Source organism: Hibiscus syriacus, unplaced genomic scaffold (assembly GCF_006381635.1).
Source record: "Hibiscus syriacus cultivar Baekdansim isolate YM2019G1 unplaced genomic scaffold, ASM638163v2 tig00111388_pilon, whole genome shotgun sequence".
Taxonomy (NCBI): Eukaryota; Viridiplantae; Streptophyta; class Magnoliopsida; order Malvales; family Malvaceae; genus Hibiscus; species Hibiscus syriacus.
In genome coordinates this window covers 703138-764085 of record NW_024063076.1, presented here as the reverse complement: position 1 = coordinate 764085, position 60948 = coordinate 703138, and the positions used below count along the sequence as shown (strand labels likewise).

Below are 60948 nucleotides of genomic sequence, written 5' to 3'. Positions count from 1 at the left end.
ACCCACGACCCGACCCGTGGACCTACAAGGCCCGCGTGTTTTCAACATTAAAGGGGTTAATCCCCTTTCCAGTCCCTCTTCGTTTTAAAGCCCTCATTTTACCCCCAAATTCAATTTTTAAACCCCTAATTCGTTCTAATTTGGCTACTCGGTTTACTTTTCTTTTCAATTTATCACCCCCGTTAAATCCAATTCATATTTAAGATTTTAGTTTTTTAGTTTTTTTTATTGTTTTAATTTTTTTCATTATTACGTTTTATTATTATTATTATTATACGTATATATATATATATATTTATTTATTTTATTCAATATTTGATTAGTATATATATATATATTATTATGTTATTCCTTATTTATTATTACTGTTTTTTATTTCAACTTTATTAATTTATTTATCTTCTTTCTTTAACGTTTTTTCATTTCAATTATTTATTCACTTATTATCCTTTTTTATTCTTATTATTTTTTGGTTATTTTTATTTACTTTTATATTGCATATTTTTATGTGTATGATACTTTTAGGGTTCTTATTTTATTTATTTGTTTTACTTTATGTTATTTAGCTTATCTCCTCTTTTTATTTTTTATTTTATTTTCATTCTTATTTCTTTTACTCTATTCTTTTTACTTTATTCATTTTCTTTTTTTAACGTCTTTATTCTTTTTAAAGGGTGTTTTAAATCAATCAGTGGTAAGTCTCAGATCGTTATTTTACCTTTCAATTTAAAATTACAACTTTTTTAATTAAACACAATTGGAAATTGCGTAGTACCGAAAGGGCAGTTCAAGGGGGCTAACCCTTCCTTGACTGTAACCGACTCCCGAATCCGACACATCACTAGTAAGACGCAGATCATGTAAGAAATAGGGTATCCGATCAACCCATTTGCTTTAAAATAAATGATCGGTGGCGACTCCAATTCGTTTAATCCAAGTCGAAGCCCAATTTCGGACCCACTCGAAAGACGATTCCGATAGTACCATAAAGTAACATGGCTATGTTCCGCTTTGCAGAATTGATAGAACAATTCTTCATTCCCAGTAATGATAGATTTACCACATCTACAAGCGTTAATCTTACTCTTGAAATGTGATATATAACACGTTAAAATATAGTGATAGATCTAGAAATATTTTAAAAGATCAACACATATATTAACATTATATTTTCTTATAGGTTCATGAGATTTGAACAGGGCAAATAGGAGTTGAGAGGCACAGGGCATTTGATTTCATATGCTGCAATGATAGTAGTGAACTCCCTAGAGACGAATTTGTTGGTGTTTAAAGCCCAAAGCAAAAACCACAACTGCACAGGGTTACGCACACCACTACATCTTATTCCCCTTGGTATCATAATTGCCATTCTATTCAACTTCTCCTTGGCCATGTACTTTCTACTGCTGCTTGTTCGTCGAATAATTAAGCTTCTTGACTCGAGGGTATGCTGTGCCTAAATTCTTCTTAAGGATAGTCGTGCTTTGTACCTATGATTTTTGTGTTCCTTCAATATGGTCCAAAAATTCCAACACACCAACGTATGACTGAAGCCACCCTTATAGTTTAACGTACAAGGTAATATCTTTTCAAAGGTTATCAACCATTTGACAATAAATGTTCATACCCCTACCAGTACTCAAATCTGGAACCTCTAAGGAGAATAACAAATCCCTTAACCACCGAGGTCGTTTGGTTCGTGCTCTCCTGAAAATTTTAAAGTATTATATATTTAATTTTTTTATATATTTTCTATAAATAATTTAATTTTATCTCCTCTATAATTTTATAAATTCGTCCCTCTTAAAATTTAAATTTATCCTCTCTTATATAAAATCTTATGTAACCCTAATTCTCACTTTTTTTTAAGGACAATAACTCACTTATATTTGTAAGCTTGGGGGAGGTGCCTGCCCCAGTTCCCTGGAGTCCGCCGCCACAAATAAGGCCCAACATCATTCGGCTCACTGTTTCACTCTCTGGGTTGACCTGACCCAACATCGTTCGATCCCTGGCATCTCATCAATATCGTGCATTCAATTTGTTAGCACTATATTTGTTCAAAAAGAACTTTTTAGCACTATAAATATATGAATCGTTTAAAAATACTTAAAAGTCGTGTGATTAAGGGTTATAATTGTTTGCTACAATAGTTTTGGAGAAATTATTAAGCTTTGTCTTAGATTTACTATGAATATTAGAGCAAAAGGACAAAATAAATAAATCTATAATATTTATTATAATATATCGAGGACTCCAATCAATTTAATCATAGTTTTATTGGTTAGTGTAGGATGAATACAAGATAATATATATTTAGTATTTTTTAGTTAGTTGATAGTGAACGCATATGCACTTTATAGATGTAACTAATTGAATAAAAAAATCTCTATGGATAAGAACACTCTCTTTTACTAATGAGGTCGCTTAATATTTTTTTGTAACATACCTAATTGTATGTTTATGCATAATTAACATAGTAAATACCAACAATCAACATGTCTAGTGGAATGGTCACTAGACTTTTTTAAACAAGATCAAGAGTTTGAATTCTGATAATTGCAAATTGAGTAACTGAGTTGGGAGTGTTACTCTATAATAGGTCTTTACAAAAGTCAATCTAAATTAAGCAATCAATAAATTAGTTATTAATAATTAATAGTTAAATTAAAAAATACCTCGTAGATCCTAAACATATATACTTCAAACAGAATATCTCTTTGTTTTTCAGCTTGAATTTTAGGGTCTGTTTGTTTGGGGAAAACCCAATTACAGAATTGGTTTTCCGTGAAATCCCGTGTTTATTTAACGTAATTCGTTTTCCGGAAAATGTTTTCCAATGTTTGGTTAGAGGAAAACTGGTTGGTCAACGTAAAATATTTTTCTGGTCAATAAAATTTCCTTTGTGTTTTCTGGAAAATGAGGTCTAATTTTCCATAAGTCATTTTTCGAACTTTTCACTTCAAAGAATAAATACTCAAAATAATTTTATTTTTTGGATTTAATATTAATAAAATATTTTAATATCATTTTAATCAAAATATTAATTATTAAAATATTTAAAATATATTTATTAATATTTCTAATAATATAATATTATATTTTTAATATTATAATAAAATAATCAATTATATTATAATAATATAATATATTATATTTTTATTTTAATAATATATAATAAATTATTAATAAAATTTATATTATTTATTAATTTCATAGAAATAATATTATTATTAACTTATTAATAATGAATAATATTATTTATATATTTAATATTAATATAATAATCTAATAATTTTAATAAAGATATTTAAAATATACTAATTAATATTTTTAAAATATAATATAACACTATTACTTTAATAAATAAATAATATAATTTATAATATTTTTATTTCAATAAAATATACCAATATTAATATTTTTATTAATAAAATTATAAAAATAATATTTAATAATAAATAAATTATTTTAATATTTTAAAAATACTTATATTAAGTTTTACGATAAATAATAATATTATTTATTGTATTTAATATTTGTAATAAATAATTTTTTAAAAAACTCATCAACTAGTATAAAAAAAGTTTAAACAATATTTTACAAACATCGTAAAATTTTTTCCAGAAAATGTAATTAATTTTCCTGAAAAACATTTTCCGAAAAACGTTTTTTTAGAAAATGTAATTCATTTTCCAGAATTAAATTTTCAAAAAATAAATTACAGACAAACAAACAGACTCTTACTTCAGTTAACTGGAGTTGGTTAATAAATAGGCTGCTCATATTGTAAATTGACCTTATTAAATAGTATATAATTAACATAAAGAACAATACTAACAAATTCAAGATTTTTTTAACAACGTACATTCAATAGGAGAAAAAACACTGATTACTACAATGATACTAAAAATAAAATACCATATAATGACACTAATTACAAAGTATTGCCAAAAAATAAAAAAGTGGAGTTATAATAAAGAGTAATTGGTTTTTTAAATAAATAAATTGAATTTAGTTTGATTGGTATTATTATTAATAAAATAAAAAGATAAAAAAAAGGAAAAAAACCCATCCCATTAGCATAGCTGCTTAACAGAATCTGCCACATATGAGCCATCTGAAATCTGGGCAGTGCAATTAATATGCATATTGGAAATAGCAAGAGTGGGGGGTGTACTTGGCAAAGTGCCAGATGGGAGGGGGCAAAAAGTAGATTGAATTTATGACAGCATCTTTCTCCGGTCTCTACTATTTACTGTCATGATAATAATTTGTGTCACTGTGGGGGAATATCCCACTTGGGTTTTCTCACCTCTGGTAAAACCAATGCAGTATCTGAATATGAATGTTTGCTTCCCTAGGGAAAGTCAATCCCATTTTCTTATCACAATTTACAAAGTCAATGCTAATCCATTTGTTCTTCTCATTCAAAAACTTGTTCTTAGCTGGTTGAGAGTGCACCCAGAAAAAAAAAGAACCCAATCCTCGTGTTCATTACATTCAAGTACTTTTCTTTGATCTTTTTCTGGCAAATTCTTATATGGTTTTAGATCTGACAGTAATAAAACATAAATGAAGCTGACTGAATTCATACAGCATTCATAATGGGAGAAATAGTACTATTTATCTTAGATAATGAAAAACCAAAGAACAAAACATAAATAATCATATATGTATCTATATATCGTATCATTTGAAGTCACTTACTTATCTGACTTTCTTAATCTTGTTCCCTAGATCTGCAAGAAGAGCTGGAGGGAATAAAGACTCCATCTCTTTCGTCAAATCGAGTAGGATTCTTCGGCGAAAGGCTTTTCGTTTTGGCGATTTAATTGGGAGAGATTTCGGTTTTCTTGGTGCAGGTGGGCACTTGAGAATGGCTGGAATTCTATGATCCAAAGAAGTTGGAGTCTTGAACCCATCATCGTTTTCATCATCAGCAACGTTGAATTCTCCTGAAGATGGCGACTTGAGCTTGCTTCTTTCTCCATCTTCTTTTAGCACCAACTCTTCTTTTCGTTGATGAGACCCGTCGTCGTCAATAACAACATCTTGAAAATTGGGTGCAGTTTGACACTGATCTTCTGGGAATTCTAGAGGAGGCCTAACCAAGAAACTGAGTTCCACGGTGCTACTTCTTAGATCTTTAAACATCTCGGAATTGCAGACAAATCTTAATGTTAATTGACACAAAGTCTTAAACAAACCTAGGATGTGAAGGACAAGGGATAAAACATGAGAGACGAACAGGCACTGCAAACTGCAAAACAAACCCAGAAAAAGACAAGTAGTACCAGCATGAACGCTGAGGCATGAAAAGCCCGGAAAAACAAGAAAGAAGCCTGATATTTATATAGGGAAACGAAAATGCCAAAGGGTATTTTTTCAGTTCATCACATCACCGTCTACCTTGATTGTTCACTGATTTTTTTCACAGTTTTTCTTTAGAATTTAGTTCTCAAACATGTTTGGTTTCTGATAAGAAAAGGATGGAAAGATGAAGAAAGAGAGAGGCTTTGAGAACCCACTTCGGCGTAGGATCCAATGCATCATATATATAAACAAAATCCCACGTATCTTTCTCGCTTTCACTCACTCAATAAAAGGTCTCTTTCTGTAGCTCAACACCCCATTTTTTTATTTTGGTCAAAGTGTGGTTTTGGTCCTTCTACTATCCTTAGTTCAGCGTTTAGTCTATATATTTGGAGTAAAATGGGTGTTTTTAAAACAAATACATATATTTAAGTATTTTAACCAGAATATTTAATATTCTTGATTATTTCAACTAAATTTAGAAGATCAATCTATCTCAAATTACAGTAGAGGCATAAAATCCAAAACTTGAGAATGATGAGGGACCAAAAACCGTAATTTAACCTTTATTCTTGATGAAGTATTTTTCACTCTCTTTCACCCTTACGAAAAGCGTCATCCCCATTAAATTAACTACATAAAATCTCGTTTAAGCAACTCCTTTTCCCTCATGTATACGAACTTCGATGCATCAAATCACGTGGTTTACAACTCTCATTTCATGATTTTATCCATCTCGCGAGATTTTCCCATGATTCCTCATCATTTTTAGGTGTTGTAAACAAATTGCATGTTTAGGTGTTGTAAATTTTATGTGGTTTTGACAGAGGGATTGTCGGGTGTATGGTGTAGGCCATGTTGAGCTTCCAGTCTCTTTCACATTAGCAAGAGGCTGCAAGGATCATTGGGTTCTAAATCATTGTCCAGGAAACCTCCAAATATTTATTTTCTCCAGCAATATCATTGCCTTTGAATTTGCTTTGTTTTCTCAATGCCCTCATCTGTCTGTTTTCTAAATATCATTATTGAAGCCATAATTATAAGATTTATATATGTGGATGGGAATAAATAATTCACAATTATTATATACGGTTCATCTTTTCTAATTTATATACGGATCATCGGTTGATGTTACGATTTTCTATTTTTAGAGAAGAAAGATATGGAAATGATGGATTTAAGTGTTAACCTTTTTTCAGTATTGATCATGTGATTTTATAATGACTAAGAATATTGGTGTCATGCATTGGTCTATGATGATTATTTATAGGCAGAAAGTATATACAGATCCGATTGATATGGTCGATTATTGATTGATTCTCACATATTATTTGAGACCTATTAGAAATCATATTGGAAGATTGTATCTATCCGAAGACATTTTTTCTAAAATTTTTACTGTGAGGTAATTTTTCGGGAAGTTTTACGTGGGAAGTGGGGGAGGTCCAAAAGGTGTATTACCAGATATATGATCCATATTAAAATAGCATGGTTAAATATAGCCTGTTAAAAGTAGTTACAGAAAAAGAAAGTTAAGAATGTGCAATGATTCCCAGGAAACAGAAACCACAGATCCCATGTTATGCACTAATATATAATAATTCAAGGGAAGCCTTTTGTTCGCAGTACATATCTACCATCTATATTTATCTGCATTCACAAATATGCCTGCCTCCATGTTTCCACATGGGTCCCTTCCACCGCTGGCCATTTTTGAAGCCATGGCTAAGCTTCTTTTTGCTTAGGCTTTAGGCTTTGGATTCCTAAAATTCGGTGACTATGGAGGAGACTGCGCCGCAGTGACCAATATGCATGCATGCTTTCCTTCCCATTATTTTCATACCGTTTTGCTTTCTAAGTTTTTCAATGAAATTAGTTATAATAATCAATACTTGTCTTAAACACTAATTTCATCTAGATTTTCGTATAATCAATGTATATTATATTTTAACTTTTTTTAAGTACATGTATATATTATAACTTATATATATATAAAATTGTAGGGAAAACTACTTCTGATATCACTTAATTTCGTACGTCGATTCGTTTGTGCTATTAAACTTTTAAAATTTTCAGTTGTAACATTAAATGTTAGTTTTACATTCAATACCACTCCTCCATTGAATCAATAACGAGATGATGACATGACTAATGATTGTTGACGTGGTCTGTCACACCAAAACAACAACTTTTTGGTGCGTCTATTTTGATGCCTAAAACGTCATTGTTTTAGATAATGAACTTTAACGTTGTATTGATTTATCACTGGACTTTTAAATAGTTTTCATTTTTAACATTGTACTTTTCGACCGTCGTTGTTGACGGTCAAGGATTGCCCGTCATTATTTCGTGACAAAATCAGTATCAAGACGTTTGTATTTCACTCCTCTTTCTTCTCCTAAGATTAATTTCCCACAAACACTCAAAATTGGCGAAAGTTGTTATCCATTTTCAAAAATAACAAATTACACTCTAGTTCCTGTTTTTGTTTAAATAACTTCTATTATTTTTTTATCAATTTTAAAATAAAATAATTTGGCATATATGTATATATAAATGGATAAAAAGTTTAAAACAAAGATCATGGTAAATATATAATTACAGCATCTCATGCACAAAGTCGTGCTTAATGATTTTGCTTCCCATCTTTGATCATAATGTCCCCATCTTCATCCCCACACTCTTCCTTATTCATTTGCTTTTTTCCCGCCATTCATTCATTTCATGTTTCTCCAACATCCCTCCGATAGGCCTTGGTAGGGTTTTGTTTCATTATAATAGCACCAAGTCATAAAATAATTTATATATGTCTACCAGTATCCAATCTATTGACTTCTTTTTATTAACTTATAAATGCCTAAACTTTTTAGTGGTAAGGCATTTATAAATTAATAACAGTTGTGGCCCGGACATGGGCATCATGAAGGGATGCATTATGTCCACTCTAAGCCGAAAGAAATAAATTTGCCAAAATTCCACAATATTTTGTAGGTCCTTTGAATTATTCATTTCATATATGTATATAATATTTCTCTCTCTTTATGCTCTATATTAGTTATCAGTTTCCTAAGTAATTGACTATGTCTTTATTTCTCGGCCATAAATGGTTATGAATGCTGGATTATTATGATCATATCATGTATCTAAACTTTTAGTTAAAAACATACACACTCATTACTTAAATAAAAAAAATAAATATTTTTCAATAATATTTAGAGCAATTGGTTAAAAACCCTTATGATACTTTTTATGTCTATTAAATTATGGGTCAATACCTATTGAAAAGAAGAAATATTTAAAATTATACTAAAGTTTACAACTATAAACATAAACTAAATGTAATTAAGATTTTTTATAACTATTGACACAAAAACTAGTCATTTGAGATCATAAGAGGGTCAAATAAAAAAAATTAAAAATCTATCTAAAAAACTCGAACAAAAGATATATATGATTACGAACATATCTAACTGCGTCGGCAAAACGAAATCAGAGTTAAGCATCGTTAGAAACCATATAAGAGCGTTTTGCTTTTACGCAGGTGATTTTATGTTTCTCTTCTGTTTGGTTCACGAGGAAACTTGGGGTAAAAAAATAAATAAAAGAAACTAAGATTCTTGTTTGATCATGTAATACATATATTTCTATATCTTCATCCGATTTTCATTTGGCATTGTGTTTATTAAGTAGGAATTGTATGTTTCAGTTATTTAGTTTAATTGTTTTAATTTTACTTTTGTTCTTCATTGGATTTCAGATAATTTTTGATTCTTCAGCTTCTAATTATTGGATCTAGAATGCTTAATGATTTCTGTTTCATTGATTTCGTGGAGTATTCTTTTTATTAATCAGAAAAATCAAAGAAGGTAAGAATATATGATTCTAAGAAGGGTTTCAGCTCTTTATTTTAATCGTAATCTTCTTGTACATATCATTTGTGATGGATTTTTAACTGCGAAATTTTCATTAAAAGTGAGCTTGTGGAATTGTGACTGTTTCTCTTATTGTTATGGTGTTATCTAATTTTGATGTTTCATTTCAGCTGGTGATACAAGATGGCTGAGGGTGAAGATATCCGACCACTTGTATGCGATAATGGAACTGGGATGGTTAAGGTATAAATTTAGGATTCACCGTCTTTGGTACTTCAATGAATTGTACAGTGTTTTAAGCTATATTTCTAGTATTCTGTATTTTTCTTCAAGTAAAACAGTATTTGAAACTCATGTCCAACAAATTGGTAGAAAGATATGATCTCTAAAATCCTACAAATTGGTGGGAAAAGGTCTAAACTATATCCATGTTGGAAAGGTATTTTATATCCAACTTTGGTTCTAATCTTTTGTGTTTAGCTTTATGTAGTATCTTTCCCTAGTGATGCATTTTAATGTCTTTAGGCTGGTTTTTCTGGTGATGATGCACCAAGGGCTGTGTTCCCTAGTATTGTGGGTCGTCCACGTCACACTGGTGTGATGGTTGGGATGGGTCAGAAAGATGCATATGTTGGGGATGAAGCTCAGTCCAAGCTTGGTATTCTCACTCTCCAATATCCCAATTGAACACGGCATTGTTAACAACTGGGATGATATGGAAAAGATTTGGCCTCACACCTTTTACAGTGAACTCCGTGAGGCTCCAGAAGAACACCCTGTTCTTCTCACTGAGGCACCTCTTAACCCGAAAGCCAATCGTGAGAAAATGACCCAAATCATGTTTGAGACCTTCAATACTCCTGCTATGTATGTTGCTATTCAGGCTGTTCTCTCACTCTATGCAAGTGGTCGAACAACCGGTAAGTCATTGACTATGCTCGATGTCAAATTTGCATTTGGTTTGAGACATTCTGAACATGCTTTTATGTAGGTATTGTTCTAGACTCTGGAGATGGTGTGAGCCATACTGTCCCCATTTATGAAGGATATGCCCTCCCGCATGCCATCCTCCGACTTGACCTTGCAGGACGTGACCTTACGGATGCCCTTATGAAGATATTGACTGAGCGTGGTTATTCATTTACCACTACGGCTGAGCGTGAAATTGTGAGGGATGTGAAAGAGAAGCTTGCATATATTGCACTTGATTTCGAGCAAGAGCTGGAAACTTCCTGAACTAGTTCTTCCATTGAGAAGAGCTATGACTTGCCTGATGAACAGGTGATCACAATTTGTGCCGAGCGTTTCTGTTGCCACAAAGTCTTTTTCCATCCGTCCATGATATGGATGGAAGCTGCCGGCATTAAAGAAACGACATATAATTCTATCATGAATGTGATGTGGATATCAGGAAGGATTTGTATGGAAACATTGTTCTCAGTGGTGGAACGACCATGTTCCCTGGAATTGCTGACCGAATGAGCAAGGAAATCACTGCCTTGGGCCCAAGCAGCATGAAGAAGATTAAGGTGGTAGCTCCACCTGAAAGGAAATACAGTGTCTGGATTGGAGGCTCCATCTTAGCATCTCTCAGTACTTTCCAGCAGGTATTATCGAGTTAAATCAATTGAAACATCCAAACCTGAAACTCGGCTCAATCAACTGAACTTAAATTTGACTTAATTTAATTATAAAAAGCTAAACTCCTTCCTTGGTAGTTCATACATGAGCCATTTACTTAATGTGATCTGCAATGCAGATGTAGATTGCTAAGGCATAGTATGATGAATCTGGCCCATTTATTGTCCACAGGAAATGTTTCTAATTCTTCAGAATTCAAAGCTCCTAAAAGTAATCAATGTGTTGGTTTTTTGGCTTAACATATTCAGGCTCCCATGTTCTTTGTAAACACTTAATTTTTTCATTTTATTTTTAATAATAATATTATTATTATTATAATTATAATTATTATTATTATTAAATTATTATTACAGGCCCGTTTTACAAATCTGGTGGCCCAACAAGAATCAACACAAGGCCCAGTTACCTCAAGCCCAACCCGATCCAGGCCCAAATAATAACCCTAAACCCATTTAGGGTTTCCTATTAGGGTTTCTAAACCCTAGCTCACAGCCGCCGCCTCCAAGAGTTCCAGCCGCCACTGCCGACGCTCCCACTGCCAGGTGCTCCACTTCGACAATGCCACCACGCTGCCGCCTCGCTGAAGACTCCAGAAGCGCCACGAAGGCACCCACGTCGAAGCTATATATAGTGAGTCACCACATAGCTCGGTGACTCACCGAACTTCACCCATGGGACTGGTCCGAGATCCACACCGTCGATGGCTATAAAAGCCATCGACCACCTGCAAAGAGAAAAAACGACGACATATACCAGCAACCAACGGCAGAACACAGAAGAGACCAACAACAAGCACAACCAACGACGAACACCAACAGCAAGAAACAAAACCAAAGGAAAGAAAAAGGAGAGAAGAAGAGGAACTTACCTTGTCGGAGAACCCCAAACGTCGGTATTTTCTTAGATCTAGGAAATTCCGAGAATTTTTAGGGGAAATAGAGGCCATATTCGGCCTTAGGGTTAAAAGAGGGAAGTTCAGAGCTATTTTCTCGAGTTCCATCCACCGGTGGCCGGCGGTGGCTGCCGGCGTCAGAGCAAGGCGGCCGGCCAGTGATCTGTTTCTCTCCGACGACAGAAGCCTAGAGAGAAGACAGAGAAATTTTTTCTCTCTCTCAGTTAGAGAGAGAATGAAAACAGAAAAATGAAAAAATTGGCCTTTAAAGGCCGGTTAAATGAGTTTATATACCCTTCCCTAAACGGCGTCGTTTTAGGGAGGGGTGCATGTGCAATTTAAAAAAAGGTTAAACCATACACGCAGTCCCTCTGTGTTTTATAATTTTACATTTTAGTCATTGGAATTACATTTCTAAGCATATTAATATTATCTTCGAATTTTATTTTATTCTATTTTAGTCCTTACCAGTATATTTATATTTTTAAGGTAAAATATCATGATTATTCCTTTTAATTTTATTTGTTTTTTATTTTAATCCCGATTAATTAATTATGGATAAATTACACTGTTAGCATTAAAATTTTATAATAATTTGAATTAGGACCTTTAGGTTTTATATTTTATATTTTAGTTACTGATTTTTTTTAATTCTTTTCATTTTTGACCATGAATTTTAATATTTTAATCCTATTATTTTAATTTTATGCGTTTTAGTCACTATTTAATTGCAATGTAATTTATTATCATTTCAATTTCAATATAGTACTTTGATTATTATTTTATTTTATTCTAGTCATATTAATATATATATATATATATATATATATATATATATATATTAATAAGTATTATTTAATTAATTTCACCAATTAATTAAATAATAATATTTATTTATTTTTAATATCAAAGAAAATGGCAGTCTTAATATAACTAGATGTCCTATTCTGGTATTTTAAAAATAAATAAATATCCTACTTATAAAAATAAAAAAATACATATTGTTTTATTTAAATTATTTTCTTAGGAAAAATTATTATTTTTAATATTTATTTATTTTTTAAATATTAAGAAAGGGCAGTCTTAAAGCAACTAGATGTCCTTTTATGATGTTTTAAATAAATAAATATTTTATTTATAATTTATAAAAATTATTTAATATTTTTCTTCCTTAGAATTATCCGATTAAAATACGAAATAATAGGATTATAAATTAAATTTATATTCAAATTCTTAAATTCTATTATTAGAGACAATTTATATTCGACAAGGACTAATTGTGGGCGTTGTGGGGGTGCTAATCCTTCCCCAAACGTAACCGACCACGAATCCCTTTTTATTATTAAAAAGAATAAATTTTTGGTTAAATGCGGACCAATTTATCTTTTAACTGATGTTTTCTTAAAAACTATTTTAAAAGATGATTTTTAGGTATTCGACCTACCTGATCCTAAAGGCCGATGCCGACTCCCAAAACATTTCAATAAAAAACCATTTATCAACATTATTTTTTCCGCCAAGTAAAAATTTGTGCCCGTGCGAAAACCAGTTGCAACAGCTTGACGACTCCGTTGGGGATCCTGGTCAGCTTAAGTCTATTATATATTGTCTCTATAATTAGAAATTGAGAATCCAATTTTATTTAATTTATGATTCTTTTTATTTCACTCAATTATTTTTTATCCTTTATTATTTTTAATATCCTTATATATTAATGTTTATATTTTTTATTTTTTTAGATATTAATTTTTATGTGAAAATTTCTCCTCACACACAACACATGCATTGCATAACATAAGCTTTATAATCAAGCTTGTCCCTTTTAAGTGGGAGTGAAAGCGACGTCTTCGTGAGAATTTATTCTCCGTGTCAGACCTAGCAAGTAACTTTCGAGGTTCATATATCCTATGTCTTCGTGAGGATTTATTCTCCGTGTCAGGCATAGGGAAATATGTCCCCTCGAATTGAAATCGGCCCGCTTAAGTCTGTAATAGACTAGGATTGAGGGTTTGGCAGCCCAAAGGGGCACCGACAAGGATAGTTCGAGTACCTTTACTCCTAGAACTGAAACCCTGCATATAATAAACCTTAGAAATTCACCCGATCTAAGACAAGACTGAACCTCTGTCCGTAGGTGTACACAAAGGAGAAATAAGCTCTAGCTTTTAATTTATTTGATTTGATTTTTTCTTCTAAATAAATGCATGCGAACTAGAAATCATGTGGTTAGGTTAATTTTTCCAAACAAAGCATGAAACTAGAAAGTATGACGTTAGGATTTTTATATCATGATAGATAATATCTTCTCTTTCCATTAATTGGTACTAACTAATTTATTTTTTCATTTCTCATTTTTATTTTTCATACATTTTGTTTTGCTCTAACTTGTTTATATTAATTTATTTTGTTTGCATTGCATGATCATGGCATAACCAAAAGGTATTGATTTGAAAGACTGTTCATCAAATTGGAAAGAATTCATAAATGGACAAAAAGTTTTATGATTGAACAAAATATGACGCAACCATGGAATGACATCCTGAGGGAACTCCGAAGATAGATGAGAGATATGCACCCAAAGATTGTATGCCCATTAAAGAGCAAAAGGAGATACGAGAAATAAGAGATTCCTACACAAAAAGAGAGAGAGCTCAAAGAAATAATCCTGCAATCTCAGATATACAAGGGACTTCTGATCCTAACCAATTTAAAAAATTACATACATTCATCATTCGTATTCTCAAGTTGTCTGGAGATACCAAAGAAATGGTGACAACTGTAAAAGCTCTCAGAGATAAGAAGAAATCATGTAATCTGAAATCATCGAAGCTTAATTTTCTCCCTATGTCAGAAACTCTGATTCAATCCAAGACAAAAGACAGCTCTCATTTTCATGATATCCCTATATCATATGAGGAGTTGTACAAGAAGCTACTTGAAGCGCGAGAAGCAGCTCCACATTATATGAAGCCGTTTCAACCTCCGTATCCGAATTGGTATGACATCAATGCTTATTGTGAATATCATGTCGGATCTCAATGACATACCATTGAGAATTGCATTGCCTTCAAACATCGAGTCCAATGTCTTTTGGATCATGGAATTTTAGAGTTTAGGATAAATGATCAACCTAGTTTGGTAACTGAAAGTCCTGCTAGATTAATACCAAAAGTGGTCAAAGGTAAGAATATCAGTAGGGACACCCAGAAAGAAGAAGATTTGCTGAGGTATGAGGCTCAAATACGTCATTTGAAGATTGAAAACGATAAATTGAACACCAAAATGGAAACCATGCATGAAGATTTCTAGAAGGTCAATCAAGCATTTCAAAATGATGGCATAGGAAACACCCCAAAAGAGTGGATAACAGGGGTCACTAAACTGAAAAAGAACTATAACATACATGAAGGACGAGCCAAGAAGTTTTCTCATGATTTAAGAGTTGCAGGAGAAAGACACAATACAATTGTCATTGAATTGGGAAAATGTCAAGTCGAAAATCAAAGGTTGAATAATGCTATAACTAACATGGAAACATCATATCAGATCCATCAGCTTGAGATCGATACTCAATTAAAAGCCACTATAGCCAAGAACAAGATATTGAAGAAATGTTTAGATGATTATGGAGATCTTGTACGAGAACTTCTTGAACATAAAGATTCTCTCACAAGAAAAAATGAACAACATTGTTTACAACTCCGAGAATTGACACAAAAGATGAAGGAAAAAGACAACGTCATGAAGGAAGTTGTTGCTCAAACAAGTAATGTGGCTCATAAGCTGGTAGACTTAGCTGGCTTCACGAGAGAATTAAGACAGATTAATAACTCCACACCTGAGCATGAGTGGAAGTTAATTTGGCTTTTAAGGGAAATAGAGAAATTAGGAGTGAAAGTTATCCCCTACATGTAAAAGTTTTGTTTGATGCACCGAAACTTTTGTGTTCAATGAAATCTATTCTAAGATGATCACTCTTGAGTAACACCTTTTCATACATGCATTTGCATTTTGCATCTTTGCATTTTTTATTTTGCATTTGTATTTTTATATTTGCTTTTGTATTGCACAATTTGCATTCTTATTGTTACATTCACATATTTACATTTGTATTTGCATTTTTGCATCTTTGCATTTTTACGTTTATATTTACATTTTCATTTTTGCATTTGCATATTTGCATAATTACATTTTGTTTCAAACTATTTTACATGCATTTAATCATGAAAACATGGGAATAATTCATGGAGAGTTCCCTTACAGAATTTTCGAAATCAAATTGGAGCTAACTTGGTCTTCCTAAAGAAAGATAATAACCATGAATGAGATTTTAGCAAGGGTTGGTAGAATCGAGAAACTACAAGAGCAATTTATCGAGACACAACAAGAGATGACTGGTCAAGTAAAAAAGTTCAGAGATGACTCAAAGGAATAACTGACCAAACTGATGGACTTGATGAATATTGTGATCCATAGAGAGAAACCCTTAGAGGATTTCGTTATAACATATTTGAATGGGTTTATGAATGTTAGTGGTATAGCCAATGCAATGTAAACAAATGACCAATAACTTGTCAAGAAATGTGAAAATCCAATAAGTCTCCAAAAATCAAGTATGATCCCAGAAAAGGCGACAAAGATCAAGTTGAAGCGAAGCATAGAAGAGGTTCAAAGGCCATTGAAGAAAGCTAGGAAAAGAAAAAAGAAAATGATACCTCTCATTCCAATTCCAATCTCATATTCAAATTTATTACTATTTCTCTTTGAAAATGACCTCATAACACCAATTCCTCCAAAGTCTAATACTTATTTGCATCCAGATTGGCAGGGTGTCAAGAATTCATGCAATTATCATTCTGGAGAGTTTAGCCACTCTACGCAGAATTGTAGGGTTGTGAATTTGTAAGTACAAAATTTGTAAAGATAAACATTCAAAGCATTTTTTATATGCTACAAAATAAAGTAATTCAATTTATTAACTTTTACTAGATTTAGTTGCATGATATATTATATTTAGATTTCATTTTTCTCGACATACAAATTTTATTTTTATTTTCTAACATGTCAATTAGTTTAATTTCATAAATCAAATATAAAATTTATCAAAGTTTCACAGAGAATATATCACAATTGGCATGTATTACATAAGTACTAAAATGTCAACAACTGTCTACATCATAGGTATATATTTAAAGATTGAACATTTTTTTAAAACTTGAAAGTTCAATATTTAAAAGAACTTAAATAAAAATAACATATTTAAAATTAAATTTAAATAAAAAATAATTCATTCTCGGTTAATATAAATCGAACTTGATATGATATATAATAAGAGTGAAGTAGGGTCCTGTAACTGTAATACGCACATCTCATCGCTGGGCTACGTGGACTCACCCATCCACGTAAAAATATCTCACACCACTTTGCTTAATGGAGAGGGTTTCCCATCCTTCTTCTTCTTGCTCCTCTTCTGCTATGCATGAAAAAGAAGGGTTTAAATTAATAATAACTTCATTTAACAGGGGCAGCGTTTTGAAGTGGGTGGGTAGGCATTGGTGACTTTCACCTATATATTTCAAGAACTTCTCGCCGTCAATAAATGAGCAGCAAAAATGGAAAACCACACACACCCACTGCCTTCTGCTAGAAATAAATTGAAACTTCATTTAATTCTTTATATGTTCTGCTTGACTTCTGAAAATCAAAGTACTGATGATGATCTGCAGCACCCTTTGATTTGAAATGTTCATCATCTACAATCTTAGTTTACTTGAAGAAATGAACCCCAAAAAAATTCAGATGCTCAAAAGGATTTGTCATTTATTAGTAGAATTACATTTTTTTATGACAGTTTGTATAATCAACATGAACCGGCTTTTACACCTTTAAACAGCCAAGTTCCTCAGGGTCTTGGAGGAGCTTAATAGCTATTATGTTACAATGGTCACCGGAAAAAAAATGAAAAAAGGGGGAAATTTCGACTTCTTTTAGCGGATATCTCTATATCTTCTACCTGTTGTTTTCTCTACTTAACCACAAGATCTCCATATCCTTCCCTCTAATGAAATAACTATAATGGAAACGTCGTCGTGGTACCGCCGTCGATCCCCTTGTGGTATTTCGAGTAACTCATGAAAGTCCATGCCTGCAATGAGCAACACCAAGTATGTTGGATTTGAGTATTTTTTTTACTTTGGTATAAATGTATAAAATGAGACTGGTATTTGGATGGTACCAGCTTTCTTTGCTGCTCGGAACAGCACTTCCTCAACTAGATGCTGAGCAGGATCTCCTTCTGGTTGCATTGTGATGAAAAGTTCGACCTCGGATACGGCTTCCTCATTTGTTAAGTATTGATAGAGGCCGTCGGAAGATAATATCAAAAACCTGTCTTTGGGACCTAGTTTGTGGTGGTGGAGAGATGGAACACAAGTGATGTATGGAGAGGTTCCTTTGTAATCTATTCTGAACATCTCTAGCAATGCATCATTCCATTTAGGCTAGAAAAGTTAAATCCGAAACGAGGGTCGTTAGACATAGAATTGATTCGGAAACTTTCGAATATAGTCTAACAAAAAGGAAAACAGCAACATACAAAGCAAGCCTTTGTCTATGTTCCTATGGTCCGCTACATTGCAGAAAGGGAGTGCTTCTAAGAGCACATCCCTTGAAAATGGAAACAGTTGATTTCAACAGAATAAAGGACCCCTCTTTATAAGGCGAAACAAACAGACTCTCATCGATTTTACGAGAAAATGGAAACAAAAAATCTATTTCTGTGTATGCAATTCACCCATTTGCAGAATATCATTCGGCCCTTCTTTTTCGAAAAGCCATATTCTTTGGACAGACAGCTTTAACTTGACCAATTTTTGATAATGGTTCTTAGAACCACAAACAACTGCTCTTTTTAGTTTCTGATGTGTCCCGTTTAGAGCCATGATTGTAACAAATACTAAAGTTTCACATGTAATTGATGATCTCAACATGATGCCCCAAGGATCAACTTTAACCATGTTAAATTTGGACAATATTCCTTGAAATGAAGGCTCAAAGTTTACCAAAGATGTTCATTTTCATCTCCAAAGTAGAACAAAGAGTTACCTGCTTGAGAAAACCAGCACCGAAAGCTCGAGTGACTTTCAAAGAACCTTTAACTCGGTCATTCATCAACGCACAAGCATCATCGGGATGTTCGTTTATGATTCTTTCAACTTCCTGCAATGAAAAAAACAATCTAGCTCAATCCATCAAGGGTTAAAGAGAGTATCAACATCATCTATTTTTGTACTAAAAATATCAGTGTATGAAATCCTTTACCTCTTCAACACTGGTACTGTGATCGACGCTAAGCTGAAAAGCAGTTAAATCAGGGATTACATTTGATCGATCTCTATCAAAGCCTTCAAGCTCATGCAATGTTTCTTCATTGATCCTCTCCAAATCTTGCCTAACCTTTCCCAACCGATAATCGGGCTCGGTTTTTTGGGCCAAAACTGCCCTACTATCCCCAACATTCATCACATAAACATCCTCTCCTTTCATCAACATACCGAGTACACAAGAACCCATCAAAGCCAGCTCTGGGTTCTCCATCAACATCTTATCAGCAATATCCAAATAAGACTCCTCTGTTTTCTTCAAAGCATGAGACAAAGCATTCAAAACATCCTCATGGTTTATGGTCATCGATCTCGAACCACCCGACTTATTTCGACTCAGCTGTTCCTTTAATTTCCTATCAAGTTCTAATCTTTCGCTATCCCATTCACACTTCCATCTCCTCTTATTCTCTTCCCACCTTGTCGCCGCACCTTTATACTTCACCTTCGAATTCCTTCCTTCTTTCGGTTTCGAACCCAAATTCCGATATACATCTTCTATCTTGCCCGGAAAATTTTCTTGCTCTAAACACCTTGAACATGCATCATAGGAACAATCCCTAGTTGATTCTGAATCAGATTCCCTGCTGCTCTGTTTTTCGTCTTCAGGGGAAGTTGCAGGGGCTTGTTCAAACCCATCATCCCACAATAAACCCTCGAGTTCTTTATGAATATTGGAGTATAGATTTGATAACAAATAATCTGGTGCATCAGGGCCGTTGAATCCATCATAAATCCCAACGAAAATCCATTCGTGTTCCTCCGAAACGACGACGTGCAATCGGTCCTCGCCGGCTTTCCCTTGCGCCCAGTGAAGAATTTGACTTTCCAATGACTCATCATCGTCTAAACTGCACTCGCTGCTCAGGTTCAAGCTACTGACCGTCAAATTCTCGTTGTGATTATGAATCGGGTTCTTTTCGGACCCGACTATCCATTCGGGTTCTTTAATTGAAACCACACCTTTAATCGGAGCCACGATGGAATTTTGGCCGCGAGAAACGGTTTTCGAGATTGCTCTTTGGAGGACCCGAATTAAAGAACCTTTTTTCGATCTGGGTTTAAAGGCAAAAGCTCCATGAGAAAAGCTTCTTTGGAACTGATAGGAAAAACCTTTTTCCAGTGGACCCGAAAATAACCCCCGACTATAATTGTAGTTAATATTATCAAGAGGATCCGACATGAACCCCCTCTCGATCGGCCCGGACATAAACCCTCTTTCCAAAGGACCCGAACCCGGAACGAGACTACCCGACATCAGTCCCGAAGAGTTTATCAAGCTCTTCGGAATCGGCTGAAGCGGGATCGAGGAAAACGACGTCGTGCTCTCGAAAGCTGCCGCCCTATCGAAGCAGCCGTTGCTGTAGCTGACGTACGGGTCCACCAGGGCCGTAGAAAGCGGCGTGTAAGTGTTGGCACTGACGGAGGCGCCGGAGATCGTACGGAAGGTCGTGGTGGATTCTTCGGAATGGACCTTGGAGGAAGAGAGACGAGTCGGGTCGGGCCTAACGTAGCAGAAGGAGTGACCAAGGCCTTCGTCGAGAGGATCGGATAGTAACATGGATATTTCCTTTCTACGACGAGCTTCTTCTCTGGCATATCCGCCACCGCCCGTGAAACAGAAGCTCAATTTGCAGGAACCGTTGCCCATAACCCAAAAATAATTGAAAGATTTATTTTCTTCCCTTCCCTTCTCTCTCTATTATTTGCTCTCAAATTTTCAGGGAAATGAGAAAGAAAATAAGAAGCAAGGGGAAGAAGAAGAAAAAGGCGTTGACTTTTGGGAAGGGAAAGAGAGGCTTTTCAAACTGATCAGGGAAATGAGAAAGAAAATAAGAAGCAAGGGGAAGAAGAAGAAAAAGGCGTTGACTTTTAGGAAGGGAAAGAGAGGCTTTTCAAACTGAAGGGAGAAAAAACAAAACACTTATTTGGGTTCTATTTTAGTGATGTTTTATGCTTTCATTATTTATTTACTTCTAATGGCGGGGGCGTTGATTGAGAGAGGGTTTAAACAAAAATATATACCTTTATTTCAGTTCTGATTTTTAATTTTATATCAATTAATTTAAGTAGTAAAAAAAGATTGTTTTATTTGGAGATTTTGAATTTGAATAATTATATTTATAGAATATATGTATATTATTAAGAGAAAAAAATTTCAGTGACCAAAAATGCCTTATAATATATGATTTTAACCAACTTTTTTTGGATTTGCCAAATTGACCAACTAAATCGCAATGCGATCGATAATTCGCAACGCGATCTCCGGTATCGCAAATCAGTTTCCAGATTCGCAATGCGATTCTGACTATCGCATTGCGATTTTCCAAATTCACGTTGCGATTTTCCAAATTCGCGTTGCGATTTTCCGACTATCGCAATGCGAATATGTAAATCGCAATGCGATTATGACTATCGCAACGCGATTCTGACTATCGCAACGAGATTCTGACTATCGCAACGCGATTCTGACTGTCGCAACGCAATGCTAACTATCGCAATGCGATTTTCAAAGCGCCATTATTATCGCAACGCGTATTTTTTTTCAAATTCCAAACACGAATATTAATATATCGGAACACTGAACCGTCCACAGTACATCACGTAATCGCAACTCATAACCTAAAACCCTAAATCACAACTCAGTCACATCTCCATCTCTCACTCTCTAAGGCGACATCTGTCCCCATCTCCGACGAAATCATTCCCCATCTCCGGCGAAATCTGTCTATCTCCATTTCTCAGAGCCACCCTCACAATCATTCACGGTCAGAAATGGAAAATCAACCAAATCAACCACCGAGGGTTAGTTTTTTTAATTATGTTTATTTTGAAATTTTTGCATTATTATTAGGTTTTTCATATTGAAATCGATGATAAGTTTACTGGTAATTTCAATAATAGATTAACCATTTCATTTAGATTGCTTATTAAATTCATTCGATTGCTGCCAATACTGCTAAAATGTTTAGTCTTTAAACCCTGTGAATTTAGTATTTGTTTTTGTTTTGTCTTTTGGTTGAAGTAATGCAATCCATTCAAGTTTCAATTTTAGTATTTGAAACCAAGAATCGCAACGCGAAATGAAAATCGCAACGACAGAATCGCAATGCGATTTTAGTTTCGCGTTGCGATTTTCATTTCGCGTTGCGATAGTCATTTTCGTGTTGCGATTTTCATTTTCGTGTTGCGATTTTAAGTTTCAGAAACTATTCTTCTTCTGCAAATTGAAACTTGAATGAATTGCATTACTTCAACAAAAAAACAAAGACAAATACTAAATTCACAGTGTTGCAAATTTAAGTTTGAAGAATAAACTACTACTCTTTATGTTTATTGTTCTTGGTATATCTTCACAGTGTAGTTTTTGGTATATCTAACTTGGTATGTTTATTGTTTTTGTAGAACTTTTATTCGGCTCAATTGACCTTAAGAAATAAATTAAGCCTGGCTAAAACAATTGCATCGAAGCTTTCACCTGCACAAAGAAAAATATTTGAGGATACTTGCTTCGGGCCATGGCTGAAAGTACAACATCCGGGTGGAGATGCTATGTTGACCCATCTATTTCTTCAAACCATGACTAGCGATCTACCAGAGACTATACAACGTCGTGATGAAGAGATATGGTTTGATTTTTCACCGGCGTATACGTGTTTTGGGCGGGAGGAGTTTTGCTTAATCACCGGTCTACGCTTTGGACACGATGATGTAGGTCGGTACACTAGACATATTACCCGCCTATCATGGTTATCCCGGGTTTTTCCTGAGCTGTCAATGAAGAAGCCGAATTTACACGTAGAAGACTTGACGAGATTATTGAATAAGAAAGATGGTTTTACTCGGATGGATGACGTCGATGTTGTCCGAGTATACCTTCTAATACTTTTGCATGCCGGCTTTTTAGGCAGAGAGGCCAGACAACCTATTCCTAATGATCTAATTAAATTGGTAGAGGACCTAAATGCATGGAACATGTTTCCGTGGGGTTCGTATCTATGGAAAGCTACATGGAATAAGTTGTCGTCTACCTTTGATGATCGAAAAAGTTTGCGTGGCGATGGTTCCAAATACACTTTGTCAGGCTTTATTTGGGCCTTTAAGGTAAGAATTTTTATATAATGTTTCCAAAATTATAATTAATTATTATTTAACAATTACTAATGTTTGTTATTATATTGTTTGTAGATTTGGATATTTGAGGCTTCTCCCGCCATGCAGACATATGCATTAAAAACTTCTAATGATATTCCTAGGGCTATTTCCTGGAAGAGGAAACGAACCTTGCAGCAATGGGAAGATTTACTATCGTATACGACAATAAATAATGAAAGTTAACACAAATACTACTATATGTTTATAAACAAGTTATTACTAGTACACGTTTAACTTTGTTTGAGCTTTTATATTGTTAGGAGTCTAACATTCCATTGCAGAGGCTGACACCCATGGAAGCTGAGCTTGCCACTGATTGGTGGCAAGCTAGTAAGCGTTTTTTTTATGGCACTGATGATGAGCAGCCTTATATGAGGAGGTCGGTACTTTACGCGATGACAATGGTGCATGGCGTGTTGAGGTGTCTACTTTACGTGGTGAGGTAGCCGCTCTACGTGAGATGGTAGCATCGTTGCAGAATGAGATTCATACTCTACGCAACGAGGTAAGTTTAATATTTTTCATATTTAACTTGATGATAAATTTACTCGTAATTTCACTTAGATTAACCGTTTCACTTAGATTAACCATTTCACTTAGATTGCTTAGTAAATTCATTCGGTTGCTGACAATATTGCTAAACTGTTTATTCTTTAACCCTGTGAAGTTAGTATTTGTTTTTGGTTGTCTTTTGGTTGAAGTAATGCAATCCATTCAAGTTTCAATTTGCAGAAGAATAATAATTTACTTTCGTAACGCGAAAATGACTATCGCAACGCGAAAATGACTATCGCAACGAAAGAATCGCAATGCGAAATGAAAATCGCATTGCGATTCTCTCGTTGCGATAGTCAAATTCGCGTTGTGATAGTCATTTTCGCGTTGCGATAGTCATTCGTGTTGCGATTTTAAGTTTCAGATTCTATTCTTCTTCTGCAAATTGAAACTTGAATGAATTGTATTACTTCAACCAAAAGACAAAGACAAATACTAACTTCACAGTGTTGAAAATTTAAGTTTCAAGAATAAACTACTACTCTTTATGTTGTCATTGAACCTGCACTAAACATATATGTTGTCCTTTTAAATGTTTATTTAAGTGATTACTTCTGGAATGTTATCGGATGCATTTTGTGAACAATGATAGAATAATGACTTGGGTGAATACCGTGCAAGTTTGAAATATATTTGTCTTTGTTTTCACTGTTTAATATCATGTCTGTTTATTTATTGATTTATGTATTAATTTATTTTTAGCGGCCCGCTAAGGTGGATGCTCTACGTCGGGTTTTTCTTGCAAGACGAAGTTCACGCATCAGACGGCGTGCACGTGCCATTAAGTCTCCGTTCACCCCAATAGTGCGAAGAATCCGCAAGAAAAAGCCCGACTCACCTGTCATCGTTTAAGAGGCCTCTCCTATCGTTCAAGTGGCCCCTATCATCCCTCAAGAGTCCCCTCCCACCGTTCAAGAGGCCACTGTCATCGTTGAAGAGATCCCTCCTAACATTCTAGAGCCCAATTCACACGGCGTAATATATCGAATTATTGAGAAACCGTGCAGGACATGATGGATGACTGTTGGCTTTCGTATAAGTTACCGGCCAGTACCATTCCGGCAGATGAAGTGGAGAGGAAACAACTACCGGAAACAATTCTGGATAATACCCTTTGGGCTAAGACCGCAGTTGATTTTTATCTACATGAGCGGAGCCAAGGGTGTTACGTTGACATATACAAACTTAACAATGATATGTATTTGTTGATTGAATGGTCTTGGTGGGGTGTGTTATTAGGGGTTGAAGACAATGGCTATTTCGATGGGGGGGGTAAGTCTTATATTTCTTCTTATATTTCATTTTGATTATTTTTTTTAAATTTATGTAATTCACTAATATATGTCTTTTTTTGTTAAACAGCATATTGATGCATGGGTGTCACGTCTTCTAATACTAAGGAAATTGAAGAAAAAAAAATACGCGATATACAATTATGCCGACGTCTTTTCACGTAGTTCACTTGAAGAATCAACGACATGAATCATATGTGTTGGCTAATGGACAAGCTAAACTTTATCCTGCATGGTGGGAGATCGATAAGGTTAGTATTTATTTTTTTTAAATATTTTAAAGGTGTTCATAAATAAGTGCGCAATTTGAATTATTACTTATGATTGCAGGTGTTTATCCCTGTTTTGGAACGTACTCATTGGCTTCTCTTCGAGCTTCAACTCCCATCCCTGAAGACAATAGTATATAACAGCACGATAAATTACATATCATTGTCTGATTTGAGAGATATTATTAAGGGATGGAGCTCTCATTTGGCTAAATTCTTGTATGTGATTAATTATTAGACTTATTCTGGAAACAAGAAGCCAAAGAAGTTCAATGTTATAGTTATCAGAGACGAGACCGCGCCACAACAAACGCCGGAAGCCAGAGGGGATTGTGGTCCTCTCGTATGCATGTGCTTGGAGCATTTGACGACAGGAAGTACACAGTTTCTACCTCCCACCGATAGAGATAGAGGTGTAGTAGGCTTGTGGTTTCGGTATTTTATGGCTAGAGCGATATATTCGAGACGCTGCCTACCTGCATCCGTGTTATGAAAGTGTCCATAAACAATTTGTAAGTCAAATGCAAGTGTTGTTAAGTACTTAGAATTCAATAATAATTTGTTGTTTGTTGGTTTTAGATGTGTAGAAAGTGTTATTTGAGCAAATGTTTAGTTTCTGCAGGTTAATCCTGAAGTGAGCTGCGTGAAATTGATGTATGGATGCATAAACAACTGTTTGGGGTACACTTTTTTTGATTGTTTAATTGATTCTTAAAAGTCTGATTTGTTTAATTGATGAGGAAAGTAAGAATTATTATCATTTTTTGCTTGTTTAATTGATTTATAAAAATTGATTTGTAAAAGTTGATTTGTTTAATATTGATGTGTAAATAATTCTTATTTGTGCTTATTTAATTGATTGAAATGTAAAAGTTGATTTGTTGATTTCAATCTGCATTATATTGAAGTCAAAAGACCTGTTGGAGGTACACTTTCGCAACGCTAAACTTAAAATCGCAATGAGAAAGACAAAATCGCAACGCGAAAGTTAATTTGCGTTGCGATAGTCTAATACGCTTTGCGATTTTCTCGTTGCGATAGTCAAATACCCGTTGCGATAATCAAATTCGCGTTGCGATACTCAAATTCACTTTGCGATAGTCAAATTCGCGTTGCGATTTTCTCGTTGCGATAGTCAAATAGCCGTTGCGATAATCAAATTCGCGTTGCGATAGTCAAATTCGCGTTGCGATAGACAAATTCGCGTTGCAATTTTTGCGTTGCGATAGTCAAATTCGCATTGCGGTTTTTGAGTTGCGATAATCAAATTCGCGTTACGATAGTCAAATTCGCGTTGCGATATTCAAATGAATATGTAATAAGTGATAACAACTGAACATATCATAGCAATGTTCAAACTCAAGTTACTAATACATGCCTAACTGAAAATGTTAAAAGTTTACACATGAAGTACACATAATAGTCAAATTCGCGTTGCGATATTCAAATGAATGTGTAATAAGTGATAACAACTGAACATATCATAGCAATGTTCAAACTCAAGTTACTAATACATGCCTAACTGAAAATGTTAAAAGTTTACACATAATACAACGTTTGCATTTAAAAATCACCTAAGTTAATAGTCCCAAAAGGTGAAGCCGATTGTGATTGGGATTTTAATTTTGATTGCGATTTTGATTGCCTTTTTCTTGAAACCATATGAGCTTTGGATTTTGATAAGGATCCATATTTTGGTAGAGGAAAAGATGATTGTGATGGCACTGGTGATCCACATGTCAACCTTGTATGACCACTTTCCTTGCACCGACTACATGTCGATCTCTTATTCTCTTCACCCTTAGACGATATACGATCGTGACTTTTTGGTCGGCCAGGTAGCCTTCTGTCCATGGCTGGTGGCAAAACTGTTTGTAAGTCATTTGGTATGTCCCACTCAGAAGGATGTAGAATAGGGTAGATAATCTCGACATAAGTCTGTCGATATACTTCTGTAGTGTAGCAATCCATAGCGTATGCGCTTGAATCATCTTGGTTTAGATGAAGAGCAACTTTTATAACACCCCCACACGGATAACCAGATGTTTACCATTTCATACAACTATACGTCTTTGCATTTAGATTGACAAGCCCATTTAAGTTATTATCTAGTACTTCAAACACAGTATTTGAACATGGTTCAACTCTCCATGACGTTGACTTCACAACACGTTTCGTTATCTTTTTTTCAGTCCATGGTGTAACACGATGTTCCAATGTTCCTGTAAATTTAAATAAATAATACTTAGTAAAATATATGATAAGTTACGAATTTAAAAATATAATACCTGCATGGTTTCTTTTCTTGTAGTACCACTGTTGAATAGAGGCTCGAAAAAACTCCATTAACATAGTAATGGGTAATTTCCGGGAATGACGACTTAGAGCGTTGATTGATTCTGCACTATTAGACGTCATGAAACCATATCTTGCTCCAAGTTGATGTACTCTTGACCATCTTTCAAACCCGACATATTCTAGTGTTTGAGCACACTGAGGCAAAACATGACTTAAACAATTTATATGCTTATTAAAATCCACTTCCCGATAAGCTTTTACAGCCTTCCAGTATGTCCATTTGTGATTTTTTATACCAGCAGACCTTGATTTTAGATTTATATATAAATGAACACCACAAAGTCCATGAAAAGCATCTGGGAAACACCTTTTAACAGCGTTGTCAATTGAGTTTGCCCTATCGGATATGATTGTCAGATTGCTAATAGGACCTATGCAATCCCTAAGATGTCCCATAAACCATGTCCATGAATAAGAGGTTTCAGATTTCCCAACCCCGTAAGCTATTGGCAGTATCCCATTGTTAGCATCCATGGCTACTACTAATAAGTTTACTCCAAGGTATCGACCTTTTAAATGTGCTCCGTCAACTATAATAACTGGGCGCATGCAAGTAATAAACGAACAAATCTACAAAATCATATACACAAGAAATATAATCATTTAAATGTGAAATGCATGTAACTAACAAAAATGAGTCAACAAAATTATATTGATTTACTAACCGCATCACCAATGACGATAAACAGCAACTCAAAGCCTCCATATCTATCTGTTTTGATATGAGTTACCGACCCAGGATTTTTCAGCTTTAAATTGTGACAATAAGCCGGCAGTTGGGCAAACGATGCTTCTGGCGACCCCTTCAACAATTCCAAGGCATAACATTTGGCTCTCCAAACTTGAGAATATGAGATACTAATCTTGAACCAAGCATTCATGTCAGTCATAATTTCATGTCCCTGATATATCCTGCTATTCAAAAACATTAACTCAGTCAGAAAACCACCCAACACCTTTTTGTTTGCCTGTCTATGGTGAGGAAAAACTTGGGTTCTTGAACATGTATGTTTATCAATAAAAGTCCTAACTTGAAACATTTCGCAATCTTTTATCCTCTTTGCAATCATACGCCACGTACAGTTTTTGTCAATCATACACCTTGTTTCGAAACGATCTTTGCTTGATTTGTTAACTTTTAGTTGATAGCCATCTTCCACACATTTCGTATACAAAGCTATCTTCAAGTCTTCCTTTGTATCAAAACAATCATCTTTCTTGATACGAATAATTTTTGTGTAACAATCAACTGCTATTTTTACCAACTCTTCTTCCGGTATCTGAAGTAATTCTGGCATATTCTAGTTATACTCCCGTGGCATTTTCTTCGGGGATTTCTTCTTCTTCTTTTTCTTCTTCAGGGTTATATGAATTACATAATGGATATTCAACATGTTCATTCACAGCCGTAACTTCCTCCTCATTATCATCAACAACATCTTCCTCGGCAGCGGCTGTTTCATCATCAAAATTCGGGTATTGATCAATATCAAAATCATTACACGCAGGGTCTGTTTCTTCTTCTGAAACATCATCAAAATCCGAGTATTGACCAAGATCAAAGTCTGGTTATTGACCAAGATCAAATTTCGAATACCGACTAGTACTCACAATTTTTTTTGTTGGCTCATCATCGTCTAACTGGTTAATACGAAAACCGGAATTTGGTGCTGAAAGTTGATTGAGATTTGGATTAGGGAAAGGTTGTGGGTTTTGAGATTGTGTTTGGTATTGGAAATGTGGTGAAACAAAATTTGCTTGGTGATGAAATTGTGGTGAAACCATTAAATTTTGAGCACCATAAACTGGGGTTGAAAAACTTAGTTGATTACTACCCGCTACTGACCCAACTTCACTACTTCTAGGTTCAACAACATACAATGTAACATCATCTTTTGAAACACTAATGTAAGCAATGAATCGTTTAACATCTTTATTGTCGGTTAACAAATAAACTTTACCTTTTCTCTGATAAGATAGCCTAAATCCACTTACGGGCTCTAAATTCAATTTATTTGCAACACGTAACATTAGAGTTTCATAAGTTAACTTTTTTAATGACAGTTTTAGTTGAAGATTCATGGGTAAAGGCATATATTGTAAAACACCATGAACATTCTCCCATGACCCTCCAAAACTCAAATCTATCCAAACATGATCAACATTAGATGATTTCATTATTGTAAATTAATTTACTAAACAAACGAGCTGCGAAACTAAAACCTGTTGTCGGATGGGGAAGGATGTCGTTGGATATAGGAACGGATGTCGCCGGAGAGAGTGATAGATGGAGATAGAATGAGTTGTGATTTAGGGATTTGGTTATGAGTTGCTTCTGCTGCGTAGTTATATACCCAAAACATTTGTGTTGCGAAACTAAAACCTGTTGCGAATTTGAAATTCAGTGTTACGACAGTCAGAATCGTGTTGCGACAGTCATAATCGCGTTGCGATAGTCAGAATCACATTATGATAGGCATAATCACATTGCGATTTACATATTCGCATTGCGATAGTCGGAAAATCGCAACGCGAATTTGGAAAATCGCAATGCGATAGTCAGAATTGCGTTGCGAATCTGGAAACTGATTTGCGATACCGGAGATCGCGTTGCGAATTATCGATCGCATTGCGATTTAGTTGGTCATTTTGGCAAATCCAAAAAAAGTTGGTTAAAATCGTATATTATAAGGCATTTTTGGTCATTGAGGTTATTTTCTCTATTATTAATGATTAAAAAGTATTCTTAATAAATATTAATTTATATTTATCTCATATTATTAAAATAATAATAATAATGATTTGTAATTTTTAATTTGACATTTTTCTCAATAAATCACCGGTGATCGGTATATTTACCGATCTAACACCAGTCAGATTATATTTCCCGATCTAACACCCGTAGCAGTAAAACGCGCCACCTGAACCGCGATATACGGTGATTTGGCGCCACGTGGGTATAGCGTGCCCCTTGTCCCACGATATACTGTGATTTGGCGCCACGTGGATATAGCGCGCCCCCTGATCCACGCAATACCTGGGTATCTGATATGTGGGGTATAGCGCGGTGCAGGGGGTACGCTATACCCTTAAATACTCGCCCCTCCACATCCCAATCTTCCCTATAAATACTCCCATCCTCAATCACTTTTATCACACCAAATTCTCTCAAATACTCTCTCTTTTTAAGGTATATTTTATAATATTTTTACTATTATGTATTTAATTTATTTAAGTATTTTATTTTATTTAATATTTTACTAATATAATTCTTTTGCAGATATATAATGGAAGGCAGTCTACTTCGCTCGGATGAAAATCATATATCTCTACACTTTAGTGATACGGTAATATTTTAACGTTTTAATTTAATTTAAATTATTAGTAATAATTAGTTTATTTATTTAATGCATGATTATTAGATTAAGAATTAAATATCTCGACACTTTGCTGATACGGTAACATTTTAACGTTTTAATTTAATTTAAATTATTAGTAATAATTAGTTGATTTATTTAATGCATGATTATTAGATTAAGAATTAATTTTTGTAATTATTTATTTTTAGGAGAAGGACTGTGTATTAGATCCTTTTATTATGAATCTTAAGTTAGTGATACACAGCCGTGTCTTGCCGTATTTAGTAGAGGCTGGATTCGGTTACATAGGTAGATATCAGGGTTACTGGATTCGAGGAAGTAGTTCGTAACCTGATCAAAAAATGTATAACTTACAAACTTGCTTTCTTTGCAAAATTAAAATGATCAAAAAATGTATAACTTACTAACTTGCTTTCACTTACCCATGCGCAGAATTAATTTACGCTCATCATTCTTCTTGTACCTTCCATGATAGTTCGCAGCAATGTGTCGGAGACAATACCTATGTTGGACAAAGGGTGGTTGCCACATTGGACCCAAAGACTCCATTGCTGCTTTGATCCCAGCTCCGCGATCTGAAATGACACAAATTTTTTCCCTCGTGATAACATGTGCACGTAAATTTCGGAAGAAAAAAGCCCAAGAATTTGTATCTTCTCCTTCGACAAGAGCAAAAGCAACTGGAAGAATGTTGCGATTGCCATATTGGACAACTGCCAATAATAAAACTTGCTTGTATTTTCCATACAAGAAAGTCCCGTCGATCTGGACCACAGGCTTGCAGTATTTGGCAGCATTAACGTACTGTGGGTAACTCCAAAAAACCCGATAGAATTGGCTTCGATCGCGAAGAACTCGATCATTATGGTATGCATAGGAGGTTTCGAAGTCCACAATTGTCCCAGGATTCAACGTCCGCACCAGCCTAAACCAACCTGGAAGTTCGTTGTAAGATGCATCCCATTCGCCATGAAGTTTGACAATGGCATTTTGTTTTGCCAACCAATCTTTTTTATAGGAGACAGTGTACCCATACTGCGATTGTATAGCTGAAATCAACACTGCAACAGCTATATGAGAGCTTGCTTTTACCATGGACATGATGGCTTGACATATCACTTTAGAGTCCAAGTTGGGATGATCTTGGTTGACCTCCCCAGCACAACATGTATGAGGATCGTTGTATACTGTTAGTTCCCATATGTTGTTTTTCCTCTTCCTTTTCTATACGCGAACCATCCAATTGCATCCGTTTTCACTTCGGGCACAGTAGCATACATATTTTTCAGTCGTGGATCGGTTGACTCTGGACTGAACATAATTACAGATATTGTAATTTTTTTATAGCCATCACCGCTTCTTCTTTGCTTGAGAACTTAATGCCTAAAGATAACTCACCATTATTTATTAATGAGTAATATCCATAGTCACCGAGATGAGGCATATCCGCAAATTCTGGCCCGTACATTGCACCATAATCAGCTTCATACATGTGTGTAGGAGGGTCAGTTTGTGCCACATTTCCTGGAACTTCATCATCATCGGAGTTAAATTGCGGTGATTCTAGGTGAATGAATAGTCCAATCTCAGCACCATCCGCACCAGGCTCACGAAGCGGTTCATCTGGTGGAGATGATAGTTCCTCCATGCTCTCCACATTTAGGTCGAAGAACCTACTACTTACACGCCTTCCCCTTGAACTGGAAGGCATATCGACATTGAGATTGAAAAAGCTCGCAATCAAATGCCTCCCCCTGGAGCTTGAAGCCATCGTGTCAAATGGAAACTGCACAGATGGTTGCGCGATGGCATCTCCATATGGTCAAAGAAATTTGCAGATGAATGCCTTCCCCTTGAACTGGACGCGGTGTTGCCATACGGATTGTTCGTGGACCCACCTCGGTACATATCGTAAGGAGTTGCAGATGAATGTCTCCCCATTATGACATTAAAATCATTACACATTATTGTAGTTGGGCTGTTAACTTGATCAACTTGTTCAGCCAGCCTATAGTGTGAGCTTAAAGATTGACCCCGAACAGCACGCACTTGAACAAAATATGCATACATCTCAATAGCGGCGTCTGAATAATTACTTTGAGCTTCAATCATCATTTGAACATCATCATTGTTCGAAAGTTCGAACGCTGTATAAGTTAATGGCAACAATGATGTTGGAAATCTGTACTACAACGACGTCATTCTTCTACAACTTCCAACATGAATCTTCCTCGAAATCTTCGTTATCAGCTCCTCAAGAGTTATGTTTCTCTTGAATGATATTTTAACACGCTCATTTGATACGAAAACAACGTCGATTTCATCTTCTCGAATTTCACCATCATAATAAACAATAGCTGAAAGTCGCGCTATTCTTTGAGTTTAAAAGTGCGACAATATTATATCTGCAAAAAAATAACTGAAACAAACCTGATTAAATAAATTATATATGAACGAAAATATAACACAAAATTTTTTTTACACATCAACTTAAATAATTTAAATAATATAATTTTATATTATTACCTGCACCGCAAAACTATTTCGACGTATGCTCCCGCTTTTCAATTTTACAAACATAAAAATTAATTGAAAATAATTAGTATAATATTTTTTCAAATAATGATAATAAACAATAAGTATAATTAAAAAATTATAACAAAATTACCTTATAACAAAAAATCACACGAACTTCTAAATCAAATATGAGAAGATTGCCAGAATTATTACTCGTTGACGGAATTGTTGTATTAATTTATAAGTTGAGAGGAGAGATGCGAGGAGTTGTGAGAACCGAATGAGTGAATTTATAAATATATAAGGCGCGGTACCTGCACCGCGTTATATGTAATTATTATATAGCGCGGACCAGGGACCGTGTTAAATATAATTTTGGTACGGCGTATAGCGCGGCCCCTGATCCGCGCTATACCCCTATGTGGCGTATAGCGCGGAGCAGGGGGAGCGCTATACCCCACGTGTAACCCAGTCAGCGTATAGCGCGGTACAGGGGGCGCACTATACTCCAAGTGACGCCAAATCAGCATATATCGCGATTCAGGGGGGCGCTTTACTGCTACGGATGTTAGATCAGGAAATATAATTTGACCGGTGTTAGATCGATAAATATATCAATTACCGGTGATTTTTTGAAAAAAAAAACACCTATTAATTTTCTACCTTATTTCAAACTTTGATATTGTATTACACCAAAATTGACATTTATTTTTTTACCCATGTAATATTAGTGGTGTTTGAGAGAGGTTCATCGAGGAGAACGTGGATTTCACGATTTTGGACAAGTTGACAAATATTGTTCAAGCCTTTGAATTTTTCATTGAGAGTCATAGTCTTAGGGGGTAATTAATTTATATATAAAAACACTCTTCTGGTTAATGGAAGGAATGTGACGGGATAGGGATAGGGATAGGGATAGGGATAGGGATAAGGACAGAAAGATTAAGCATCGTATTAAAGAGTGCTTTAACCAATGTTTTTAAAATCGGATCAGACATTGAACCGGTGAAGGTATTGGTTCACTGATTCAACCGCGGTTGAACTGGATTTTATATAAAATAATATATTTTTTAAATTTTATATAATATTGAAAGCAATATTAATATATATGAAACACTTTTTTAAGTTTACAATATTAAAATGTATAAAAATATCACAAGTCATAACATATATAAATTAAAAACCATAAAATCAAGTGAAACAAAATGATTCAAATCAACTACAACATAATATTTAAGGTAAAACATATTAAATAATAAATATAATTATATAACTATAATCAAAAAAATAAAATTAGGGCTTAAAAAAATCATAACAAGTTATATCATTTGGTTTAATTTTTTTTAAAAAAAATAATCTTACATGGCTAAGAAAAATAGAAGAGCATCCCAAAAGTTTAAAGAGTAAAAATATGATAACAAAACAATTTCACATGGCTAAGAAACATAGAAGAACATCTCAACTTACTTCTATAAATAGTATATGTAATTTGACATTCAAAATCATAGAACCTTTTGGTGAGCACAGAGCGAACTATTCTTTCGCTTCAATTGAGCTCAAATTTTAGGCTTCAATCGAATTTCTAATTTTTTTTTGAGTTTGAGCCTTTTCGAGTTCAAGTTTTAATATTATATTTCGAGTTCGAGTTGAACTTGATAATTTTTAGCTCGTGAGTTTTTGAGTCGAGTTTAGCTTACTTTTAAAGTTTTCGAGTTCGAGTCGAGCTCAGCAATACTCGAATTTAACTTGGCTCGTTGAACAAACGACGTCGTTTGGTTTAATTTTTTTAAAAGAAAAAAAGTGAACCGGCGGTTAAAACCGATTTTACTAGTTTTCAGCCGGTTCACCCTGATTTTATCGGTTTTCAGTCGGTTCTACCGAATTTCAGCCGGTTCATTGCCATACCGGTTTTATGAGATAACCGGACCGGACAGGCCATCGGTTCATGGTTCAACCAGTTCAACCGGTCGGTCTGATCCGATTTTGATAACCATGGTTTTAACTCAAAGATTTCCAAGGGACAAAACAAAATAAAGGATGTACCCTAGTTTCAGTAAATTTAGCTAATGTGGTTTCAAGCTTTTTAGACCTTACTCTAATCTTTAATTCGTGTTAGCTTGTACTCCAACAAAAATATAATATATATAGAAAGTATTTTGGCGTTATTAGTTAAAATACTTAAAAAATATTTTTTAACAGTATCTCCAAATCAAATTTGTTAGAAAAATATCTCTAAACTGTACACGTAGGATTACCTCGTGGCCTAAGAAACACGACCAAAGGTCTCGCGCTATACGAGACGCACGTTTCCTCCAACGCAGATACACTTTTTAGATAATGCAATTTAATATTTTAATTAATGACCTCGTGTTACACAAAACACGAAGTTCCCGAGATATTGAAACATCCCAAGAAATTTATCATGTGTGGTATTTAACATGCCTCACATTATATAAAACATGAGGTATGTAATTTTCCAGCCCAAATCGCAAGTGCTTATAGATATGTTCAAGGGGTATTTTCAGGTATTTAATCTCAAAAATTTTGTAATTTATAAGATTAGAGGCGTAATATTGAAATTTATCTTTCAGCTGAGGCCAATATTGAGACATACGAGATATTGTAATCGAGTTAAAAATCGTATTGAAAATGGTTCTAAAGCTTGTTTTGTGTATGAAGAAAATGATAAATGATTTGATGGTCATATTTGAGGGGTTTTTTGGGTAGTTAATCTGATTTTTTTTTGTAATTTATAAGATTAGAGGCGTAGTATTGTAACTTATCTTTCAATGCAGGGTAATATCGACAAATACGATGCATTGTAAGCGGGATAAAATTCGCATTCAAAATGATTCCAAAGCTTGGTTTTCTACATGAAGAATTAGATAACATAGCTTGATAGACATATTCGGGGCAGGGTAAAAATCATATTGTTGAAAGATAACTTAAATAAATTAATAATTAAAACTTAATTAATAAGTTAAACAAATTTTAACATTATATTCAACTCGGTGATAAATTTAAAACATAAAAATATCTTCTTTTAAAATAAATTAATCGATACGAGGTTGTGATCAATTAAGATATTTGTTTTTCGTGTGTCCGGGATTCCTACAAATACTACATAGCTTTGGGTGTCCGGGATTCCTACAAATACTACATAGCTTTGGTTGTCCGGTTCTTTCTCGATGTTCGACCAAATCCTCGTCATAGTAAATATTCGTTGATCGTGAACGACCTATTTTTTTCACGTCGTAGTGCAAAATTTGGTTGTATTGTAGGTTCATCATCAACTTCATACGGATCCTTTTCATTTCCAATGGGAGAAAACTCGTATTGATACAAATTGAATACGGTTTTAAGTAAGTATATGGGATCAACGAATTGTATGTAGTCAATCCGTATAGAAGAAAAAGCAATAATGACATGTAGACACGAGTATTTGAATGTTTGGAATACTTCATAGTCGTAGGTTATGTCACGTAGATTAGCAACGAATGTTTTGTATTGTATGTCTTCCAATAGCCTCGAATATTCTGAAACATGGAATTTATTTTGTTCACGAGAGACGTATGTCGCATTCATCACGTTTGAGTGCTACAGAAAGGTTTTTAATTTTGTATGAAGTGTTTAGGGTTGAATGTGTGGCCACATGCAATCCAGTCGACTATTGTTTTTCCTAAGGTTGCAAACATGGTCGCCAACCGATAATATGTCGTTTTGACAACGAAAGTGATAGGAAAATGTTGCACTCCATTAAGTGATGAATTGATCGCCTCAGCCAAGTTCGTTGTCACGCGACCATATTATCTACCCCCATCAAATGATCGATGTCATTTCTCCCTCGAGATTTTAGCAAGGTAGTTATAGCCTTCTTGATTCATGTGTCTCAATTCTCGAAACAACTCATCAATCTCACATACGAAATACAAGTGGCCTAGCCATTAAAAATGCAATAGTTAATTATAAATAATAAATGAAAAGATATTTGAAACACAAAAGAGTGAAAGAAATACCCATTCGAATAACCATTACACGTTCATCTTCGTTCCTAAACTTTTGCAGTAATATGACGCAAACAATACTGGTGATAAATATATGGAGGTTACCAAGACGATCTTGTATGCTCGATTACGTATATGATCCTTGTGCATCAATTAGAAATAAGACATATCCCACCAGAACGCTCATGTAAAACATGTGATAGAACATATTTGTGTGTATCTATCGTCTTCCATTTTAACTATTATAAAGGAAATGAGAATAGTTTTCCTATTGTATTATTGTACAACCGCCAACAATAGTATTTGTATGTATCTGTCGTACAACCAATTGTCGTCGATCTGAACCATCGAATTGGAGTAGCAGAATACATTAACACACTACATATATGTTTAATATATCCTGTGGAATTGGCATATACCTTGTACGACACGATCATTTTCGTACGTCCGAATAGTTTCCAGTTTCACAATTGTTCCCATTATGTATTTCTTTATCAATTTCATCCATGACAACAACTCTTTGTACGATTATTCCTATTGGCCATACACTTCTTGTTGAGCCTGATACCTAACATACCATGCTTTATAGTAGTTAATTGTTTAGCTGTATTGAAATGTAATTACAATAATACAACTGAAAACTGTTATACGTGGATTTGCTTTGATCAGTGGTATGAAGGCATTACAAAGTATGTGAAAATCTAAGTTTGGATGATCCTGGGTGAGTCTGTTAGCTGTGTATGTATGAGGTTAGTCGTATTTTGTCATCTTTCATAGGTTTTTCATCATTTTCAAGTGTGATACACGAACCCTCCAATTACATCCCTTGTACTTGTAGACACATTCAACCATGTACTTGTCCAAATTTGGTTTTTCATAATCGACATAATTGAGCAACATGTATTATAGTTCTTAATGGCAGCCACAATTAATTCTTTTAATCTGAACGTCAATCTAATATAAAGTTTACCATCACCACGTTGGTTGTATTGAACAAGCTGTGGGAGTTACAAAAATTTTGAAGTGTTAAAAGGTTCTATATCAATCGTTGTGAAGTGTGATGGTGGCTAGTAATAAGAAACATGAGGTACATCATGTGGAATATCATCATCATTTTCTCCCACCGACATGTCAAGGTCCTTTAGTTCTTCATTGAAATGGCCTAACTCGTCACCATCAGGGTCGATATCCCTTATCGGATCTTCGTCAGAAATATCCCAATCAAATTAGAATAGTTCAGTGTCATTGACTGCGGGGATAACAAGAGCATAAATTGTGCATCAATCAAGAGACCACTCACGGGAAAGCTCACAAACCGTACTACCAAGATCAAATTCGATAGTATCAACATAAGAGTGTCTCCACATAGATGCTGAGAAATCGTCGAATGAGTTAAACATTTCATGTTCTTGTAACCTCATTTCCTATTGAGAAGATGATGTAGCTACACCAATACTGTATGAATTGTATGTTTCACGTTGCGTTAGTGGTAGATTCAGGTCAAATTCCAAGTTATCTACACAAGAATACCTTGGAATTGAAGATGATGATACACACAAGCTATTACCCCAACTTTGTGTATTTAATAAGTTGAAGTCATTATGTAAATTAGATGTCGGACTATGAACATTAGGATTGAAGTCAAAATCTGTATGTCTCCAATTTGGGACATTGATAGCATCATTATCAGTAGAAAAATTTGCATATAGCTCAAGGGAGCCTCCTAATGATACTGCATATGGCGATCGGGTATCATGTCCACATCACTATCATTCTCAACGCTGTATATTGAGTAGGTTAGTGTTTCTAACGACATCGATAGTTGATACATTAACGGTTCAAGTTTTTTTCCGTGATCATGTGGAGCATTATTCTTAACTTCTTTCATCAACTTTTAATATGTTAATTTCTTCAACAACGTTAACGTCACAATATATGCGGAATGAAAGACGGTGTTGAGAGTTGAATCACGCATCATTTTTTCCATTATAGTATACCAAAATAGTAACATTTCCTCTTCTCAACATATTTTGAAAATATCTACGATAATGCAAAACAAAGAACAAATATGAACGAAATTGTAATAACTTCAAACTATATAATAACCAAGAAGCGTCAAATAAACTTACGATTAAAACAGTTGGTGATCAATTATCTTATCTTTGCCTTCTCTTCAGTTATGTATGGTTTGCTTGTTTACCTTCACTTTCTTGTAATAAGGATTTGAATAGAAGTCTCGGTTTTTTAATAAAATAGATTTTTGACGTGATGTGGAAGAGACATGGGCTTGTAAAGATTCTTAACGTGACATGGTAGGAAACTCACATTTTGTATAACGTGAGTTTTACAGAGATTCCTAATGTGGCAGCAGTTGATTTGATGTGATAGTTTAACGTGTGAAATAAAAGGGACCTCGCATTGTGCAAGGCGCGAGTTCACAGTCACGTCATCTCAAAATGAATCTACACGATCGATTTTCTTGCTTGTTTAAATTTCTTTTATTCCACCAAACCTAACTATCTCTGTGAAACATTCTCCTTCATTCATAAATAATTTATCCATTCTCGAAAACCTTTTAGTTTAAAAAAGACATCATCTTCTGATGACATCGTTTTCTTCTCCACGTTAAGATATGCACCATAATTGCCACTACAACATCGGATATATTCGATATTGTTCTTCAAGGTCAAGACAAATCTATAAGACAAAAGTTTAAAAAAACTTTTGAGTTTTTTAAGGTATTGTATTTGTTTATAAAACGCATCATCTTCTAGTGACATCTAGATTTTTTTTCTTTGGCCTCTCGAGTAACTTCTTGCTCCATCAATTAGGTCCAACCGGACACCCTTTGAGAAATGCTATTGAGCTTTTTTCCTTTGTGTTTTGTACCAACGGTACCAAGTACACAAGTCTAAGATGAAGTTTTCCTTTGAGTTTCTCTAACGTATTGGTATCCATTTATTATAGAGGGCATCCTTGTAATACCCCAAAATTTGTCTAGTGACTAAAATATAAATTTTGAAAGTTTGGTGACTAAAGTGTAAACTTTAAAAAGTTTAGGGATAAAAAATGTAATTTTAAAAAGTTATATATTTTAGTTCATAAATGAATAGTTTGGCATAAAACAAGGATTTTCATGGGAATCATATTTTCGGTACATGATTTGTGTTAAAAGCTATAAAGCGATAAAGTTCAATATTAAAATTAGATAATTGGATCGAACCAAAATTTTATGAAAATTTGAAAGATGTTATAAAATGGTTGGAAATATTATTTCCATATTTTAGATCAGAGAAATTTTGCTCAGAACAGTGTAATTTTTCATATTTGGTCGAATAGTGAAATTTTATTGACTAAAGTACAATTTTTAAAAATTTCATGGCTAAATTAGAAAGTCAAAGTCAAGTAGATTCAACTTTGACTAAGAAAATATTTTAATGGAAGATAATACAATGTCATTTGGTAATTTTCAAGTTTCATTAATGGTGTTTTTCATTAATTGAATTCTAAATTCAATTAAATTAGATAAAGGGCAAGTGTATTAGTATTTAAATACTAGAATAATCAAGCCAAAGGCATAATTTTTAGCTTATTTTTCTCTCTTGGTCGAAAGTTTCAAGGTTGCTAAGATAAGTATTTTGTTTTGATTTTTAAAGCTACATGATTAATATTTGGATTAAGTTATTAGATAGAGAATTAATCTATAAGAAATTCTCTATTGTTTGATATAAATATTGAATGGTGAAGATAAATGTGTGCTAAGATTTGATGATTAGTGTTAGGAAGGGTTTGGTGATTTTGAAGAATTGATGAAGGATTTTTATATTTTTGATATTGGTGATTATTCCTAAAGCATGTATGATGATTAAAATTAATTGTACATGCATATATAAGGTTTGGTTATACTAGGATTTGTGAGAATGATGAGATTTTGATTCAATTTGATGTTGTGATGATTGGAAATGCATGAATTTGATCATAGGAGGTTGAATTCATTCTTGAAATTGAACAAAAAGTCCATCTTAAATGACATGGAGTATTCGGCCATAGGGAAGAATTAAGGGAAAAATGTTGAAAAATTTCCTATGGTCTAGAAATGATATTAGAAGCATTCTATGTGATTTAGAGATTGATTTGGATCAATTTGGAACCTTGAGATAGAAAAAGGGTTAGTTTACAAGTTTTAAGAATTGTGGGATATTATTGTATAAATGTGAGATTTGGGATTGTTTAATGTTAATTTTTAATAGTGAGATGCTGGAATTTTAAGTTGGAAAGTTGTTTGGAACCAAATTACAAATTTGGCAAAACTTAGGGGTGAAATTCGAAAGGTCCTAAGAATTGGGGACTTATTTGCAAGTTGTTAAATGTAAAAGTATCATTTGGGTAAATTATTGCAATGCTGTAAATTTTATTAGTATGCTGATTTTTTAATTTAAATATTGAATCGGGGTTGAATGGAAAGTTTACCAAATTGGGTGGTTGAAGTTGAAAAATCTAAGAAAATTTAGGATGAAATTGCAAGCTTTTGAATGTTTAAGTTTTGATTTGAATATTTTATTATGGTGCTGAAAATTTATGTGATTAATGTGACATGATCGTAATAGTGAAGGGCTATTATGAATTTAATGGAAAAGTTGAAATTCTAGAAAGAATTCAAAATTAGTGGCCTAATTATGTAGTTAGCAAAAGTAGAAAGGTTGATTATGAAATAAATATTTATGGAATTTAGTAAGTATTTGTGAGAAGTTTGAATTTTTAATGAGGGTATAATTTAGTTATATTGATTAAGTATCGATTTTCAATTTTATAGACTTTTATATTTTTTAAGTTTAGATTATGTTAGTTCGATACTAACATATAGTTTGAATATGTTATGTTATTATATAACGTTGCCATATTACGATAAATTTAGCGATCCGAAAGAAAAGAAGAAAGCACACGAGTAAAGAATTAATATAAAATGTTTGGTAGTGAGGAAAAAGTGAGTGCAATTTATTTATTTAATTATTATGATCGAGGACGACTTGCGATTAGTCAACCTCCTTTTATTTTCCAGTATGATTTATAAATTTTAATTATGAAATATTCCCATAATATTTTATGCCAGTTTTATGAATGATTTAGTGTATGAACTGCCCAAATATGATATTCATGATGATGAATTTTTAATCGTTTACAGTTTTCAGACATTGATTTATAAATGATTTTATTATGATATATATAAGTCGATTGTATGTTGCATTGAGAGTCGTAGGTACATTTGGCATATCATTAAGTTGAGTAATTTTCAGTTATCAGTTCAGTTGTGGTACATTTGTGTACACTACGATTAGCACCGTTGGTGCACAGGTTATGATTGTACTGAAGTGCATCATTTCTCAGTTTCAGTTATGATTAGCACCATGATGTTCCTAGTGCACACCTTACATACATACATTGTGTTCTCATAAATATACATGGTGCCATGAAAATGAATATGAAAATTTTGTATAGCTTTCAGTTGACAGAAAGTATGTTATGATTATCTTATCAGATATTGTTTATCATAATTTGATGAGTCATGAGATAAGATGAATTTCAGGCTACAGTGAAGAAATTGACTTGAATAAGTCGGTTGGTCAATTTAATGTTTTATTTAAATTATTTTATTTATATTTATGATATTTTCATGTTTTAATCTCACCTTATCCTATTATTGCCTCACTAAGTTATACTTAGCGCATGATGATTTTCATGTGTAGGTTCTGATAGAGATAAGAACGAGCAGTGAGGAGCCTCCTAAGCATCTTTTTCGAAGTCACATCTATCATCAGTATCAGTAAGACATCTACGATGTTACTTTTAACTCTTAGTGGCATATATAATTTTGTTAGTAGTTTTATTTTCGAATTTGCTTCTAAATGGTATATAATAGTAAACTATAATCATTTTATTTTGCATAGTTTAGTTTTATCAGTATTTATGCGTGAGTAGAATATATATTATATTATGTTTTTAAATGATTTACGAAATTGCACTAAACGGTCTAATCACTGTTTGACAAACATATTTATTTTCTACGAAAAAGTATTAATTTACAATTTAGGAGATTCAAAGAATAGTTTTAAAGTTAATATATGAGCGTTTTAAAATGAAACAAAATTTTAGGTATTTCAGTTAAGAGAATGTTTATTAAGTTAATGTAACATCTTTGGCTAGTATTTTGAAATGTATAAGGGCTATGAGTGTTACAATCCTCTTCTAGTGGCAACTTGTACTTGTCCCTTGTGCTAAGATATATAACACACATCAGCAGCTTCAGATAATTTTTAGAATTGTTTAGGCCACTACAAGTTATTTACAAAAATATGTTCGTCAGTTTTTAGTTTCTTTTCATTTGAAAGCATTTTAAACGTGATTTGTATACACTTACAATTTCTCGTATGTGCCTATATCAGTTTCAATTGAAAGATAAGTTGTAATACTATGCCTCTGAGCTCAAACATTACACAAATGTTTTTATTAACTTCCCGAAAAGACTCAACGAACATGTTTATCAAACCATTTTAGCTTGTTCTTCATGCACAAACCAAGCTTTGATACCATTTTGAACGCGATTTTTACCTCGCTTATAATATCTCGTATGTGCTGATATTAAACTAAACTGAAAGATAAGTTCAAATACTACGCATTAATCTTACAAATTACGAAAATTTTACAATTTACAACCCGGAAGAACACCTGAAATAGGGATATGAAGCAAAGGAATGTGGGTTGGAATTTATAATTTATGACCTCGTATTTTGCAACCAACGAGGTTATTTCTGACACATCATATTTTATTCGAATTAGAAGTCACGATTTTTCAATGTGTCGTGCGTCCTGTGTAACGTGGGTTCATTTCTGATAAGTTGGATATTATTTGATTTAAGGCGTCGTGTCGTGCCAAACGCGAGATCCATCGATTCCTCACTTTGAAACGAGTGCGAGAACTGTTATAAATAGGGGCTTATTTGTAAGGTTTCCTAAACATATTTCAAAGAAAAATGACAAAGAAATTATGTATTAATATTGTGGAGTTATTTCCAAGAGAATTGTTATAAAAAAATTATGTGCATGTGGCATCTAATTCTATATTCAATTTCGTCAACATGCAGTTGAGTTGCAAGCTTTTCATGAAGTTGTGGATCAGAATTATATTTTTCAGAATGTTTCAATGAAGAATTATGTTAGCATGTCATGGAATCAAGCCGATAAAACTTTTCACAGAAGATGTGTTGATGATAATAATCATGAAGCTTTATATAAAGATGGCATGTATAATTATTTTTGTGGAAAAAATTCGAAGCCTAGTCTATATTGTTTGAAGAAAGAAGTCGATCAAGGTAATATCAACGTCATATATGTTTATGGCCTTATTCTAATTTTTTCTGGATGCGAATTAAGGGATTAAGGATTTCGAATTGTGAAAGCTCTCGATCTCGCATATTCTAAGAAAATAATTTTAGAAGTTACTCGTACGAAGATGAATATGATTTTATGGTTAATGTCGTGGCATTGTCACAACATTGCCCTCCCAAAACAAATTGAATCCTAAAATTGTCCTACCAATTGTCTGTGTAATACATACCACCAAGTTTGACAAATGGACTATAACAATCTATGTACTTGTTATGAATCTTGTTTTTGGTACCATGAAACAATTTTGTTTTGTAACATTTTACATAGATATTGAATTTTAATTTTAATAAGTATTGTCTATTTATAACGATATAATTTTTCTTTTCTTTTATTATGTAACACCCCCAACCCGTATCTAACCCGGATCCGAGCCCGAGATGTCACATTGACTTTCCAAAGCATTTACTTTTACAAAATGACTAAAATTTCTTTTAATATTCATTATAAACAGAATTTTATATATCATATAAAACATATGCTTTTACAAAAATTATCAAAGCACACTTGATCCAAATGTTTAATTACATGCCAACTACTTTTAATAAAACAAAATACATAATTCAAAATGTTTTTCTGATATGATCTTTGGGAATGAGAACCTGACCTGTCTTGCTCTTCTATCTTCTTGAAACCTACGTGTGAAACACTCACACGCTAAGTCGACGACTTAGTGAGGCATTAATAAACTTAAATATAAAATCTCAATTCTAATTCCTACTGTGCACACTTCATGTAATCATACTAATTTATCAAACTCATACGCATACGCATACGCATACGCATACACATATCATGCCAACTCATATATTCTTTTATGTAATAATTACACTTATTAATCCATATCATCATTTACATTCATAACCTTATCATATATTATCATCGTTTATCCCTTTTTATCTTATCATCTTATTTTTATCCTTAATACACATACACATCATGTAATATCATATCACCAAACAAACACATAACATCACCCATAATTTTCTCATATTGTATCTTTAATAGCCCATGTACACATGTGAGAACTATAGATATGTGAGTCTATAGAGGTTGTGCACTAATGTTGTCACCACAGCTCGAATAAATGCATCGAAGTGCCATGTAGGATTGTACCAAAGTGCCGCGTAGAAATGCATCGAAGTGCCATATAAAATGTCCATAAGGACCACATAGAAATTCCTTAAGAATCATATACATATTCTAAGGACCACGTATGTGTCTCAAAGGACCTCATATATGTTCCAAAGAATACATATATATCCCGAAGGACCTCGTAGACCCTCGACTCTTGGCATGCCAACTATACTTCTAGCTATGGGCACTAATATTTATGTTATCACACATTCACATATACACATAGTCTCATAGTTCTTTCACATAGCTCATTCTCACATTTTCATAAGATCACACATAGTCACGTAGTTCATTTCCATATAATTCACATGTACATATACTCATATAGCTATTATCATTTCTCCTGTAATAACATAGATCACGTCTCATAACATACATCATGTACATATGATAACTTATCTCATATCATATAACTTATGGTTTGTACTTTTATACTCAAATAGATCACGTAATATATTATAACATATAAACATATGTCACTTATGCATGTATTCATGTACACATTTTCATATAGTTTATATATATCAATAAAATATATCTTAATTCCATGTTTTACATAATTACTTATCTCACATCATTTATATACTAATTTCATATATTTACTTAGTTCAGTTTCACATAGTTTATCACATATACATGTCTGCTCATAAATTATCATCAAATATCTCCTATAACATCTTCCTATGTCTTCATAGATCTTTACCATATATCTTATTTATTATAGGTTCATTTAAGCCTATAAATCTTCCCCATATAATTTATCTTACATGTTCATATAATCATTTCTATCAATGTCTCCTAATTTATATATTATTCTCATATTGTCCTTTAGGTCAATACTATTTAACTTATATCACTTTTCAGCTAATCCGTTAAATTGATTATATCGGTTCCCCTATATCTAAATCAGGAAATTTTATATCTTGTTCTCATATCTTCATCTCGTCATATATCCACATATTCATAATCACATAGCTTATATTATTTGTCATGTAGACACATCTGTCAATGTCATTTAACTTATCATTTATATCTATACCACATATCTTATATCACTTCCTCTTGTTATCACATAAGTCGTTGCTATTTTACATAGTTGGTGATCCTATAATGTTGAAAATATTTTGATATTCCGATATAAAAAATTAAGTTAAATGATTTTTAAGATTTTCCAAAAGATTTTCTAAGTATATTCGATATAATTATTCGAATATCAAAATATTACTCCAAATCTTTCAAATGCCATTTTTAATCCTTACTCAAGTGTAAAATTAAGTTTTAATCTTAAAATAATTTCAAAACAATTTTACAAAGTATTTCGAACCATTTCAAAGCAAAAAATTCCAGATTGTCCAAAGGGAACCGATTCCCCCCCAAGGGGGTACCGATTCCCCCTGAATGGTTTGGCTCCGAGAAAAACAGAATGATCGGAGGGAACCGATTCCCCCCAAGGGGGTACCGATTCCCCCTGATTAACGGTTGAAATATTTGAATTTTACACTTAGGGAACCGATTCCCTATGAGTGGGTATCGATTCCCCCATGCTCCAAGCTATTTTATTAATTGATTTCACACTAAAACGGCTCCATTGACTCCACTAATCATCCCCAACATTCAGAATCAATTGAATGAGTATTTAAACAAGCTTAGAAGCCATTGATCAATAACAAGAAACGACAATCAACAAGAATCAAGAGAGAATCAAAGAGAAAGAATCAAACCTCAAGTTTGAGCATTTTCAGTCTTATTTCATTCAATATTCATTTTTGCTTTCAAGAACACTTATTGTGCTCAATTTTATTATTCTTGAGTGTTCTTTCTTTGTTCTAGAATTGTGCAAACATCTTACCTTGTGAGGATTTTCTTGTAAGTTTGTAAAATTTGTATTGTTCTCTTTGGGAGAGAGTGTTCTCAAGAATTTGGGGTATAATTCTTGAGGGATTTGTAAGGTTACTCTTTGTCCTCAAAAGAAAGACAAATTAGTGAATTTTTGGAAAATCCTTAGTGTGGATAGCTAAGGTAGTGGATATAGACTTTGGTTGAGAAAGTCAAACCACTCTAAATCAATGCGTAATTACTTTCAATTTTCTGCAAAGCTTCCACCAAAATTTTAATTTGCCAATTCACCCCCGCTTGGCCAATTCCATCAATCGATTAACTCAACAATTAGTATCAGAGCCTCACTCATTTGAAGGTTTAATCGCCTCTTGAGTCGATTCGGGAAGAGCTACATCGATATTCAAGTCATCAATGGTCGGCGCTTCAAACTCTGACTTCGGTCTTGATTTATTGCCCGTCAACAAGCCTCCTTTCTTCAATGGAGCTAATTATGATTATTGGACGAATATGATGATGTATTTCATTCAAGCAAGTGACATGGGAGCATGGAATATCATAGAAGATGGATACATCAAACCCTCCACTCACCCGAGGTTGTGGAGTGAAGGAGAGACAAGAATGTTCCAGCTCAACTCCAAAGCTATCCGTATTATCTTTTTTGCTCTTGGACCGGATAAATACAGGAGAGTTTCATTTTGCATAACCACCAAGGAGATATGGGATAAACTACAAGTCACTCATGAAGGCACAAACGAGGTAGAAGAATCTAAAATTAGTCTTCTAACTCATAGCTATGAAAATTTTAGGATGAAACCGGATGAAGATGTCAAAGCTATGACGAATAGATTCTCCACGATTGTCAATAGTCTCAAATTATATGGAGAAATCATTCCAAATGACAAGCTTATGAGGAAGTTAGTTTACTCTCTTCCAAAAGCTTGGCAATCAAAGAAGACGGTGATCATCAAGGCTAAGAACTTAAAATCCTTAACCCTCTATGAACTTATTGGCTTTCTCCTCATGCATGAAATGATGCTTAAAGAAGAGGAAGACCTTGAGAGAAGAGATGAGCCAAAGAAGGAGACGGAGAAAAATAAGAACATGGGAGTTGCTCTCAAATCAACAAGAGATGAGAGTGATTCGGATGAAGATGATGATGACGAGGAAATGACATTGTTTGCCAAACGGTTCAGAAAAATGATGAGGCCAAACCGAGGAAGAAAATTCAAACAAAATGAAGGCTTCAAAAATGAACTAAAAGAGAAGGACCCGATCATTTGCTATGAATACAAAAAACCGGGGCATGTCAAATATGATTGCCCATAATTGAAGAAGAAGGGTCAATCAAAGATTAAGCACAAGGCTCACGTGGCTACATGGAGCGATGAAGAAGGTTCCGATGAAGAGGAACAAGAAGTAACAAACTTGTGCTTGATGACATTCAGGGAAGATTCTAAGGTAACCTCTAACTCATTTGATTTAGATGATTTATCTTATGATAAGTTATTAGAGGAATACAATGGGTTGGCTTCGGATTATGAGAAATTATTTTTAAATTATAAAAATGATATTTCAAAATTGAAAAATGAAAATAAACTCATATCAAAAGCCAACAATGATCTTGAAAGTAAAATCAAAGATTTGCAAATCAAACTAGAAGAGTTTGAAAAGAAAATTTTGGATTTGCAAAATTTACTTTCAAAGGTCAATGATGATCATCAAAAGAAAATTGATGATCTTAAAGCTTCTTTTGATAAAGTTGAAACAAAATGTTTTGAAAATGGAGAAAATTCAAAATCCAACTTTGTTAGAAAAAGTTTTAAAAACTATAATCATAGAGGTCCCCGAAGAACCTCTAATAGAAAAATCGTTAGAAGTATATGGGTTCCTAAAGGACTCATTACTACTAAATATAAGGATGTCCTACACAAATGGATACCTAAGGGGACTATGATTTTAGAAACTAATGAATATGTACCCTAAAGAATTTGGGTACCAAAAATTAGAAATTAATCTATGTTTGCAGGAAAAGGAGCATTGCTACAAGGCACGGGAAATAAATTCAAACTCATGGTACCTTGATAGTGGATGCTCAAGACACATGACTGGAGACAAAAGCCGGTTCATAGAGCTTAACGCCAAAAATGGAGGAGAAGTGACTTTTGGTGATAATTCAAAAGGTCACATCGAAGGTATAGGTAATACCTCTTCCATACAAATTAGAAATGTTTTATATGTGAATGGATTAAAGCATAATCTTTTGATCATTAGTCAGTTTTGTGATAAAGGATTCAATGTCATGTTTGAAAATAATGGTTGTAAAGTTATTGACATTGCATCTAATCGTATTATGCTTGTTGGTCATAGAATAGGAAACATATACATGGTGCATTTAAACTCTATAGAAATGACTATTTTATGCCTAGTTGCTAAGGATGAGCATGATAGTTGGTTATGGCATAGGAGACTAGGACATGCTAGTATGAGTGTTTTGCAACGGTTAGTTCAAGGAGATTTGGTTCGAGGGCTGCCTAAACTAAAATTTGATAATGATAAAATCTGTGATGCTTGTGCTAAAGGAAAACAAAAGTGAATTTCTTTTAAATCCATTAATGATGTATCACTAGTAGAGTATTACAATTGATTCATTTAGATCTTTTTGGGCCATCTAGAACTACTAGCTTGGGTGGAAAACAATATGCATTTGTATTGGTAGATGATTATTCTAGATATACTTGGGTTCTATTCTTAAGTACTAAAGATGAAGCATTAGAAAAATTCATCACGTTTTCAAAAGTAATCCAAAACGAAAAAGGTTACTCTATAACTAGTGTTAGGAGTGATCATGGAACTGAATTTGAAAATCTTGGATTTACTGAATTTTGTAATTCTAACAGTATTAGCCATAATTTTTCATCACCTAGAACCCCTCAACAAAATGGAGTTGTTGAGAGGAAAAATCGAACTTTAGAAGAAATGGCTAGAACCATGCTTTGTGAAAATAATTTGCCAAAATATTTTTGGGTGGAAGCCACTAATACCGCTTGTTATGTTATTAATCGAGTAATGATTAGGCCTATTTTGAAGAAAACTCTATATGAACTTTTTAAAAATAAAATCCCTAACATTAGATATTTTCATCCTTTTGGATGTAAATATTTTGTTTTAAACAACGGTAAAGACAATCTTGGCAAATTTGATGCTAAAAGAACTTTAGTTGTAGAAGAGTCTATACATCATGTTTTCGATGATAATCTCCTTCCGAGGAAGGATTCTTGTGTGAATGATGATGTAGGCATTATAAATACAAATGACGTTGGACATGACGTTGGAGAACCATCATCAAAGAAAGAAACGAAAGATGAGGAAACTCATGATCCTCTCGAGAATCCAACCATTGAAGAAAGGGAAGTATCTTATCCAAGAGAGTACAACTATGTCAAGGATGGTGAAATTATAGGTGATCCATCCAAAAGGGTAACAACTCGATCTTCTCTTAGAAATATTTGTAATTATGTTGCATTTATCTCATGCATAGAGCCTAAGAATATTAAAGAAGCATTAAATGATGAACATTGGATTATGGCTATGCAAGAAGAGTTAAATCAATTTGAGAGAAGTAAAGTATGAACATTAGTTGAAAGGCTTAATAATAAATCTATTGTAGGTACTAGATGGGTGTTTAGAAATAAGCTTGATGAAAGTGGTAATATAGTGAGAAACAAGGCTAGACTTGTTGCTCAAGGGTACACTCAAGAAGAGGGCATAGACTACGATGAAACATACGCTCCCGTGGCTAGGATGGAAGCAATTAGAATGTTATTAGCATTTTCTTGTTTTCATTAATTTAAATTATATCAAATGGATGTTAAAAGTGCATTTTTAAATGGTTTTATAAAAGAAGAAGCGTATGTGGAACAACCTCCAGGTTTTGAAGATTCAAGATTTCCAAATCATGTTCTTAACTTGACAAAAGCACTTTATGGTTTAAAACAAGCTCCTAGAGCTTGGTATGAAAGATTGCCAAAATTTTTAATTGAAAAAGGATTTTCAAAATGGAAGGTTGACACTACATTGTTTTTAAAGCATAAAGGTAAAGATTTATTAGTAGTTCAAATTTATATTGATGATATAATATTTGGTTCTACTAATGATGTTCTTTGCCAAGAATTTTCTAAGCTAATGCAAAGTGAATTCGAGATGAGCATGATGTGGGAGCTCTCATTTTTCTTAGGACTCCAAATCAAGCAAAGAAAAGATGACATCTTCATCAATCAAGCTAAATACATCAAAGATATGCTCAAGAAGTTTGGACTGGAAAATGGGAAACCTCATGACACTTCAATGAGCTCATCAACAAAGCTTGACATAGATGAAGGAGGTAAATGTGTGGATGTTAAATTATATAGGTCAATGATTGGCTCTTTGCTCTATCTAACTGCAAGTAGATTGGACATTATGTTTAGTGTTTGCTTATGTGCTAGATTTTAATCATGCCCTAAGGAATCACATTTACTAGCTGTTAAGAGAATCTTTAGAAACCTTAAGGACACTCCTAGTTTAGGACTTTGGTATCCTAGAGACTCTAGCTTTAGCTTGCATGCCTTTTCTGATGCGGATTATGGAGGATGCAAGTTAGATAGGAAAAGCACATTCGGTACTTGCCAATTCCTTAGAAATATGTTGATTTCTTGGTTTTCAAAGAAACAAAATTGTGTTGCATTATCTACCACTGAAGACGAATACATTTCAACTGGTAGTTATTGTGCACAAGTTTTATGGATGAAACAACAACTTTTTGATTATGGAATTGAAGTAGGTACTATCCCTATCAAGTGTGACAATACTAGTGTTATTTGTCTCACTAAAAATCCCATCCAACACTCTAGAACTAAGCACATTGAAATTAGACATCACTTCATTAGAGACCATGTCGCTAAGGAAGATGTAGTTCTAGAATTTGTTGATAATTTGCACCAATTAGCGGACATCTTTACAAAACCTTTAGACAAGGAAATATTTTGGACACTTAGGAGAGAATTAGGTTTAACTGACATATCTTCACTTAGTGTTTAAAATAATTTTAGCACTTTTAAGAATAAATGAAAAATTCTTAGAATAAATGAAAAATGCTTATAATAAATTTTGATTGTATTCTTTGCTATTAGTTAGGGGGAGTTTATAATTCTTTGTGAAAATTTATTATATGTTCAAATAAATTTTAATGATAAATTTGATTGATTGAACATAGTTAATTTTTCGTAATATGAGTTGCCAATACCACTAGAGCAAATTAATTTAGCATTTTGAGTGTTTAAAGTCAAATTTTAGAAGTTTTAGTGTAGAGGGAATCGATACCCCTTGAAGGATAACCGATTTCCCCTTTGAAGGGGAACCGATTCCCCCTTGTAGGGGAATAGATACCCCCTAGGGGTTCTGGTTATATCACGCAGAATACCCTATTTTTCTCATAACCCTCTTCTTCTCCTTCTTGCCGCTATTCACTCTCTCTATCTCTCAAATCTCCACTTTGCTTCAAAACATCGATTTCTAATCGGAATCACTTCAAATATCATCTCCTAAACCTGTTGGAATCATCAAACTAGTGCAAAAATCACACATTCTCACAAAATTCGAAAATCTTCAAGGTATTTTTCTTGAACTTCTATTTTATCAATTTTTGAACATATGACTAGTTTTAATTAGTTCTAGATTGAAATAGTGATCGGGCATTGATTGTTTAATGTTTAGAAACTATATTTTACAACTAATTTCATCAAAATCTCACAAATCTTCAATTAATTTTGAATTTTCGAAATTTTAAAAAAAATTGGGTTTTGATTTAATTATGTTGTTACTATGAAAACTATACACATATTAATTTTTCAAACATAATTTCCAAAAACTTTGCCCATTAGAATTGGTTTAGAGAACTTTGAAATATTGAGGACTCAATTGAGTTTTGGGATTGATTATATTGTATACATATGTTTTAAAATTACAGGTTGTTCTTTCTATTCCGATTACCTTAAATCATGTCTCACAAGCGTTCTAGACCTTCCTCTAGTCGTTCTAGCCAACCTCCAAACTCACCTCCAAATCCTCCACCTATCCAACAAATTCCTAATCCTAATCTCGTTGATCCAAACATGACCATTCACAATTCTTGCTTTAATGAACCCGATCGTAGACAAAATCTCTACTTTAGGTTTTGTCAATACTTTGAGTCTTACAAAATCCGGGAAGAATGAATCCCATCCCTTTAAGCCATTTTGACATCAATTTTCGACATCTTCCTACCCTTCAAGAATGGAAATTTGATAAACTCTTTGAGCTTGAACCAATAGTTTACCACTAACTCATTCGGATCTTCTACTCTAATGCCGTTTGTATTCAAAATCGGGAGAAAACCTTAACCATAGGAATTCAATCCTATATTCTAGAACAATTCTTTCATCTTGACCCGGAATACATTGCCACCGCATTAGGATTAGATAATGACGGGTTAGACAATGAAAAACTAATGGTAGGATCTCAGTATAAACGAAGGGATGGTGCTAGTGTTTTAGATCTTCATGACCGTTTTCTTCATCTAATGATCTCTTGGTGGTTTCGGCCATCCGGAGGCCGTTACTCTAGTCTTCGAGCCTTAGATTTATTTTGGCTACATTGTGTCCAAAATAATCTTAAAATCAACCTTCCACAGATTATCTTTGCTGAACTTGTCGAAACCGTAAATCTTGTTCCAAATAAGAAATTATGTTATTCTTTAGTTTACGGTTGTATTCTAAGTAATCTGTTCAAAAAGGTCAGGCTTAGGGTTGGTCTTGATGCTTCCTTCCCTCTCAAAAACCAAATCAACCTCTTCTCTTTAACTAAATCAGGATGGAAGTTCAATGAAGAGACTGGTCTTTGGGTTCGTACTCATGAACAACCTCCGGAAGCCGACGACTCTGACGATGAGCAAAAACAACACGAGGAACAAGCACAACCAGAGGAACAAGCACGACCAGAGGATCAAATGCCTCCATACTTTCAATCCTTTATGGAGACATTCGATTTCCGGTATGCATCCATGGATTCTCGTTTCACTTCCATAGAGTCTCATTTATCCATAATGAGATCTCAACAATTGGAGATTCTCCGGGAGATGCGCGCGAACAACGCTTCTATGAATGAACGCATTAATGCACTCTCACATGAGATGGCCGCTATGCGAGCTCATTTTCCTCCTCCCGACCCTCCTACGGATGCTTGATTCTTTGTTATGCTTTAGTACTTTGAAATAGAACTTAGAGATTATTGTTTCAACATTTTGAATGACTTTAGATTGTTTTTAATTTGGTTGTTGGATATTTGAACTTATTTTATGGTTTTTGGATGTTTGAACTTATATTTCTATATATTTGGTTTGATTAAATTTATTAATTATTGCATCATTTACATCATGTTAGATATATGGCCAATTTTGCCATGTCACATTGTTTATGAATATTGATTATGAAACTAATGGCTAACGTTTCTCTTTATTGTGATCTTCGCAGCTTACGCTATATTTATTTATAATCAATTAGCTAAATGTTTTTCAAAAACTTGTTTAAAATCTTTTAAAGGTTTTTTTTATTTAACAAAAAGGGGGAGAAATGTTAAAGTGTTTTAAAGGGGAGAAGTGTTAGAGTAAGGGGGAGTAATTTCAAACTTGATTTTAAAATCTTAAAATTAATAAAATGTTTTGTTATATCAAAAAGGGGGAGATTGTTGAAAACATTTTGATATTTCGATATAACAAATTAAGTTAAATGAATTTTAAGATTTTCCAAAAGATTTTCTAAGTATATTCGATATAATTATTCGAAATCAAAATATTACTTCAAATCTTTCAAATGTCATTTTTAATCCTTACTCAAGTGTAAAATTAAGTTTTAATCTTAAAATAATTTCAAAACAATTTTACAAAGTATTTCGAACCATTTCAAAGCCAAAAATTCCAGATTGTCCAGAGGAACCGATTCCCCCTGAATGGTTTGGCTCCGAGAAAAACATAATGCTCGGAGGGAACCGATTCCCCCCAAGGGGGTACCGATTCCCCCTGATTAACGATCGAAATATTTGAATTTTACACTTAGGGAACCGATTCCCTATGAGGGGGTATCGATTCCCCCTAAGCTCCAAGTTGTTTTATTAATTGATTTCACACTAAAACGGCTCCATTGACTCCACTAATCATCCCCAACGTTCAGAATCAATTGAAGGAGTATTTAAACAAGCTTAGAAGCCATTGATCAATAACAAGAAACAACAATCAACAAGAATCAAGAGAGAATCAAAGAGAAAGCATCAAACCTCAAGTTTGAGCATTTTCAAGCCTATTTCATTCAATATTCATTTTTTCTTTCAAGAACACTTATTGTGCTCAATTGTATTATTCTTGAGTGTTCTTTCTTTGTTCTATAGTTGTACAAACATCTTTCCTTGTGAGGATTTTCTTGTAAGTTTACAAAATTTGTATTGTTCTCTTTGGGAGAGAGTGTTATCAAGAATTTGGGGTATAATTCTTGAGGGATTTGTAAGGTTACTCTTTGTCCTCAAAAGAAAGACAAATTAGTGAATCTGTAGAAAATCATTAGTGTGGATAGCTAAGGTAGTGGACGTAGACTTTAGTTGAGAAAGTCGAACCACTCTAAATCATTGCGCAATTACTTTCAATTTTCTGCAAAACTTCCATCGATATTTTAATTTGCCAATTCACCCCCCTCTTGGCCAATTCCATCGATCGATTAACTCAACATATAACTTATATAAATCGTTGTCATATAACACATATCATCTAAATTCACACCACATAACGTCTAATACGAACCAAAAATACTCACATAATACCAAGCATAATCATGCTTCTACTCACACAATCATATATTCAGAATATCGGAAACAGACTTGTCGCAAGTCTAATTTCCATATACAATACGTATATTCTAATAGTATGCACTCACCTGGCCTCACTAGTCAATACCGATCTCTTATCTTTCCCTCGATCGATCTTACTTGCCAAATGTTCCAGAACTTGTTTAGGCTTAGTATCTACATAAATATAATTTCCAAGATGATTATTAGAAGCCTAAACATTATAATTCAATGCTAATAACTTATGCTAACTTAATGCGAAAAATTTATATTTTCCTTTTATGAGGGTATCGGTACCCAAATTAAATTCGACGTATCTATACCTATAGTATCATTACCCCTCCTTTAGGTATTGATACCTCATGAAGATGTTCTTCAAAATTGGTCTTAGGGTATCAGTACCCATTCATAGGGTATCGGTACCCCTTGCCCAGAACATGCCATTTCACCCGAAAAATCATCAACACTTCACCAAAAATTCCATACTAAAGCCCCTTTCATACCACCAAACTCAACAACAACCATTTTAACCATCCTTTAACTTCTTAACACTTTAAAAACTTGAACATCTCATTCCAATTCTTGAAACTAAGAAATTTACTAAGTTTTCCATATAATCTGAACTTAGTTCTAACACTTATAACTTCTTATTCACACATATGACAAGTCAAATTCAACTTCCAAATTCATTTAAACCTTCTTATTGAAAATTTCACTTAAAAACTCTATTTACTTAATCTCTCCTAACATATCCATCTTTGAGTTTTTACTTATCTTTAAACTTCCTTAAGCTTTCTTACTATCCAAATAATCAAAACCCGTCATAAAATTAAGGAATAATCAACTTATAGGAAACTCACCTTGCAACTGAGCTCACGGGAAGAAGAAGAAGCAAGTTGAACAATCTTTCCAGACTTTTCTTTCATTTTCTTCCTTTTCCAATTGTTATATCCTATATAAAGGAGAAATAAAAATATTTCTTATGAAATTACCATTATACCCTTCAAACTTTTCATAATTACCATTTAATCCAATACTGAAATATTCCTATTTAAGTCCTTGAACTTTTAACTTGTTTCGAAATCAAGCACATAGTTTTCAAAATTTGTAACTTAGTCATTGGCCCTGATTTGGGATGTTACATATTATATATTATACAATAAAAATATAATGATTAAATTAAATTCGAAAAGGATCAAAGACCTCACGTTTTGCAAACGGCAAAGTCCGTCCAAACGACGCGATACTTGAAATTTCTCGGAACGTTTCAATATTTTAGGAGCCTATATTTTGTGTGACGCGAGGTCATTAATTGAAATATTAAATTGCATTCTCTAAAAAGTATATCTACATTGGAGGAATCTCGCATCCCATATAATGCAAAATCTTTACTCGCTTTTCTTATGACATAAGATAGTCCTACGTGTGTAGTTTAAAATGTATTTTTCTAACAAATCTAATTTGGGTACTATTCCAAAAAAAATTAATTTTTGGGTTTCTTAGGGTAATAACGTCAAGTATTTCATTAATGTTAATGTTATACTCAAACAAATATTTTTTTCTGATATTAAATTATTTCCCTAATAAGACAATCGGGTAATTATTTCCCTAATAAAACGATATAAAAGCAAATTGTGATCGAATCGATGAAATATATAAATTTTAAGAACTAAAGTTGATATTGTATTAACTTTTGTCTATCCTGTTAAATATTTAATGATGATGCGATTTTTTATAATAATATTCGAATTGAATTATATGTTCTAATTCATAATTAAATAACGTTAAGTATACGTTACTCAAATAACTTGATATTGAAAAAATATATGGAGTGTATTTTATATTATAATTGTTGTTAACTAGAATAATTAATTTATCTTTACAAGCTTAATAAATTATTAATTGGAAAATATAATTACCAATTTATTATCGCTGCTTGGAAAGTAAATTTTAATTTTTCAAAATTTATGTAAAAAACAATAATTTAGATCTATATATTTTTCAACACATACGAACAACTTTTTAGTTTCATGAAGTAGAAAGATTAAATTGTAGTTTAAAGCGTTAATCCGACGCGCCATGTTAGAGATGTTGGAGAATAGATTGGGGTGAAAAAATGGAAAGATGTCATAAATGGTGGGTAAGGTAACAAAGTCAAAGAGCCACCCCCAAGAAAACACTCTTTAATTATGCCAGGAAAAGCGTGCCACCATCTCCGTTGGATCAATAAATGAAGCAAGGCCTGACTGACACCTGGCACCTCATTATTTGACTTTGTTTAATCTTTTTGTCAACGCCAGGTTTCCCGAGTACAATATGCAGTTATTTAAACAACTAAATATTATTTGACAGATGATTTATAGATTTATTATTCAAATAATCCGTCTTTTTATTATTATCTAAAACAACAATTTAAAAAATTATTTACGAAAGTCTCATTGTTCCTTAAATTATATATTTTGTATTGAGTTTTTTTTTTATAAATATTTAACGTTTTATATCTTAAAATTTAAATCTTTAATTCATCTATCTTAAAGCATTAACTTTATTAAAAAATAAAATTATATATTTAATCATTCAGTTATTTATGCGGTTTATTTTGGTCACCTAAGTATTTTTTTCTCAAAATCATTACTAAATTTAATTTTTTTATTTCGTTTTGATCTATAAATTTTATATAATTTATTGTTCTAAATTTATAATATATAAAATTTATTTATATCATATTTTTATTTGATATATAAATTAATTATTAATATCCAATAGTATACAAACCAAATTCACCTGAAATATAGACCTCTAATTTTGCTCAACCCATTCATTTTTGTAAATGACCGGCTTAAACTAGTTTACACTATATTATATAAATCAAGCGATCTTGATAATTTAAAGATAATTGTTATTCTTGGAAATTTTTTGTTTGAACACAATATTTATAAAAGTGTTTGCATATTAATATCAAAGTATTGAAAACTATTATATTGTAATCATTCTAAACTAATAAATTCTTTTATGTTATTATTGTTATTTTTTATTTTTTAATGTTTACATTTCAACGATTCAAATAAAAGTAAATAATACCTATAAATCTTAGGTATTCATGGCTCAAGTATTATTATCATTATCATTATTATTTAATATATTTTTAATATTTTCGTAATTTATATTTTAATGATCAAAATAAAAAAAATAATTAATAAAAGACCAGATTATTATAGAATCTGACTCATATATATATATATATATATATATATATATATATATATATATATATATATATATTATTGTAATTTTAATATATAAATGTTATTCATAGGAACCCAAATAAGGCTCGACCCAAAATATAGACCTGTAATTTTACTCAAACTCTTCCATATTTGTAAACGTCTAACTTAAATTTATTTAATGCTACTTATATTATTATTTAACATTTTTAAAAAATATTTTTAAAATTTTTGGTATTTATATACACATTTCTTTTATCACAATTATATATATTTCATTTATATGAAATATTCTTTGGTTATGTCGTTTGGTATATATAGACATGTGTAAGAAAATACTCGGCACATGATAACTAAAAAAGTCATTTATATTCTGTATCATGAGACAATTTATTTAAGTTAAATATTTGTTCAAAGGTAAATCTTAATCATTTGATATTAAATATTCACATCGCTAACATCTATGATACTCAAACCCGAATCTTTAAAAATAACAATAATTCTTTTACCACATATATCACTTGTCCTAACATCATGAGACAAAATAAAATTGCTTTTAGGTACACAATATAATTGAACGGTAGAGTCCAACACATTCATAACTATTTAAATAGTTATAGGTCCAAAACAATTTAATAATTATATTATAGTTAGATATATTAATTTTATAATGTCATCAATTAACTTAAATAATTGTAATTATTAATTAGTTTGATTAAAATATCGATAGATTTTTCTTAAAGAACATTTTCAATGTATCGTACTTGCATA

General features: G+C 33.1%; 2 protein-coding genes and 1 pseudogene across 2 annotated transcripts; 1 reads left to right on the top strand and 2 right to left on the bottom strand.

Moving 5' to 3' along the window:
• Nucleotides 1–4710: 4710 nt before the first annotated feature.
• On the bottom strand, nucleotides 4711–7027 carry LOC120159960 (cyclin-dependent protein kinase inhibitor SMR10-like). Its single transcript, XM_039170443.1, has 2 exons — nucleotides 6954–7027; nucleotides 4711–5263 (listed from the first exon to the last, which is right to left on the bottom strand). The coding sequence occupies exons 1-2, from the start codon at nucleotides 7025–7027 to the stop codon at nucleotides 4711–4713; spliced, it is 627 nt and encodes a 208-aa protein (XP_039026374.1).
• A 2331-nt stretch (nucleotides 7028–9358) lies between these two features.
• LOC120159988 lies at nucleotides 9359–10968 on the top strand (annotated as a pseudogene).
• Nucleotides 10969–17524: 6556 nt separating this feature from the next.
• Nucleotides 17525–20904, bottom strand: LOC120159945 (probable protein phosphatase 2C 4). The gene is made up of 4 exons (XM_039170436.1): nucleotides 19042–20904; nucleotides 18826–18939; nucleotides 17957–18221; nucleotides 17525–17866 (listed from the first exon to the last, which is right to left on the bottom strand). Exons 1-4 carry the CDS (start codon nucleotides 20752–20754, stop codon nucleotides 17751–17753), a joined length of 2208 nt encoding a protein of 735 aa, XP_039026367.1. The 5' UTR covers nucleotides 20755–20904; the 3' UTR covers nucleotides 17525–17750.
• Between the last annotated feature and the right edge of the window lie 40044 nt (nucleotides 20905–60948).

Coding starts and splice junctions, on each gene's coding strand:
- LOC120159960 (XM_039170443.1), bottom strand. CDS start 7,027: ATGGCCAGCGGTGGAAGGGACCCATGTGGAAACATGGAGGCAGGCATA. Junction 5,264..6,953: donor AATGCAGATAAATATAGATG/GTAGATATGTAC, acceptor TTTGTTTTGCAG/TTTGCAGTGCCTGTTCGTCT.
- LOC120159945 (XM_039170436.1), bottom strand. CDS start 20,754: ATGGGCAACGGTTCCTGCAAATTGAGCTTCTGTTTCACGGGCGGTGGC. Junction 18,222..18,825: donor GTGCTGGTTTTCTCAAGCAG/GTAACTCTTTGT, acceptor TAACTTTTCTAG/CCTAAATGGAATGATGCATT. Junction 17,867..17,956: donor CCGAGCAGCAAAGAAAGCTG/GTACCATCCAAA, acceptor TGCTCATTGCAG/GCATGGACTTTCATGAGTTA.